This window comes from Ambystoma mexicanum, chromosome 3p (genome assembly GCF_040938575.1).
Source record: "Ambystoma mexicanum isolate Mex_15411 chromosome 3p, UKY_AmexF1_1, whole genome shotgun sequence".
Classification (NCBI taxonomy): Eukaryota; Metazoa; Chordata; class Amphibia; order Caudata; family Ambystomatidae; genus Ambystoma; species Ambystoma mexicanum.
Window position 1 is genome coordinate 582,024,062 of NC_090925.1, and position 72,089 is coordinate 582,096,150.

Genomic DNA, 72,089 nt, shown 5'->3' on the forward strand with positions numbered 1-72,089 from the left:
ACTGGAGGGAGGAAAAGATGCTGAACTGTGCCATCTACGGAATTGGAAGAAGATGATGTGGACATACCAGTGCGTGGATCAAAACATCCTTTGCACCCGACTCCCCCTCGACTCGAAAACAAAGCGCAGTCGGGCAGGGGGGCTTGTCAAGGGTTTTGACCCATGTTGAATAATTAGACTGGGTAGATGTGGGGATGAGCTGTCACCACCCATCATTCTATCCCAGAACCAGGAGAACCGTGCAGTTTTGCGCACACCAAAATGGTCACCTAATCTGCCACACACCAGTGCAAAGAAAGATGGTCTGTTCAAAATCTGTTTTATTGATGTCAACAAGTTGCTAAAATCATGGGCACAAGACCACTCTAAAGATACAACCTTCTTGTGGGGGGTTCCACATCACCACTCTTCTGTAAGGATACCATCAAGCAAAATCCCCTTTTGAAATGCATTAATTTAAGACAGATCCCAAACATGGGTGCAGTACCAGCTTTGTCCACAAACCGGCGCTAGCGGTCTAAACTCTGACAGGAGAACTGCTACTTCAGAAGCTAATCAGCCTCCTGAGACAGCTGGAAACTTCAAATGCCCGCTGGTTAATAAAACTCTTAACCACCTGCTGTTCCCAGAGACAATCTGATTGCATTAACAGGCCAAGAGGCAGGGAAACCTTCTCACCTCAGAGACCCACACAACAGCCCAGGAAATCACAGGTTTCTGTTAATCAAATGCATAGTGACCCCCTGGTCTGTTGACCTCAGCCTGCCGGACACAACACAATAGACTCTTTCCCTTGAATGGGGTATGTTGATTTTCAGTGTGGACTGTAAACAGAGCCCTGCCTGGGAGAGGAGAGACATGTGGTACTCCCAAGTTTCTCGGGGCGGACCCAGACACTTTTGTGGAATGATATTGCAGCAAATATATGTTTAAGTTAATTGCTTCTAAAATATTGTATTAAAGGCATGGTCTAGTAAAATTTGTTATTGTCCCTATGGGTCGGCCATGTTTTTTTAAGCCTAAGTGGCTCGATTTTAGAAAACTTTCCTATGGACCTTACCCGAGTTTTCGTCCATTAAACGCACGTGAAAACAAGCACCAAGGAGCTGCCATTTTCTGATAATCCTATCTTTTCCCCCATCGCCCTGGCTGACCTGCTTTTGCGGCACTAAATCAATTCCCCCGCCCCTGAGCCTGACATTATCAAAACATTCATATTCCCCGCCTCTCTCCGTGACATTACTGTGCTGCGTAGGCAAACGCGCCGAGTCGTCTTCTACGCGACTCCACACAGAAACCGGAAACCAACACAGACCATCTCACAACACAGCACGCTACAATTCGGAATATGAAACTGTACTTTAAAATCAAACAGCAACACGGTACATTTGGTAAAGTACATTTCTTTTACATTAAATGTTTAGAGAATATTCAGCAATTGCCAAATGAACTTGGAAAGCCATTTATTTTATTTCATCTGTATCCGCCATGGTAGACAGGGTGTTGCTTTTGTTAAAAGAAGCACTTTGAAAGCACGGTGAACCGCAAGGCTGTTCCATCAACTAGGCACTAGTCCATCGTAAAGGTTGATATGTTGCTTCTAGACACTAGTACAGCGTAAGGGCCAGTGGGCCCTTGCCGATCGTCCCATAAAATTGTTAGTGTGCTCCAGTTGTTCACACGAAGCTGCAGGTGTCTACTGTAAAAGCCATCTGCTGGTGTCTCAAACCGATGGCAGTAGCAGAAGGGGAGCAAATACCTGTTATGAAAACCAAAAAATTATAATTAGTCTCGCCAGCCGATCTTTATTAATATTACTTATTTTATTGATTACAGCAGATCAGAAACTATTTGCTTGCAAGGATAGTTCAATGGAGTATGTTCGGCTCTAAAATCAATGCGAAAAGTAACAAAATAAATCGAGGCCAACACACAATGATAAACGACAGTTAGTCTACATGCGTGAGGAATGATATGATATATGATATGACATTTGTAACGCGCCTATACTCAAGTGTTTCTAGGCGTGACGAAGCAGGTGGGGAACAAGGGCAGACAGACAACGATCCTACTAGGCCAGGTGTCTTTCTGATCAGGCATGGGGAAGGGCTGTACATGGTTAGTTGAATACAAATTAAATAATAGGGCCAGCTGGTGGCAAGTGCGAGGTAAATGCCGGGAGAAGGGGATGAAGGATACAGAGACAGTCCAGTAGTGCAGGTAGGCAGTGCAGGGAAAAGCGGCTGGGCCAAGGACCGAGATCGGTGAGACCAGTGGGCCTGCATGCCCATGTGCCCACTACGAACACGTTTTACTTGCTTTTCCTAGCTCTTCATTCATTCATTTATTCATGCATTCATTCATTAAATCTTCATTCTGGTATAAAAGCGTGTAAAGATTTACTTACATTATATTTGAAATTTCCATTGTGTCTCTTCGTAATGCAGTCTGTAAAACGGACCGTGCTCTTGACAACGATTTTTCGTATACTGAACTAAAATGAAACTCGGTCTAGTTTCTGAATTTTCTGCCTTATCGTCTCTTACGTTATTGCGCACCCCCTTCAAATGTAGTTCTTTCGGCATGGTCCCTGTCTCAAGGTCAAAAAACAATAGACCTGTATACTTCCAGTTTGACTTGTGGGCCTCATCTGGGCGCTGTCCTTCTCATTCATTTTTTGCAACATTTCGTAGTATAGGCATCTGTGAGAACTTGAAGTTTAGAATCCGTCTATGTAGTGCGCCTCAATGTGCAAATGCGAACTGGCTTCTCTCCCAAATGCCACGGCCCGCTTGGCTGGCGCGTTCTAAGTGCCCCAATTTTGTCCCCGTTGTCTGCGAGCTTTGCAGCCCAAATTGAGACATTTAATTTTTGGCGGAAGGTCAGGGAAAGTATAAAGTACTACAGGAGTTGAGTTAAAAGTGAGATTTATTGTTTGTTTGTTTGTTTTATTATTTGCAATACGCAAGCCTCCCCTCTATTAACAGTGCGCAGCATTTACATTTACATGAGATGAGACATGAGAAAAATATATACATACACATATATGAGGTGAATAGAGAGAATTTAAAGATGACACCCAGCTTGTTCGCCACCCATCATGGTGAAGGTAGGGGTTAGGTTTACAGGTACACTGTACAATAACATTTATTTACAAAAAGACAATCGTATTGCAATTATTTATACCGGGATTTGTACTTCACAATCAGCTGTGCTTCGGGTGGGCATGGCGCAGTCGCAATGTTCGGTGGCAATGGATCACTGCTCTGCACAGAAACGTCCAAAATTCCATATCTGTGCTTCTCTAACACAGCAACAATAAGGCCTTTCACAAAGTCGAACTGCATTTCATCATAGACTGGTTTGATCACCCATTGCTTACTTCGTTTTGAAAACACCTTAGTGTAGCGAGGCATCCTTACTTTACCCCTAGTCCTAGATTGTTCACGTCCGACATTGCTGTTATGGGCCAAGACCGCTAGTAGAGTGCGATGTTTCATGCCCCGAAAGCTAAAATGCAAGCGCTTTGGCCTGTACTTTAGGCACATATTGTGGAACACCTCCAAATCTGCTGTGTGACAGAATTCGTCCTCTCAAATCCCTTGATAGAGTTTTGTCGAAAACAATCTTCTCAATGGCTTTGTGTGTCGGTGAAGATGGAATCAACCACTTCTTCTTCCGTGCCTCCTCTGGGGACAAAGGGCCATGTTCACACTGGTGGAAATTTTGATTTGCTGTCCAGCGGTGAACGTTGGTACAGTGGTGCATCAGAGACTGCCATTTTTCAAGTAGTATTTCCACTGACCCTTCACAAGTTTTTGAGCTCCACCAAAGATGGTTGGTGATAGAATGTGACCACTGCAAAATACTTTCAAAACCTTTTTTTTTTCCCTGCAGCCGAGATTTTCTTATTGATTGATTTAACAAGATGCCATACGTCAAATTGATGTTTAATATGTGGGAACTGCTCTCTCATTGTCTTGGCAATTGAAACGTGTCTATCCGTGGCTATGAGGTCGATGTGCATTCCCCTTGATTGTAGATATTCCACTGATTTTATAAATCCTAGTTTCTCCATGGCCACTGACGATGTACATTGTGTTACCTGCAAGACCACCGAACTCACAATTTTCTTACTATCCATGTCCTGAAAGTGGTAGGTGCAGTACTTGGCAGAAAATCCAGGGCTGTCACACTGTCCATCGCTGGCTAGCCTGAATCGTTTGCCTTCGAATGTACTTGCTAGAGACAATTGTTCAATTTTCCAAGCATCACTAATGGCCAGAAACAGATAATCATGTTGGTATATGTAGTACAGCGCTTTAGAAATTAAATGGAGTCCCACAAACTGAAAGAAAGCCTCTAACTTTCTAAAACTGGAGCCACTAAAAAGTGATGCAGCTGCACACAGTAGATTGCCTGCTGGCAGTTTCCCCAGCATTGGTTGTGCAGACCATGAGAACCTATGATTTAATCTACAGGCGGCATTTATTTTGACGTTACTGCCTTTTATTTGACGAGTCACATTAATCAATGGCTTCCCACATACTTTCCCTCTAATGGAATGCACACATTTCAGCATACTTATAATTTCCATCAAACAACTGTCGAATACAATGTATTTGCTCTCATTAGACTGTCATCCTGCGTCAACGTTGTTTCGGACTGTGACGTTGTGGAGATTTCAACACATTGGAAAGTAATATCGCTGATATCAAGTTCTGATGCGTCTATGGATAATGCGGCTGGTTCATTTTCTGTCATTTCGACATCTATTACTTCAACATTGATGGGAGAACACAACAATGTCGACAGGTTTTTTGGTGGCAAATTTTTGGCGGGTGTAGATTGTGTGAATTGATCTGCAACTACTTCAGAGCTATCTTCAATACATTCAATAACATCTTCTTGTGGTGGTGCGGTCGCACTGTAGCTAAGTCCAATGCAACTTTGCTGTAGTCTCCAAACACAGTTAATTCATGTTCTGGCCATTGGACATGAGCATCTCGAGCCTGAACATGCCTCGCCTCAATTAATAGTTCCTCCATAGTGTACACGGTCTGGCAAGCCACATCTCTCCTTCGCTTCACTGTCTGTGTATGTATAGTTCTGACACCCACGGGTAACTGGAGGAGAGATTGGAAAAAGGATGTTCAGTTTAAACACAAGATGGAGTGTATTAGAATTGACTGGAAAAAAACATAAAATAGTCCCCAGCACAAACATTTTTTTAAAGTTATGAACTGTTTGTAACTAACCTTTTTTTGTTTTTTTTTTCTTTGCAACTTTTTTGACTCGACCTTCAACATATCTGCACGCTGTAGCTCAGATTCGTTTCCACATGTTCGCCCTTCCTCTTGCGCTGCAACGACTATATTTTCTGTATCCACATAGACAGCACGGAATGAGGCTCCATCGTCTCCCTGAAACATAGTACTTTCATTATTATGTATCAAAATATTGTTAGCATAAAACACACGTGAGGACGAACACACAGGTACATCTCAATAGCCAAACACGATTTAAACATTGTGTGCAACAATCAAACAACAAGTATTCGACCAGTGATGATCTATTTCAATGAAACTGTCAGTATCCATACCTCTGGCTCTGCATGGACTGCCATGAATGGCTGTATTGGAGAGGAGGCATCCGCATCTCCCTGAAACACAGTAGTTGCATTAGTATGCTTTTCAATATTGGAAACACAACACACACTTGGGGTCGACGGCACAGGTACATATAAAGAGATAACCACAAATGATGCATTGTCCAAAAGAATCAAGGAAAATCTAAATATGATCACATTTCATCGACTTATTTCTCCGATTCCTTTACATCTGCATCATCTAAATGAGATGTTGTGATTGTGGTGAAAGCTCCGTTGTCTCCCTGAAACACAGTACTTGGATTAGTATGGTTTTCAATATTGGAAACATAACACACACTTGGGGTCGAACGCACAGGTACATATAAAGAGATAACCGCAAATGATGCATTGTCCAAAAGAATCAAGGAAAATCTAAATATGATCACATTTCATAGACTTATTTCTCCGATTTATTTACATCTGCATCATCTAAATTGGATGTTGTGATTGTAGTGAAAGCTTCGTCGTCTCCCTGAAACACAGCACTTGCATTAATAAGGAAGAAAGTATAGCAAATGGAATCACGTTATATGATCACGCATGATGGAGCTGTCATTATCCATACCTCATGCTGCTGAAGAATATCTATGGATGTTGCAAATGTAGTGCGCACTTCCGAAAGCTGTTGCGCCGATTCGTTTACGCATGGTCCCGCTTCCACTTCCCCTGGAATTACTTGAATGTCAGGCTCTGCATCAAGTGCAGGGGTTGACGCTCCATCAACTGCCTGAAACATAGTACTTGCATTAGTGAGGATTACAATAGTGAAAACATAACACACACCTGGGGTCGACAGCACAGGTACATATCAACGGCTAACCACAAATGAAACATCGTGTAGAACAATCAAACGACAAGAATTCCAGCTCTGATGATGACGCTCGATGGAGCTGTCAGTATCCATACCTCCTGCTGGTGAAGAACATCTAGAAATGTTGTAGATGTGGCGGACGCTTCAGCATCTCCCTGAAAGACAGTACTTGCATTAGTGGACGATAACTAAGGTGTATATCAATTGGAAAGCACTAACCAAATATTCGGTAAAATAATTACACGATAAAATAAAACTATTACTTGACATGCATAAAACAAGTCTGTAGCGGATTAGCCTGGTAAGATTACCTGATACGCGCTAGAAGTGGTTGATAACTGCGACCACGTCAAGGATGTAGAATGTTCTTGCTTCAGATTCAAGGGATAGTCAAGAAGTTGTAAAGGTGAATTAATGATTGATAATGAAATGCCAATATTAAAAATAGCCATGTAAGGCGACAGAATACTTGAAAAATGCTCAATACAGCACAGTTCCCTGTTCCCATATATATACATTGCGTTTGTGGGTTATGAAATCGAAAAAGAATATATTGATAAATGTCATTATCCAAAAAACTATGCATTCATATCAATATCGAAATTATTACAAGGGATAGAACACCTACAATATCAATTAATCCGTTTGGCTACCTACACACTACCGCAAGGCCTAAAGCTAAATCCGGACACTTGACTCACCGGTGGCAGAATGTGGACGAATAGAGTGGGAATAGCGTTTTCGAGCAATTTCCGTGTCGTTCGCCGTTTATTCTTCTTTGTTACCCAAGATGTTGTGTACATGTCCAAGGAAAAGTGCCGGCTGCAGATGCAGTATCGATCACCCCTCTTGTCCTGTAAGACTTGTTGGACTCTACTTTCCAGCTCATCCAGTGGATATCCGCAATGTCTGACCCATTCTCTTATTCGATCAACAGTTTTCGGGAATACATGCATTGTAGTGCCTTCAGATTTCGCATGGGTCTTCGAAGGGCAACCGCTAATCGAACAGGCAGGCATTGTTGATCTGAAAAGTAAACATCGACATTATTATACAATCTTCAAGAATAAAGATTTGATACAAAAGTAAATGAATCATACAATGATCAATGCAAGGTTTGTTTTGGTCGCAGGAACTATACCAGTTCATTATGTGCGGCTCAGTATTTGCATAAGTTGCAGAAATGTATAAATGATGTGTCTAAAATCTGAACATGTGACTCGTCCCTTGGATGTTCTGTCTTGCACGAGAAGGAAATATGCTTACATTTTAGACTGGACCCCCGAAGGATGCAATTCGATGACAATAGACACAGATGAAAATAAATAGATCTATTGATAGCATAGCAATGGAAAGTCAAGTCAATAGCAATGAGACCAATGAACATAGCACTATTGTGTACTCAACTCGCAAATAGATAGAAATTTAAAAATCTGCGAAATATGACTAGGATACATGGCCTTACCTTGACCAACAAACAGTTGGATTCAGCAAGCAGAGCAGTATGTTGCAGGAGAATAGGTGGGTGGCCACAGGTAGCACACTGATGGGTTTGCTCTAAGCGGTCACAGAAGTTCACGGATAGCACGACGACGAGCAGATTGGCGTGGGATACCTTTTGAAGTGTACATGTAGTTTGGCACCTTGGCCTTTCGCGCCCCTGACAGTCCCCCATGCCAGCGCGCATCCACTGGCGTGAACCGCCTTTGATAGAGGGTGGGTGGGATGGATGGGCCTGGGGCGTGCAGATAAGGCACAGGATGACTGCTGAATGGAGACACACTTATGTGGATTGCAGGGGGCGGACTGCTTGAAGGGGAGGCCTGGCTGGAGACACGGGGTCTGAGGAGGCATGTGACCGATGGCCCCTTGGCGTGGGATACCTTTTGAAGTGTACATGTAGTTTGGCACCTTGGCCTTTCGCGCCCCTGGCAGCCCCCCATGCCAGCGCGCATCCACTGGCGCGAACCGCCTTTATATCAATATATAGTATATCGCCTTTATATCAATGATAGTATATCGTTGCTTATCAATAACAAATGCCACATACCGGAGATTCTTGTGAGCACAGACGCACACTTCAACCGGTGTATTATAGTGGTCAAGACCCTAAGGCCTGTATAATCCAATGGTAATTGTTAGTATAGATATATGTGTGACTTTTAGAGAGACATAACCTACTGAAAGACTTTGAACAAGTGTTATTTAGTGCATGCATTATCGAGAATATGTTATGTTAGCTTAGATAGATAGTGACCACCCTGCTTCACAGCGACCAGACCTTCACCCATTCGGAGCACAGATGTCTGACGTCCATCCTTGAATGGAGACACAATAGATTCATTTAAAAAATCGAAACAACCGTTGTTAAAATATATGTGGTGTTTTATTTTGTATCTTATTTTCATGACACAAAAATACAAGACTTTAAAGATTATACAGGTCAGGTTGCAGCACAGCGAGAGAAAATCCCCTGTACTGACCGCTATCACTCGGGAACGTTTCTCTAATGGCACGAACGGCACAGGCGGGTATCACTCTTCGAACGCGGTGTCCAAGCCTCCGGTGGAGCCACCATGTAAAGGAACGATAGGCCACCAGCCTGTACCACCTGTGAAAAGGAATGAAACAAACTGTTTTTAAATGACCAAGATAAGTTTAATAAAGGTTTGTTGTCAATGACAATTCTTGTAACTGATGGCATTCTGCACGGACAAATGCTATCTAGACAATACACACTATTGAACGACTTACATGCGTTACAATGAAATGTAGATGTAATTTTGGATATAGTAGAAGAACATGAAATAGGAGTGGCATGACAAGCAGAGTATACTTACTCGTTACTCGGATTACGAGGACGAACAGTTGTGTGAAGTTCGTGCATAAGCACCATCATTATTCTCAACACGGCCCAAGTGAGGCAGGCTTCCCTGAAGTCTGGCAGCTCTGTGATGCATTGCGGTTGTGGCTCGCCTTCCGAAATGTAGGCCAGGCTTCCTGAGTTTTCTCGGCAGCAGCAGTTCTCGTCCTCAGTTGGCATTAGCTTGCACCGATTGCATGTGCACCAGGTGGAGACGCTGTCCATTCGACTAGGCCCAAGCTCTTCATCTGTTGATTCGTCCTGCCAACTGCCGTCCGAATCCCCATCATTTTCGCGTGCTTCCCTTTCCAGTAGTTCCTCCTCAGTATACTCGGTCTCGTACATGTAGGGCATTATTGTAGCCATTGTGTGTTAAACAAACTAAAATAATTTATAGCGGTGGTACTGGTATCTGTTCACACGGGCTACAAGCGGCGAAGGTAGCTGACCAGAGCACTGAAACGAGTCACAGAGTACTCAAAGTAACACAGAGAGAGGAATGGAATCGAAAATCTGCTGCTGTGTGTTGTGAAACGGTCTGTTTATACTTATTGAGGAAAGAGGCGTCCTGCCATTTCCATGGTGACACGTCATTAGCTGAAGCGCAGCGAATGTTGACACAAGACGTGCTTTGGCATTGGGAAATGGGCAGTACGAGTCTGCTGATGACAGGCTCAGGGGCGGTGGAATTGATTTAGTGCTGCAAAAGCAGGTCAGCCAGGGCGATGGGGGAAAAGATAGGATTATCAGAAAATGGCGGCTCCCTGGTGATTGTTTTCGCATGCGTTTAATGGAGGAAAACTCGGGTAAGGTCCATAGGAAAGTTTTCTAAAATCGAGCCACTTAGGCTTAAAAAAACATGGCTGACCCGTAGGGACAATAACATTTTTTACTAGACTATGGGCCTCATTACGACCCTGGCGGAGGACCATGGTGCAATTTGCACCATGGTCCATGGCGCAGAGCTGCCAACTCCGCCATGGGGGTTGGCGGACTCACCGCCCCATTCCGACCTTGGCGGGGCGGTTAGTCCCCAATCCCCATTTACCCTTCCCCATTCCCATTTTTGCCCCATAGGGTATAATGGGAGTGGGGAAGGCGTTAATTACGCCACCGTAGATTACGGTGGCATAATTAACAAGAGGTCCCGTAGCGCCATGGATTTTTCCGCCCGGAAAATCCGGCCGTAAAAATCACCATGGCGCTACGGAAAGCCGTAATCTGGCGGAGAGGTACGCCATGCATTACGCTGGCGTAAACCCCTCTCCGCCAGGGTCGTAATGAGGGCCTATGCCTTTAAGCTCACAAAATGTGCAATTTGGAGAACCTTAATCTAAGAAATGTACCCACAATTCAAGACTTGATTCAACTTTGTACCATGTTCTGAAGCAAAACCCCACTATTTATTGATATTACAGACACTGGGTTTATGCTAGAGACCTAGTAAATTACTGGAATGTGTGTAGAAGGAGGGTGTACATTTGTGTAATTTTTGATACAGATTTAACATTGGTAAACCAACTAAAAACGAAAATAAGTTGTCATTTTTTAATGCAAGCTCTTAGGAAGATCAGAGTTGAACAAGCATGGACCATAAGTAATCTGTATTATGTACATGTAATGTCAAACAACTGTATATCTGGGAAGTATGTGTAGTTATGAAAAATGATTTCTAAGCAAAAGTAAAGGGGCGTTCTTCAATAGATCATAAATGGCTGACATCACTCTGACACTCCATTTCCTTCCCCCAATCAAGGAGGAGAGGGGAACTTGGCCAATGATAAGTTGTGAATGGCAGGCTTAGCTATGCCCAGGCAAAACACCCATTTGCAAAACACATAAAAAGAGCCACTCGAAGCCAGATAGGCTTTCTTTTTCACTTTCTGCGGAGCATTTTGACAGACAACTCCACATCCTGATTTCAGACTTCACATCCAGAAACTCCAAGAACTCTAGAACCCAACAGCTGAACTCCTATTAGCAGGCCTTCAAAACCTAGCAACCAAACCACACTATTCAGACAGCCGGGCTGAGCTGTCTGAGTCTGGCTAAAACCCTGTGCCAGAAACACCCAGAAAGCAGAGCTGTACCCGGAACCAGAGACCAGACCGCCGTGCAGTGCCAAGAACTTTTATCAGAACCAGAGATCCAGACCACTGTGCAGCGCCACTAGCAGAGCTGACCCAGATCGCTGTGAGCAGAATCAGGCAGAGATCGTCCGTGGCGAGAGAACCGCCAGGAGTCCAGTCCAACCGGTTGACCCGATCCGGGACGAAGTCACATTCCTGTCCAAAATCTAGTGTGAGTACCCAGCTAGCACTGTGCCAAAACCAATCTCTTAGTTTAAAATAATCTAATCTAAACTATTTTAACCTATCAGAACTGCCTCCTAGAATCGTGTCATTCTGTCATCTTTAAAACTGGAAACTGTCATCTGTCATTCTGAAACTGTGATTTCATTTCTGAAAAACTACCTTCACAAAATCGTCCGTATCTCTGGAACCGTTTGTGCTAGGAGCGAGTTAACTGTCATCTTAAAGCTAAGATTCTAAGCTTTCCAACGAACATAAAACTGACTTGCTACCCCTTATAGTACCTCCGTAATTGCGCTTGACGCACACGACTAAATTGTCGCGATTAAATTGCTGCGATTTGACATTTGCTTCATTTCAGCTACGGGTAAAAATATGTGTCCTTGCTTTCCTTTGCTGAAATTCGCTTGCAACCTGACAATCATTCATAGAGCATTGCTAAAGTGATCCTGATTTTATTTAAAGTATCTCTCACTCACTTTGAACCTCCTATAGGGAATTAAAAGCAATTTGGGTATATTTTTCACTTCATTTCCTCTAAGCTTGCAAGGGGGGAACTGAGTTATATTTGATTGCATTCCTGAGAACTGTGTGCTTTTCTTCCATCTCTTTACCTTGCATAAAGGGGGGGGGGGAATTGTCAAAGAAAAGTGATTACATTGTCTTTTGTTGAAGTCATATCATGTTTATTTTCTGTACTGCATTTTCATTCATCATTGCATTGTCCTTGAAGCCATAAAAGCATTCTCAGCTACTTTATCCTCTCTATATCACTTCTAAGCCATCAAAAAGAGTGTACCACTGTAACATTATCCATTGCTGATCACTATCATCTTCACAAGTGTGCTAACAAATATTAATTTACTATACAAGTGTGATATATACATATATATATATATATATATATATATATATATATATATATATATATATATATATATATATATATTGTTTAATTTTCAAATAAACCTTTTAATTTGCAAAACAAACCTACTTCTTGGCTCAGTGAGGTCAGGGGGATTGTAAGAGAGGGGTGTTATATAAGGGTTGTCATCCAGAGTAAACGAACTGGACATAAAAATATATCAATAATGGTTTCCTTCAGCATCCCAGACTAGGCATTGACTTAGCTGTAGTGTTCAATTGAATCCGCTTACAGATATCACTATTTTTTTAGACCTACTTTTTGATCGTTTTTAAAAAAAACTACTGGACAGATTTTCACCAAATTTACAAAAGCACGCTTTCGGGACCAGGCTGCTGCTCCTGTCGCAAATTTGGTGAAAATGCGTCCAGTGGTTTGAGCTCTAGGCGTGCGCATTCAGTCTATGGGGAAAAAAAGAATTCAGAGTGGGCCATATACTGTTTTTGCAAAGTTTGGTGGGGTTTTCGTCCAGGGGGAGCGAAGTTATAAGCCACCCAAAAAGTGATCTTCCTATGGGATTAGGCCACTACCGTGGCCGTGTGATATATATATATATATATATATATATATATATATATATATATATATATATATATAGTTATATAATACAGTATTCAGCATGTTTTGCACACAATCCTGTGCCTTTTCAAATATTCAAGTTTGTTCTCAGAAGCATTTTAGTCAGGTTCATCTAGTGTTCAATCTCTTGTATATGCACTAGTTATCATTTATTGGAATTTAATTTGGAACATCATTGGATTCCATGTTCACAAACGCTTAATTTATGTGTTTGGGGCTAAGGAAGCCTTCCTTAGCCCTCATACAAAAATGAGTTGAACCATACTGCGAAAGAGTGCCATGCCCGACTCAGGAGAAGAATCTTTGTTGGCTCGGTGGGAATCTCTGCTTTATGAATACAAGTGCTAAATGGCTCCAGCCTACCACTAGGAATATGGAAACTTGTTCTCCGCTATGGAAGCCAAATAAGAATCTATGAACACTTGCGTAGACACCAAAGCAAGAAAAGTGCAGACAGTGGTTTCCTTAGTGTATTGTGTTGACCAAAAAATAAAACATGTCCCCATCATGCACTCCACCCTCAACAAATTGCAGGATGTGCTTTGTCTTTCATAAGTCGATTTACCAAGGAGGGCTTAGAAATGTGAATATTTCTCCAAGAAATTCAACCTGATGATCTTGGGGAAGTGAGAGCATCTTTTGGTCCCGGTTTCTTGTAACAGTAATGTCTCTGGTGATAACAAGGGACCTGCTATCAATTTCATGGGCTATTGGTCTACCAACCTGAGGACCAGAAATTCAGAGTTCCACAGAGGTTACTGGGATTGCCTAATTAGACAATTGAGAGGTCATTTGTACCCTAGCTAAAAAGAGATAACTCATTTTGTGGATGTAATTCCTGATTTTCCCAGACTGGGCTAGGGTAACACATTTAACACACAAATGCATTCTCTACGGGCCATAATCATTTATCTAACAAGGCTCTCTATTGAATCCTCTATTTATATGTTCATAAAATGTGCAAATACCAGTTAGTATAACAAATGCATATCCTTTGTTTTCACAATTCACAAAAGTGTCATTGAACTCTCTAGCTATTTCTAGCCCTTATTTCTAAAGCATTCATGCCTAGTTAATTATATTTACTGTAGATGTTGGTCATCATTTGGATGGCATTTAATGTATGTCCTTAAATTCTGTTTTCTTAGTTATTATTTTAGCGTAACTTTTGATAACCCCAATACTAGCAGCCATGTGGTAACATTGCATGTCCCTCTCTTCCTGCTTTTCAGCATTATTTAAGGGAACACAGTAGCACAGCAACAAATCCAACTGAGTTTCTATGGAAAGGTTTAGGGGCATCACTGCTCTATCCTGCACAGTTACATATCTTCAAGTCAAGAGGTAATATTTATCAAACCAGACATACATTTTTAGAGGAGCAGACGTACACATCCGCAGGAGATCCTACCCCCTACCTCCCCTGTATTAGAGACATGAGACCATGCCCTGCCCTGTCAAACAACAGCTATTGTACCAATACCGCAGTGAGTATTTGGAACACGTTATCCATTAAGACAACCACATCAAATGTACCCTTGAGTTGATAACAGCCTTCAGGAGGAACTCCCTTGAGGAATATGAGAAAGAGCTAAGAAAATTGACTGATGACGTTTTAAGAATGTCTGCACAGCATACTGAAATACTGAATGGACATGATGTATGGATACTAGAGGAGAATTTACAAAGTACAGAATCAAGTGAACCTTAAAATATAAAAGAAGAAGATTGCATGTTAGAAAGTGCTACAGAAATCAGAAGTATAAAAAATGTACATACTCTGAAATACAAGAAAGATCAAGTCATTGTACTACTAAGTAGTGAATAGAATGCAGGCAGAGCCACCATTGTACCGAAACTGGACATTAGTATCATGAAATAATAAGCCAAAGAATCATGAAGAGAAAATGGAAGCCTGTGTCACAGTAGAATTCCATGTTATTGGAGCTGCGTTGGGAGGCTGTCTGGCCTGAAGTCAAGAACTCAGAAGTCAAGGTCAGCTATTTATGCTGAAGAGGAACATGTGTGCAGAGAATGAATGTTCTCACGTTAAAGTGCAAGAAAGAACACAAAGGATGCAGAGTCGTAATTTCTTTTAAAACATTTTAAAGCTTGCAGTATTAACAGAATTGTGGTCTCTTTTCATGTGAGTGGAGGATGGAAATAGGGCTTGAACTTGGAGTTCCAGAACATGATAGCGAGTGCCCTCACTCCCGTTGCATTCCCAGGACAAGAATACTCTGCAAGGCCAAGTACAAAGAGAATTTCATGGCAGAAGGCATGGCTGATGAGAGATGTGGGCTGATTGGAACGTAGGGCAGCCTTGTGTCCTATCTGCTTGCACCTGGGACTTGGTTTATGTGCTGCTAATTGAACCGAATGTTCCAGGCAGGGCATAAGCATGCCAAACCAATTTTATTATTCCGTATATAGAAGGACCTTGTAGCTTGAGAAACCAATGAAACACTGTGTAACTGATTTTCCTTAAATGACACATATGAGGAGGTAGGCATAAGTTGTCCACCTGATATTGGATTGCCAATAACAAACCTAGCTCCTATATGATTGTATATCTAGATTTGTCCCTTAACCAATTGCAACCCTTTTTAGGTTTTTTTTTACTTTTGCCACATAGCATGAAGTCATTCTGACACATAAAGAAGTATATAATTGTATATTTTGTGGAAATCCCCGAAAATGAGCGTTCGTCCATTAATGTTCTTTGTAAACTCCCTGTTTTAGATGATTGCTAATAAAACAGCAACTTGCCATCTTCTTGAGTTTTTCTGGTTATTTGGACTCAGAATTATTCTGGTATAATGCCATCCAGTAACAGATGCATGTTCCCAGGGCCAATGTCGCATGTTGTAGCGGTGCGGATGGTTTCAGATCTATACGAGTTTAACTTCAGAGTTTCGGACGATCGCATTCCTCCGCTATTAGCTGGCAGATCGTGGAGTTTCCTGAGGAGAGCGGCTGATAGAAATAAACTTGCAAGAAGACCCGAGACAGCGGGCCGGTCTTGTTAGAGATGTGTTTAGCTATATTTTTGATATCTCACATTATTTTTGGAGTATGGTGGTTTTTTTGGTTCTTCGTGGTATAGTGGTATTTTTGGTAAAATGGTGAGCCTAACTTCAGAACACTGCCTAATTATTATTTTACCAGGGTCACTAACGGTAAGCAAGTACTGGACTTAATACACTGTTATCTGCATGGGGTATATTATGTACAATACCACAATATGCCCTTTTGGCTGTGTTTCAAAATACATTTATCACGTCACATCACAAAATATTTTTATTCAAACAGAGGCATAGCACTTCTGAAAAACTCAATTCACAATAATCAATTCACCTTATATTTTATCACATGGGGTAATGTGAACTATCGCCTGCAGTAAAATGAGTTTACCACCTGTTGGACCTCAGTGCTAACACAATAGTTCAGATTCATCATTAGAACTCTGAAGCTAACTTGTTTATTTCTTTTGTGGATTTATGAAAGGATAACATTCAGAAAAATGAACAAACAGGTGCATTACACGGTACTACTTTTTGCAGTAATGTATACTTGAACATGGATACAATGTGTTTCATTAGAGAGCTTGCTTACAGTAAATATTTTTTCTGGTAATAACCTTCAAATACACATTTGTTGCTGGCTGGCTAACGCACAGTTATCTGTAATCTTGAATGTTTATTTCACTATTCTTGGCAGCTATGCACCTCTTTGCTTCATAAATGGGGAACCCATGTAAAGTATAGATTGTGAATTACTTTAAAAAAACAATTATATTTGTATATCACAACAGCCTGTAAAATATGTCTTTAATACATTACACGCTCCTCAATTACTGCATAATTACCTAGATCTGTTGTGGTCAGTGGATTCTCAGACAACAAGGTCAGGATAGCCCTTCAACACTTCAACTGGCGATATTCCCCCTTTCCGTCTACTGGACAGGAAAGGAGAATTCTTATCATGTCCACACCTCATCTCAGCCTGGAAGTAACCCACAAAGTCATTCCCCATCCATTCTGCTTGTCGCAAAGGGTGCTCGAGACTACAAACTCTTCTGACGACTGCCAACCCGGGAGAGAGAGAGACAGCCCACAAGACAGTCAGCCTGCAGCACTGTCGGCAAGACACAGGAGAGTCATTCTGCCCAGGAACTAACTTCCAGTCCTCAAGACAGTCACTTTTATCATCTCCCTGTCCCTCCTCGTTCACATATAGCTAAACCTGTATAAATGTATGAAGCATCTGCCAGTCAAATCACCTCCCCTTGACAAACCAGCCCATTAGATAGCACGTGATTTCCTTTGTGGCATTGACCGAGATTCAACCTGTAGCGCTGAAGGAAAATGTTACAGTCATATGGTGCTATTTCCCTCTCTACAAATGAACAGAGGAGCCAGTTTAAATAAATAAACTTGCATTTAAACCCTGTCACGTATTCACTGCAAAACAAATCAAATTCCACATTTTCCTGCACTTCCAGTGCACAGCTCAAATGTCTTTACATTTTATGAAATGGGCTGCTTTATCTCATTGCAACAAAGTTTTGCACTCATAAGCAATGGACTAAATTGCATTGGATATTAGTAAGGGAATAGATTATTGGGTCCTGGGATTTTAGTAGGATTAATATGTTACTTGAATTTTTCATTGCATTTAGTCCTTAACTGTGGTGTGGTGTGAATGATAAAAACCAGTTGTGCAGGGTCACATTCAAATTAGCTGGCATGTCCTTTATGTGTTATAATACTGACATCTACTAGGCACAGAATGAGCCTCACACATGAGTCTCACACACTTGGCCTTAGTTAAAATTGAAACTTTTGCTAAAATGTGGATGATGTAATGTGGAGCTACCCTTGTTGAAACTCAGAATATGAAAAGGTATGTCCCTATTACATTTCCCTACACACACACCTTTTTTTCTGCTGGGACACAACCAAAATCACTGCAGGAAAAAACAAACATGCAATAACCCTGGCTTCAATACATAATTAATGTGTGGTCTTGGGAATTGTTTTACCTTGATCTTAACAGTTAAGAAACAAACAACTTGCAATTGGTAATATTCACACACAAAAACATTATATATGTATATATTTATATCTTTTGAACAATATTTTTTATGATTATTATTATTACTTTGCTATTGTTGATATTTTAGATGTTTTAAATTAGATTTTAATCTTCTCACCACCTTTATCGTTTATCTTCTTTTAATTGGTGATCTCCTATTTTATTTATTTTTTAGAATTGTTTCTTTTATGTTTTTATAAAATATTAAAAGAAGATATTATTAATTTGAAAACAACCATAAGTCCATACAACTGTGCCAGTGGACTCTGATGCCAAAATCAATGTTTGTAAAAATAATAAAATAAAATATGATGTTTAACAGTGAAGTCAGAAATTGTTCAGTAAACTGTTCTTGCTGAAGTGAACTTCATCAGAAATTGTTCATGGAACTGTTCTTGGTGAGGTGGACTTCCATCCTCTGTAGTTGGGACTTGGGGTCCTCATCTTCACCGGCTTTTTCAATCCAGGATTTTTTTTTTTCTCCAGGGGACTCCATTCGAGTGGCATCATATAGGGATTTCTAAGGTAAAGTGAAGAAGACAAATTAAGAATCAAGTGGATGTAAGTTTTCCCTTTTCATTTGGAAATCTGAAATCAAAATTAATTATTCACACCAATGCACATTATATACAAAATACCATATAATGCCGCAGGGACATCTCTTTAAGACCATTTGAAAATAACATGACTTAAACACACTAATAGAACACAGCACTTTTTCAGGCAACTGTTTCAAACACAACCAATCTTACCACAACATCTAACAAAAATAATGTAAGTTAACTAAGCCTTTACCTATTTACAATGCCCTTTCTATTAGTCAACGATATATTCTTTTGTCCACTAATTTGATGTATCTTTCCCCTTGTATCCCTTCAAACCCCATTTTAATATCTTGAAACTATTTACACCTATTCACCTGCTATTGTAAGTCTATTTATTATGTAATCGCTTTACTTTCATTCCATCACGTTTCAGTACCTGCTAGTCGCAGTTTGCTCCAGCCTTTTCAGCTCATGTTTCCGGTGGAAGGGCTTAATCAAATTAACATGGATAAACTATTCCTAAGTTAATTCTCCCTCCTTTCTAGCAATTCTGTAGATCAGAGGTGAAACTTTGTCTACAATTCTATATGGCCGGTGCCACGGTGCAGGAAATTTAGAGTTTGTATGCTTACCTTTACCAAGTTTGAATTTATAGACCTGGTCTCCTAACTCATATTCTCTCACAGATGTTTTCTTATCGTAATACCACTTTGCACTGTGAGCGGCCTTTTCCAAATTTTTTTGTGCAAATGCAAAAGCATATTGCAAGTGCTTTCTCAGTTCTTCCACATATTCATGGATTGTGGACACATTTACAAGAACCTGTTCATTTGTTCTGTAGAGCAAGTGTTGCAGAAAAACTATTTTCCTACCTGTCAACATTTTGTGGGGGCTGATATTTGTTGATTTAGAAGGCATCAACCTGAGAGCGATTAATACCAGAGGAAGCCACAGATCCAAACAAGATTCTGCTTCAGCTACAAACTTTTTCATCATGTAATTTATACATCTGTTATACCGTTCAACTCCCCCTGAAGAGGAAGGCCGGTTAGAAATGTGTAGCTTCCTCTTCACACCCAAGATTTGCCACATTTTTGTCATTACTGCACTAGTGAAATGACTTAAACGGTCTTATTCTATTTTTTGAGTTAAACCAAAGCTTGAAAAAATATGATTCACAAGTAAAGTGCCTGCCGTTTGCGCACTGCAATCTGGAGATGGAATGCGCTCCATTCATCTAGACATTAAACAAATGACCTTTAACATGTACCTGTTTCCCCTTGCTGATCTCCTCGCAGGCCATACAAAATCTTCTTGCAGATCAGACCATGGGAGTATCAAACCCCTTTTCATTAATGGTGTTCTATGAGCTGGTGATGCAGGCTGAAACTGTGCACACACTAAACACCCTCTGATGTAGAGCTGAACATCTTGCGACATGTGTGGCCAATAGGCATAATCTTTTAAAATGTCCAAGGTTTTCTGTGAACCTCTTTGTTCTGCAGTTATGGCATCATGGGCATGATGTAACATCAATCCCCGAAATGACAAAGGCACTAACCATTGTATTTGGCCTGTTGTGGATTCCCTAATCATCAGTCCATCTTGTTTCCTAATTCTTATTTTGTTTTTTAATATCACCCTCAATTCCTCCATCCCTTTGCAGTCCTCTTCATCCAGAGGATGTAGTAAATCTAGCTAATGCTTGTAAAATGGACATAGAATAAGATCCTCCCTTTGTGCCTTAATCAAGTCTTGAACTGGAGTATCAAAACTCCATTGCGCCACAGGCTGTCCAACTGTTTTTGGAGTTTTGGAGCGTTTCATTGCATCCACCTGTATTTTACCATGCAGGTGTTCAGTAGAAAATAATTTCCCCATTACAGATCCAATGTTGGTTAATTTTGGTTAATTGATCTGCCTTATCATTTCCCTCACCTGGTGTTTTCAAATGAGCACGTATCTTCCTTCAATGATTACCATATCATTTTCTGACACAAGGTTGTCCATAGCTTAAATCATCTTGCCATATTTAAGTGGTTTATTGTTACATGTGAGGATGCATTTCACCTTCCAGCCAGGTGAATACTCCACAAAACTATTTTGCACGTAATCGGAATCGCTGACTAAAACTATACCTTTAAGCCTATTTTCTACTGCTGTAGATATTGCCTTATAAATGATAGCCAGTTCTGCAACTTAACTGCTTTTGGAGACTATCCTCATGCTTACTCTTGGAACGCTGTCGCATTTAAACCACACATTTCCTATTCCTGCCATGAGTTCTTTATCAGCATCATTTCCTGCGTGGTATGCACAGCCATTTACACACACAGTTGGTAAATCCTTACATGTTTCTTTGTAGAAAGCTTTGTGTGGGGATTGATCAATTTCATTTAAACTCGTCTCTAGCTTTGTGTCATCAGGCGCACAGAAAGCTGCACAATCATGAAACCCTGCTAACCCTTGAGCAACTGGGCTCTTTTTATTTTGTCCATATCTCATTTCTACTGGAAATCACTGAAGTGATAATGTCAATGATGTGATTCTTGACTGTGCCAAATTCCCTGATCTGATACTCTTACTTTATAAAAAAAAAAGAGACTTGTGATTTGTTTCAACAATCACCCACTCCCCATGAATTATTTGCCGGAAATGTTGTAATGCTGAGACAGTGGTCAGAAGTGCTTTTTCACATTCACTCAATTTGATCTCTACCTGTGACAATGCCTTGCTAGCCTATGCAATGGTTTTGTTATTTGCAACATGTTTTTGATATAACACTGCTGACACATTGATCTGTGAACCCTATTTCTACAAAGAAATCTTGGTATTTCATTGGATATGCCAAACATGGCGCTTTCATGAGACACCCCTTTAGCCTGGCAACTGCTTCACTTTGTTCCTTTTCCCATTTCCAAGGTCCACCCTGCTACAGCAATCTCGTCCAAGGTTGTATAATCTCTGCATATTTTCAATACACTTTCTGTTGTAATTTGTCATTCCTAACAAACTCTTTAAACTTTTCAAGTTGGTGGGATCTTTTAGTCTCTGAATCACTTCCACCTTTTTCTTTTGTGGGTTTAATCCATGCTCCATCACTTAATAGCCTAGGAAGTTTACCTTTTTTCTGCGCCACTGTGCTTTCTGTAAAGAAACTTTTGCCCCAGCCTTCTGTAGCTGACTGCGTACATGTCTAATCTCAGTGAAATGGCTTTTCAAATCTACATTTTTGATTAGCACATCATCTACATAAACTATTGTTCCTCTTTCAGCGGCATCCGGGAGTGCCTTGCTCAGGAATATCCCAAACTCACTCCCATTATTGACATACCCAAAGGGGTCTGGGACCATGCACAATGTGGTTTGTCAAATGAAAATGAGAATACTTTTTGAATGTCTTCAGCTAGTGGCACACACCAGTATCCAGCTGCAAGATCTAAGGTGGTAAATACCTTTGACCAGTTCACCTGTGTAAGGCCATTATCAATAAATGAAAGGGGCTTCCTTAAAACAGGTACCTCTTTGTTTAATTCTCATAGATCTAAACACAGGCACCATTGGCCATTGGGTTTTAGCACACCTAATATAGGAGTATTTGATGTACCTATGTAGGCCTAATGATTCCTCTAGATTCAAAATATTTGATTATTTCAGCCAGTGATTCCAGAAAGGTTAAGGGAAACCTATATTACCACACAAATACCGGCTCCCTGCCATGTCCTTTTTGATAGTGTGGCAACATGGAAATCGGTCAGCCCACAGTCAAAGGCATCTTTGGCAAAAACCTGTTTGAACTCCTTACATATTTTCCTCAATTTACCTTTTTTCTTTTTCATTTGTGCAAGCATGTGCAGCTTGAATCTGCTTCTCTACCATTTTAGAATACTCTCAGAAATCCTCCAAAGGAAGAATCTCTGTACTTTCCTCCAACCGTGTGGCAGTGTCTCTTTGGAGAGTCACTACACTCAAATATTTTGGAATATTGACTTTCACTTCAATATGCTGCATTTCTCTTTTAGATTCACATAATTCGAATAGGATACAATCATCCTGGGGACAGCTTACCATTTCACCTTGCTCATAAGGATACAGAGAGTGAACTTTAAAGATTCCCTTAGGCTTAGACTATGATTCTGGTAATTCACCCTGTGCAGTCACATAGCTTTCAGGGATGTTCCTGATAACTGGGCTACTGAAATCAGCAGTGTAGTAAGATTTCTGTACTGACATTCCTAGTGCTGTATTCTCTTCCCAATGAATGTCTTGACACCCTTTATTGTCCACCAGGATTTGAATGTGTCCATCCCCAATCTATATAAATGGTGTATATTCACATTCTAATCCCTGCTGCTTTATGGATTCATTAAGGCACAGAAATGCATCAGAAAATTGTATCTGTTGTCCCTTCCTGTATTTTAATGCCCGTGTAAATTGTCTGGCAAATGCGGGAATGGTAACATCCTTTTTCACTTGAAGGTCAATTGCATATGAAGTAATTTTGGGTGCAATGATAAGCTTCTCTCTTGTCTTGAAATTCAGGTGCAGCGCCACCCCATCTGGACCAGACCTTTTGATTTAGAAAGTCAATACCATACACATTCTGTGCCTGATGTAATTTCCCAAATAGAATTTGTTTTGTGTTCCGCTCACGATCCACACATTGTGATGAATGCTTTTACAGCCTATTGTAATTTTTAGCATGCACCTTCCTACAATCCTTTGTCTGAACTTAAGGTCATCTAGGACAAAGATGTATTTTTATTTTAGTTTAAACTTCCGGATCTCCTCTTTGTCAGGAATTTGCCAGAGTACGTTTTCACTAATGAAACTCCTTTCATGCTCAAGGGACAAAGTAGATTCATCATTTCAGAATGCCCATTCACATGGATACTGAAACATGGCTACCCTTCTCCCATGTGTATTTCTGCATTTGTTGAAATGTGTTTTTCCCGATTTAACAATTTGGTTTGTATTTTTCTTCATTTAGATAAAAACCCAACTTGTTTTCATCTATTTCTGTTTTCCAGTTTTTCTCAGGGTCAAAATAAATCTCTGCTTTTCTTTTTCTCCTTGCATTTCATCCTGACACATGAGAATGTCAGTGATACTAGGCACACAGCCATTGTGAAGATATACTTACACCGCACTTTCTGATTTAGCAACTGTGTGGCATTCTTTTACACTGTTGCTTTGGGTCATTATTTTCTAAGGTTTCAATGGCTTTTTAGCTAAGGACCACAATACCCATTTACCCCATCAATGTGGGGCGATAATCTCCTCCTGCAATGTGTCCCTATGAAAAAGGGTATTTAATTAATGGATGTGACCAACACTTCATGTAGCATCCAATGCTACCCTATCTTCATGTCAACATCAGTGACATCTCCGATAGGTGTTTCTTCCCCATTGAAAATGTGCACTGGGCTTTCACTTTGCCTCGCTTTTACATGATTTTTTTGGGCATCTCCCATCATTGATACTTTCTTGCCAGTTCTTTTGACATTATTGTTGCTTGGGCATCTGTGTCAATCATTAGTACCTATCCACAACCACTTCTAGTACGCATAAAAAATGTGAACTTACTTTTCTTAGCTCATTTTAACTGTTTGCTAGGCAAATGAGAATATGACATGACATTTTACCCTCCTTTTTGACCACTTCGGTTTGAATTTATTTGTGTATTCTCCTGGGCTCAGAACCCATTTAGAGTGTAGCCACTGACGGCCCCCTGACATAGGACCAGTAGTGTTCACACCCCAATTTCTCATTGTGCCTTTCCCCTTGTCTGGGTCCTCTCTAATTTACACCACATTGCAACCTACCGGCTGTGTATTTTCATAAGTGTCATGTGACAGCATCTCATTTTTTGGTGTGTGACACTTATCTGCATTTTGTATAGGGGCTGTCATGTCTGTCCCTTGGAACATCTGTGGCTCAAAATACTCCTCGGGTGACTGACCCGCACCTGCCTTTTGAGCAATTGTTTCCTTTGTAGGGGTATCAACAGTATTTTGATTATCAAGTAAAGATAACCTATCTGTTGATCCTAATTCTTCATTTTGTGTTTCATTTTACCCTTGAATATTCTTTTTAAATCTGCTTCTCTGTTTTTTGCTCTTCATCTTCACACACCTGAATGGTCTGGTTCAACTTCAAATTAAACCACACTCCCTTTTTGTGTGTGTTATTGATCCTGTCTCACTTTCATTTGTTTGTTTTCTTGGTTTTAAATCGTCAAGCAATTCAGTATTTTCATTCAAAGTTGATTCATGGCCATCTGTGTTTTCATCAGGGCAGAGGTGATTAGCTAGTCACTTGTCACTACGTACAAGATCACTCCTATGACCTTCTGCACCTTCACTTGGCTGTTGCTTTTGAACTGCACATCATTTTCCTACCTGTTCAGAGAACAATTTGACTTGGGCCACTCTGCATTGAAACCTATGTCTTTGAATTCCTCTCATTGTGGTCTGGGCTGGTAATTATTAAACTCACCCTGATTAGGCCTGTTCTGATATCTTTAAGTATATTGATTTTTATTTGTGTTACCTCTGAATTCACGTGACACAGGAGGTGGAGAACGTGGAGTGGCCTCCCTTTGACCATGGTCAACCTGTGGTGTAGACTGATTATATTGGCGAGGTACATAATTCATATTTTGTCTTTCATTTGGTGGGAACTGCTCCCTATGTTGATTTCGATTTTCAATTAATCTATCCACATATCTTGCTCTTTCTTGGTGTCCATATACCATTGTAGGGGCAAATCGACTCTCGGCGCATAGTGTCTGATATGGGCGATTGTACATTTGATTTTGATTGTTATTTAGGCCTGGCACAGCATGGCGAAATCCCACTCTGGGAGAACTACCAAGGTATCTAGGACTAATGTAAGAACTTTTGTCACTGGTATCAATGGATTGGAACATAGAAGTTATGGGAGATGCCCCCTGTTCTATTATCCATTCTAGTGGTTTTCCCTGTCAAATTCACAGATTAATTGGGAGACAATTTATTTTTGGAGCCCATAACAGTATGCAGTTTTAAAATCTACCAAGTTAGGGTTAAAGGTCACATCAGAATGTGAGCATATTCTTTTTAGGTTTTGAAAAAGCTTACAAGGGGACCATACTATAAGCAGCTTTCTTGGCTTCCTGTGTAGACTGATACAGTGAGAATGTGTGTCTAATCTCTTTCTGTACATGAGACATTTTCCTTTGAGACCAGGAATGATACTAGCAGATGCTACATCTAGAGTGAGGTGAAAGCACCGTCTATATTGTTCCGTAGGAATCTGAAGAGACTTGAATATATCGTGAACCGCCTCCAAATGATCTTCCATGCAACAAACCCTTTTGAATGGTTTAATCAACGTCTTGATCGATTTCATAATGGTGCATTCTGTTGTATTTCATTTTGATGTTCCTGTTTTATTGTGGGCAGGAATGTGTGTGAGTATTTGCAGGTGGTTCAAACACTAACTTTGGGTTATAGCCAAGTCTGGCCATGTGGACAGTAGAAGGCACTTTTCCTTGGCTAAGGGCTATGATTAAGTTCAACTCCAGCGGATGTAGTACACTGTCGCTTTTCTTGAGACTTGAGATAAAATATTTGCTGTTCCGGGTTTTTGCACTGTGCATGAAGCTGTTATGCTTCATGCCAGAGAGCAGAATTCTCATCCCTGACCTTATTGATTAGTGCTTGTAATTCAGTGATCTGTGTCTGACAAAGATCAAGTGCTTCAGCTTTTCTTTCATTTTCATCCAGTAATTTAAATGTCGCCTGTTCCATGGCATGGAATTCATTATCTTTCTCCATGTTATCTCCTCTAAGGTTTTGAATTTCAGAAACTGCAACATCTTTATCTTGCCTTATATCATCCAATATTGTTTTTAAATGGGTTCATTCTTGCTCACTCTCATTAAGTTGTTTCTCTCTCTGAGCCAATTGAGCAGCAAGGTCGCCACATTTGGCTTGCAGTTCTGTGTCTTGTTCTCTCTGCTTTAATTATGCTTTCAATTGCTGCACCTGATCACATTCATTGTCATAACTGCCCTGTAATTTCCTAATGACCTCACTGTCTTTCTCTTGGATCTTTATGGATGTGTGTAGCAGAAACCAAAGTTTTGCAGAGTCTGAAGATGCAGTTATTCTCCTCTGTGCGTTATGTTTCTTTGAAAAGTCTCAGACACACCAGCACAATACTTCCTTCATTGAAAATACCTCAAAAGCCTCTTTTTCCACTTCTGTGCTAATCCTACTTTACCATTTTGTCAAATTTTCAGATGAACAGTTTGTGTTAGCATAAAGATTTGCCTCAAGGTAATCTGATATTTCCCAAAATTGAGCCTGAATCTGGGACATGGAGGTCTTATTGCCAATAACATTATAACAAGACTCAAGTTAGCACACAGTACTGCAGTACCTCACAGCTCTAATTCAGAAAATGAGTGCACAATATGGTTATGATTTATGATGCAAGGTCACGCCAAATAATTATTTTACCACTTCCAGGCCAACAAACCAAGATGTTAGAAATTCTTTTGGCTATATGTTTGATATCTTGTGGAATTTTTGTGGTATCATTTTGTACTTCGTGGTACAGTGGTATTTTTGGTATAGTGGTGAGCCTAACTACAGAACACTGTCTAATGATAATTTTACCAGGGTCTCTAATGGTAAGCAAGTACTGGACTTAGTACACTCATATCTGCTTGTGGTATCTAATGTACAATACTACAATATTCCCTTTTAGCTGTGTTTCACATCACATCACAAAATATTTATATTCACACACAGGCATAGCACTTCCGAAAAAACTCAATTCATAAAAATCAATTCACCTTATATTTTACCAAATGTGGTAATGTGAACTATCACCTGCAAAAAAAAGTTTACCACCTGTTGGACCTCAGTCTATGTGCTAACACAATAATTCAGACACATAATGAGAACTCTGAAGCTAACTTGTTCGTTCCTATTGTGACTTTATGAAAGGTTAAAATTCGGAAAAATTAAAAAACAGATGCATTATACTGTGCTACTTTTTACAGTAATGTATACTATGACATGGATAAAATGCATTTCATTAGAGAGCCCGCACACAGCAAATATATATTCTAGTAATAAACTACAACTACACATTTGGTGCTGGCTGGCTAACAGACAGTTATCTAAAACCTTGAATGTTTCTTTTACTATTCTTGGCAGCTATGAGCCTCTTGAAACCCACGTAAAATATAGATTGTGAATTACTTTAAGAAAAAAAATGTATTCGTATATCACAATAGCCTGTAAAATATGTCTTTCACACATTACACATGCCTCAATTATTGCATAGTTACCTTGATCAGTTGGGGTCTGTGGCTTCTCGGATCCAAGGTCAGAATAGACCTTGAGTGCTTCAGCTGGCGATATTCCCCCTTTTGTCTCCAGGACAGGGCAAGAGAATTCTTATCACGTCCACCGCCGTCTCAGTCTGCGATTAACCCACAAAGTCCTGCACCAGCCATTCAGCTTGTCGTGTCACCCAGGGTTAACTAATGTTGGGATTGAGGTGGTCAAATCACACCCCCTCACCATTCCCACCCTGTCTAGACCACATGTAAGCTAAGGAGGGAGTGGTCCCCATCCCCACGGTACCTGATTGCACGATGTAACATAGAAATGTACCTGTACACCAGATCCAGAGCCAACTAATGAACACTATTTTGAATCAGAGCAGGTGCCATCTTTTAACTAGCCCCAGTAAACCAACCATCTGCAAATCCCAGCTCTCCCTAGCCCCATCATCTCGAACAGCACAGAGAGCTCAAATCCCCACCACCTCCCTGCCTCAACTGCTCCACACGAATCTTGTTCCCACGAAAGTCCAATCATTTATTGTTGCAATTGTCCCACATCACTTACCTAGATTATGCTCACTGCAGAACATGAGATCATATCCAGGCTTTAACACATGTACCCATCCATCTCTACTAAACTACCCATATCCCTTCAACCCCCACCCGACAGGCCAAGTTCCACCAGTCTTTGACACCTCACCCTCTTTCATGTTGAGACCCAACAGACCACCTCACGTTGGCCATTCCAGAACTCCCACTACAGGCCTAATTCTAAAACCGCAGTATATCCTCCTAAGAGCAACACATGCCCACCTATAACAACAGAATTCAAACAAAGCCGCTGGCAGGTTAATCCCCTGGGGTAGGCACCTGGGTGTTGGGATAAAGATATCAAAGAGATCCTTGAGTGAAAAGGTTGGAATTCCAATATATTAGTTAATTTGACCACCCCTACTCATGCAAGATTTTATGTGGGTCATTATATTTGTATTATCAATTTTTGTTGTTAGGTTTAGTCAGATAGTTATATTGTGCACCCAACCTGACCTTCACACCGCGGAAATGAGCTCAGAAGACCCACGTGTGCCAGGAGTGACTTGAAGCAACAACCAATTAGCATCCTGCCTCCCATATAGTATCAACTGTGCCATAGGCCTCCTCCCAATCCGATGCTAGATTTTGTGCCGCATATGTCATTGGTGACGCTGTGTGTCCTTTTAATGTGCTGCCTGTGTATTGTTTGACAGAGCACTCTCGGGCAGCAGAGTTCTTTGCTTGCTCATTTTATTCTATATAAAATGCGTTCATCTTTGCAACTTATCTCCTGGTCTCATTCCCCAGCTGTGTGTGTCCATTATTTTAGTCTATTGGATATTATGCGTTTTAAGGGAGCCGGCCTTCATTTGGTGACCACTTTTGCGTGATATTCCAGGAGAACCACCTTGCTTGCAGGCGAGATACAGGGCGTCTTCCGGCAGGGCCGCCCCCACCTACGGCTGACCAGTACCCAAAAAAATAAATGCGTAAGCAGAAGGGAAAGGTTCTTGTGGGTTCCAGCTTTGCGAATACCCCACTGCTCACCTGTGCTCCCAGGGAGAGGTCCACACATTGTGGATGGCCATGAACAGAGGCTCTTGGAAGATCATGGGCATTTCAGTATAATTTGCAAAGATGAGATACATTTGGGTAATGTGGGAGATTTAAAGCAGAATGTTGAAGGGAATACGTATGGGTAGGATGTGGATAAATAGAGTGATTGTTTGAGGTTCTTTTTTCATGGCCATTAGTTTTTATATGAAGAGAAATACAGAGAAAATATAGAGGTGATACAAGAACCTAGCTCTGAAAGGGGGTGGAAGCCGGCGCTGCGGTCCACTGTCCCGACCAGTGCTGAGGATAAATAGGGGAGAAAAATAAAAAGTAAGAGCCCCATATAATTAGAGAGCTCGGGAATAAGTAGTGGTTGTTGTTTCAGTTTGGTATTTTTAATTACTTTTATAATATGTGAAGGCAGGCCCAGGAGAGGCAGAGGTGATGTGAGTGTTTTAGTGAGTGAGGTAGTGAACATGCTCTAAGGAGGAAGGGCGGGGCAGAAAGTTTGTGGGTATATGTATTTTTGTTTATTTATTCTGTGTGTTGAATATATGTCTTTTTGCTATTATTTTTCATCTGTCTCTATGGGTCTTTTGAACATTCCATTTTTTTATGTGTAAAGAATATTGTATGTTGTGATTTAGAAGACAGAGATTTTAAGATATCATTGAATACCCTTGGAAAAAGAAAGCAGAGGGGGTTACTAGAAGACAGGGGAATGGATTCTCCACTGTCACACATGTGTAAGCATCTCCCCCTCCACAGTGAACAAATACAATCCTTTCACAAGGGAACATTAGAACACCTATCCACCTATTTGAAGGCAAAATGTAAGGGGAAACAACTCCAAAACAGACGTGATGTGTTGGATTTGTGGAGAATGTTTGAGGAATCGCCAGCCATAAATAAGAGGGAGACAGGATCGGGGTCAACCGAGGTAACAGAAAGTGAGGGTGGGGGAAAGAGAAGGGAGAGGAAGAACCCAAAAATATATATCCTTTGCTTACAAGGCCAGCACAGGGATATGCAGACCCAGTCTATGTACCTGGAGGTAGTGCACCGACATCAACTAGCACTGCCTCACCACCACATCCATTAGCTACCACCCCAGGCCCCACAGGGCCAAGTTCTCAGGATCTTCAAATAGCATTGACATCCACTAGAACGGAATTAGTATGTGTAAGAGCAATATGCGAGGCAACACAAACATCAGGAGTAGGGGAGCCACCTGTAAAAAGCGCCTCTCTTCTAACAGAGGATGAAAGGAAATCGGGGACTTCCTTTTCGGGGTAGACAGCACCCCCATAAAAACAGTACGAGTAGAGAGGGAGGGGTAAGTAGATAGTGTGGGATATGACTCAGCAGCCTCAATACGGGATGAAAAATACTGGAGTGATTTTGACGAAGTAGCGGAGGGGCTATGGGAGGAATACAGCAAGTGCAATGGACATTCCCAAGGGTGAGTGTTAAGTTTTAGTATTTGTGCTGTTTTAAATAGATCGTTCTAGAGTCTGTGAGTAAGTATAGAGTCTTTATTAAGACTTATTCAGGTGTTGACAATCAGGTTAATAGGTTACAGGTATTGGGTATATGTCTCCAGGAAGACATCCACTGGTCCACCCTTCAGTAGTTATCTGCCCAGCTGACAACTGTGGAATGCAGCTGTTGTCTCACACATAAACATTCTCAAGAAACATTCCACTAGTAATCACATGCACACCACTATTATGTATGGGCACCAGCATTTTGTATGGGCATCATCTAACAGTGAGCGAAGGGTGGGAAGGATGGCTCTGAAATAGGATGTGAAGAATATGCCCTAGCAAAAAAGAAAGGAACAAAAGTGAGCAACAGAAAGGTAAAATCAAAACTCCAAATGCCCCTCATTCACAACGGGGCAAGGCGACCCCACTATGTACCTTGGACACAGATGGATGAAAACAATCTCCTTAAATCCCTCCCCCCACTTACGGCAGACACAGGAACATTGATTTACGCATTTGAAAAGAACACAGCGGGCGAGCCGTCAGCGATTGATGATATCAAAGGTCTCCTGGTTTCTGCAGTGGGTGATCAAGCAGACTCTGTGTGGGTGAAAGCAAGGTTTCTGGGGTGACCACAAGCAATGACACTCATGATGGGGCAATGTTTAATAATGTGAGAGCACAGGTGTGGAATGCCCTGTGGAGAATCTTCCCAGGTTCCCCCGATTTACATTCTATAATGCAGTGCACTATGGGGGACGAGAAAGAGGCTGTGCAGTTCATTCTTTGGGTGCAGGAGATGTGGAGGGCAGAAACGTGCACCGCATGGGACCAGTCTACGTCCCTATTTTACTTTATAATTAAGAGAAGTACAGAAGGCCCTTGATAAAATAGCTGGGATAGAAGCCAAGGGCTGGAATGAGATTCAAAGCATCATAGTGAACCATTGTAGGAGGATCAAAGAAAAAGAAAAGTAAGCAGCGCAGAGATTAGCTGAAGAAGTGAAACTAGTACAGAGTAAACTGGTGATGGTCACTGCAATTACAGCAGCGCTGCCCTCGGAGCAAACAGGGGAGGAGGGAGGTAAAAAAAACCTGCAAATGGATGAGGTTGGTTTCAGGGAAAGAGAGGAGGGGGATATGGAGGGCAAAGACCTAAGGGGTAGGGCCAAGACAGTGTTGGTCATGTGGGAGGTGGGGCTATTTCTCACGGTAATGCCGCAACAGGCAAGAGGGCAATTACCAGTACACTCAGGTGTACCATAATCAACCTCAATGTGGGCACCCACATCCGGATAGGCCACACAGCATTCCCCAAGGAAATTACGAATAAGACGACCAGCCAAATAGTAAACCAATACCAGGTTATAATACCCTCCAACAGCCCCCACATTCCATACGATCAAAGCCAAACCACCCTAACCAAATGGCCCATCGGCATAACAACTCTTTTGCTACTACCCCAAATGGTGAACCGGCCCCAAACTAGCGAGCATGTGTGCTCAGTGACAGTATTTTCTCCTGCCCCGGCACAGACACCCACTCAGATTAGGACAGCCCACAGAGAGCACATTCGTGTCCAGTCCTATCCACTACTTTAAGTCCAGAAGGGGAACCACTGGTGGGGGTGGAGATAGGAAATAAACAGTTCATCTTTATTGGGGCAGAGAAATCATATATACATGAAGGTGATTTTCCATCATCTGACAAAAATCTCGAGATGCAAGGATTCAATGGGGCTGTATTAAGACAGGGGGTAAAACAGTACGGGCTACCCTACTATATTATGAAAGCTCTCCTATCAACTTACTAGGCTGAAATCTGCTCAGCAAACTGAACATGACAATATAATGTACAGATAGAGGGATTGTTTGCTCCACTCCTGGTTTGTGCCTCTTAGAGCAATGTTGTTAATACATTCTGTGGCTAATGAACTTAAGGTAAGAGGGGTAGCAGTGGATCCTGATATGTTTGTATACGGGATCAGGGTTTTGACCAGAGGCATGTCTGAATTGACTAGACAAAAATGGAGAGTACCCCCAGATTTTGTGTTCCGACCAGTGGCAGCACCTGAGATTGTTTCTGACACAATACTATCACTAGATTTACAGGGGGTGCAAGTATCTTCCAAGGGAATGGTGGTAATAGGATTCGACACACATGGATGCAAGTGTTGTACAGTGTTATGCATAGATCCAAACATACAATTATGTAAATTATTTGATGAGGAATTGTTCACTGATGACGACAATGATGGGGAGATTATTTTGGAAATAAGTATCCCTTGGAAAGTAATGGTACAATACCGAAAGGTGCCAAGCCCCCTCATGGCTGTTGTCAGTGCACCACATCCCTACTATGACCGATACATGCAACAAGTGCCCCCTCACCTGTGGACCACAAAGCCCCATGATGTGGGCTTGCTAAGGGAGGTTACACCTGTGAGAATTACCCTAAAACCAGGAGCACTTTTTCCCAGGGTAAAGAAAAACCCATTGTCCAAAGAGGCGGAGGAAGGGATACAATGAACAATATGTACATTTCTCCAGCCAGGTATAATTGTCCCCTTAACATCTCCATGAAATACTGCAGTGTATCCAATTAAGAAAGCAGCAGGGGGGCATGGCGTATGGTCCAAGACCTCCGCCCCCTCAATGATATAGTTAAAAAAGAGTTCTCTCTTGTTCCTAACCCCGCTTCTATTTTGTGCAGCATTCCAAAACAGGCCACTCATTTTACTGTGGTGGATTTCAAGAACACATCATTGTTGGTACCACTTGAACCTGACTCACAATATCTCACAGCCTTCACACTGGGTGGGAGGAGATATGAACACCGCCGGTTGCCTCAAGGCTACTGTGAAAGCCCAAGTATATTCAATAGAATATTGCATGAAGACTTAGGCAATATTCAAGTCCCAAGTACAATCATACAATATGTAGACAACCTCCTCATCAGCATGGGGGGATTGAAGAAAATTGTCAAAGAGACTCTATTGCATTACTCCTGTTATTAGCCCACAAGGGGTATAAAGTAGACAAAAAGGAGTTGCAGTACTGTCTGACTGATGCCCTGTAATTGGGCCAAATGATTTCAAAAGATGGTAAACGAGTATTACCCGACAGGGCGGCAACAGTGCGCACCTCAGCTAGACCTTACACAGTTAAAGATATGCAGAAGTTCCTTGCAATATGCAATTATTGCAGGACCTGGATACTTGATTATGCAGCCTACACACAACCCCTTTTGCAAAGTCTAAAAGAAGCACAGAAGGATCAAACACACATAACATGGACACCTGAGATGCAAGAAGCATTTGAGAGCCTAAAAGAATTGATCAGCACAGTCACCGTCTTAGCCACACCTGACTATGATTGAGAATTTTATGTGTTCTCACACTCCAATGGAACACTCATGACAGCAGTGTTAACACAAAAAACATCCCTGGGCCACAAACCATTGGCATACTACAGTGGCACTGCTCGATTCAGTAATGCAAGGCCACTTTGCGCATGAACAAACCCACACAGCCGCCACATTTGCTGTTGAAAAGATCACAACAATTGTCATGGGATGTTCTATCACTTTGTTCGTTCAGCACTCCCTGTTTGCGATATTCCACCCTAATGACACAAAGAGCCACAGCGTACAAAATCATTCTTTCAAGCCCCATTATTCATGTAGTGCACTGCAAAACTTTGAACTCTGCCACTTTCTTCACAGAGCCATGTACTGTTAAAGATATACAGGAACATGATTGTGCCACATACCAGGGTGAAGGGGATGACATCCCACAAACACGGGAAAAAGCATTGGAGTAAGGGAAGTGCGCTTTGTAGATGGATCAGCATCAATATGCCCAGAAACGGGAGAAAGGCATGTGGGGGCAGCAGTAGTGAGACTGGAAGAAGGGGAATATGAGGTCCTAGCTAAGAAACGGATGCCCATAAATTATTCCACCCAAGCCACAGAATTAGTGGCGCTGATTGAAGCACTCCATGCTGCAAAGGGTTGCGCTGTTACAATATATTTTGATTCGGCATATGTTACCACCACAGTACATGCCGGATTGTCCAGATGGAGAAGGAGGGCGTTCAGAAGAGCAGACGGGTCCCCATTACAAAATGCAGAGCTATTGAACAAACTAATAGAAGCATTGACGGTACCCTCTTTAGCAGCACTAGAGAAGTGCCAAGCACATACCCATAACAACGACAAAATATCCTTAGAAAACACTGCAGCAGATGCAGCAGCTAAAGGGATGCCATATCTGCCCATCCCAATGGCCACAGAGTGCATAATGGTAAAAAAGCAGGAAGAAATTAAGCAGGAAGGATACAACTCATTAACCATCACCCAAACAATTTAACTTCAGAAAAGGGCTCCACCCACAGAACAAGAGTTGTGGTTTAAACAAGTGTGCACCCAATCTCCCACTGATCTGCTGTGGCAACAAAACAACACAGGAAAGGTAGTGATGCCCGTAGAATTATTAAGCGTGGCATTTGAACAATTGCACTTCCCAGCGCACACTTCCAAACAGCATATAGCAACTGATCTCCAGTAAGATTGGTTTATACCACATGTCCCGGAATATCTGAACAAAATGGTGGTAGAATGTACAACATGTCAAGTGTTTAACTCTGGAATGATGCTTCAAACATTGAGAGGAACTTTGCCCTGCCCCATTGGACCATTCCGTGAACTGCACATTGATTACGCAGACATGGGAGAGCAATGCATTGGGGCACAATATTTGATCGTGGTGGTCGTCCCTTTTTGCGATGGGTGGAAGCAGGGCTCTGTGCCTACCATGACGCAAAGTGTGCAGCTAAATTTCTTGTACGAGAAGTGTTCCCGCATTGGGGAATATATGATGTCACAAGGTCCGACAACGGAATACATTTTGTAAACAACCTTTTCAAAGAAGTAACAGCATTATTGGGCATAAAACATAAAATGTGCTCAATGTACCACCGGCAAGCAAACAGGGTGGTCGAGAAAATCAATGGCCTTCTGAAGTGTAGATTATCAAAGTTATAATACACCCTCAAAAAGAATTGGTTGTATTGTCTGCCTGTAGCTCTGTTTCAGCTGTGCGCCCAGCCTAGCAAGGACCACCACTTGTCCCACAACGAAATAGTAACTGGTCGACGAATGCAAACACCCATATCCCCAGTAAGGAGAATGTCTGATGCCCACAGAACAGCGGTAGTACTAGGACAGGAGTTCAAAGAGTACCTTAACCAGCTCACTAGAGCAGTGAGATGCATTACCAAACAAATTGCACCTCCATTTATAAGGGCAAATGAAACAGACGCAATGACTGTGGCAGCAGACAGTCCCATGCAATCTCTAATGCCCGGAGAGTTAGTGTATGTCCGGAGTTTTGTGAGAAAGTGGAACTCACTAAGGTTCCACCGACCCTGCGAGGTCATCTTTTGCTCCCCCTTGGCTGTAAAAGTGAAGGAATTGAGATACTGGATCCACCTCTGTGATGTTAGAAAAGGCCACAACAGTATAACACCAGAAACGTCACACAGCAGTGACAGAGAGGTGGCAGTACCTTTTTCTTCTTTTCTTGTTGTCCCCTTCCATTCTTTCTTGCTTTCCTCAACTCTCACAGCTTATTCCGTTTCAAAAATTCTATTAATACCTGTCCCATTATATCCCCTCTGTAGGCGCTACAATGCAACAGAAAACACTGACCTCGATAGCAGTAGGAATAGAATAAGTACCGCTAGAGCGTATAGTTATGACTGTGGCATTAACTTCATACTTACTATAACAATGATGGGTCTGAGATTTTATTGGAGTGCATATTTTATCTGGGGTGCCCATCTAAAAGAATGGGGGCAGGGGGTAAAACTGACCTGGGATGACAAAGTGTTCCCAAACCTCACCACCCTGCAAAAGAACACAACAAGAGTGACCGCAGATTATGGGACATTTTAGCTAACAAAACTGGGAGTGTATCTAATGAAGAAAATGCCCTACAACCAACCCCCATTATGTTTACAGAGACACAGATTACCTCACAACCAACTGTAAGACCTACTTCATCTTTGAGTAGAAAAAAATGTACTCCAGGCCCCAGCCTCTATTATGAAAAGTGTGTCCCTCTCCTGCTATGAACAGACAAACTGTTGCTGCTAGTACTAATGAAAATGTAAATGATGATATTTTCCTATGTATAGTGAACAGACAATAACAGCTCAAGTATTACTATGCACTGGAAATGAAATGTGTAGAAAGTTTACAAAACCACCACAATCTTTTTTTCCTTATAGAAGACAAAAAATGCAGGCACACCAACACCGATATGATGCATACCATGGGTTTGGGTTAGACACAGTTGAAGACCTACGTCACCCTGGGTAATCTACCAGCTGGTATTGTGACATCAGTGCAACTGGGAAAAGGACAACCAACAGCAGTTGTTATGTGTGTTCTTTAATACCCCATGCTTCTTGTTAGTACTGCAAGAAGCTCCACCGGTGGAAGCCCAATGTCTCCTTCATCTCGCACTTTGTAGAATAAAAAAACTCCTTCCAGGCATGCACAGTTAAAATAAAACTCCTTCCGCTGAATGAAAAACTCTGCAAGGAAGGGTCACAGGGCCCGAACTGTTTTAAGGAACAGTTTCTGGAAATTGAAGGCACAAACTTTGCAGAAAATAAGCGATTAGAAACGACATATATGGGCAAAGCAGAGACGCTATGTGGCTTGTCGGATGAAATACTAGAATGGATGGATATAATCTATACAGAAACATGGACAAACCACATCACCATGCTAGCATGGGTCATAGCCCTCGAGAAACCAATCAAGGTCTGTCAAGAAGAGTGTTACGAACTGTGTTTCTACGGCAAAGGAAAGGTGCCTATGGGTTCTAAGACACACTGCAACAGAACCCTTGTCATTCCCGATCTTTCGGAAAGGCACAGCTGCCCTCATGGACTATTACTGGGTGGGCGACAAACAGTCGTATTTACACCTCCCACGATCATGGAGAGGTTTAATGTTCGCTTGCAACACTCAATTCCGCATTACTGGTGATACCTGAAGAACACATCAAAGGGAGAGAGGTGCCTCAAGAACGATCAAAGAAACCGCAACCAACTGAAGCACAACCCCCCCTCTATCAAAAATTTCCTGAGCAAGAGCAACATCATCAGATATCCCACAAGAAATTTGCCTCCAACTACATATGTCAAGACTCTTCTGATCTTCTGGCACAAATACCGGACAAATACAAACACTTTAGCTCAGCAGAAACCTTCTTTGCATCACTTATCCCCGGGATCCAGACAAGAACAAATGCCAAATGGCTGCAAATTGTGCGCTGGGAACTCATTCAATTGGCAAATGACACTGAAGAAGGATTCAGCGTCATGAAGGTGGAACTCCAAGCACTCTGACTCATGACGATGCAGAATAGATATATGATTGACCTTCTAACCGCTATAGAAGGTGGTGTTTGCAAGAAAATCAAGAGTTCATGTTGCACATTCTTACCTTCATCAGATGCTGAAAATGCTACACTATCACATGTGATTGCCGCAGTACATGAATTGGCAGCGAAAATGATGAAAGAAGGGAGGATAAAGAGTGATGACTGGTTCAGCATGGCCTTCAGCTGGGTACCCTCGTGGCTTGGAACAATCATAAAGATGGTGGTTCCCTTCATTGTGTTCTTCTTGCTGATTTTCTGTGTGCCAGTTAGGCCTCAGGTTCTGCACAAACGCAGTGCTGAGTTGTGCAATGCTGATGATGACAATCAGCAACAGGAATTTAACCAATAACGTGCCTCATGATACCAAGGAAGTGCAGACAGGTGAAACAGATGAGCCCAAATACTGCATGGTGGCAAAATACAACACAGGAGATGTGATAGATAACTTTTATCACACCGCTATGAAGCAACCCCAAGATCGTGAAAATTATAAGGACCTCTGGGTGGACCTGGATGGGGATGGGGGACATATTTATATGACATGCACCCCTGAAGAATATGCAAGACGTGGGGAAAGTCTGAGAAGTGTGTGTAGAGCCTCGATGCCCATAAAAGGTACAGCTGCCTGGGATGAGCAGTGAAAAAGGCTGGAGAATGTTGACATACTGCAGGAGGGTATTTGTTACTTTAGGAGTAACAAAAGGGGGAATGTTAGGGATCAGGTGGTCAAATCCCACCCCCATCACCATTCCCACCCTGTCTAGACCCCATGTAAGCTAAGGGGGTAGTGGCCCCTATCTCCCCCATGGTACTTCATCACATGATGTAACATAGAAATGTACCTGTAACACCTGATCCATAGCCAACTAATGAACACCATTTTGTATCAGAGCAGGTGGCATATTTTAACAAGGTCCAGAAAATCATCTATCTGCAAAACCCAGCTCTCCCCATCCCCAGCGCCTCACACAGCACAGAGAGCCCAAACCCCCACCTCCTCCCTGCCTTGCCTGTTGGGCACGAAGCTTGCTACCACGGAAGCCCAATCATTTATTGTTGCAATTGTCCTGCATCACTTCCCCTGCTTATGCTCACTGCAGAACGTGAGATCATAGCCAGCCTTTAATACAAGTACACAACCATCTCTACTAAAATGCCCATGGCCCTTCAACCCCTATCTGACAGGCCAAGTCCCACCAGTCCTCAACCCCTCACCCTCTTTCATATTGAGACCCAACAGACCACCTCACGTTGGCCACAGCCCTCCTAAAACCACAGTATATCCTCCTAATGGCAACACATGCCTAACTATATCAAGAGTATTCAAACAAAACCACTGGCAGGTCAATCCCATGGGGTAGGCACCTTTGTGCTGGGATAAAAATATCAAAGAGAACCTCGAGTGAAAAGGTTAAAATGCCAATACATTAGCTCATTTGACCAGGTTAATATGCCAATATATTAGCTCATTTGACCTAACCACCCCTACTCATGCAAGATTTTATGTGGGTCATTATTTTCGTATTATCAGTTTTTGTTGTTTAGTTTAGTCAGATAGTTATATTGTGCACCCAACCTGACCTTCACACTGCGCAGATGAGCCCAGCGGACCCACGTGTGCCAGGAGCGACTTGGAGCAACGACCAATTAGCATCCTGTCTCCCTTATAGTATCAACTGTGCCACAGGCCTCCTCCCAATCCGATGCTAGATTTTGTGCTATATATGTTACGTCATCACTGACTCTAAGGGGCTGATTCATGGAATTGTGCGCCAAAAAATTGGGATTTGTGCGCCATTCTGCCAACAAATCCCTGTTTAACAAATGGGGATTTCCGGGAAGAATGGCACACAAATCCCCATTTTACGGCGCTCAAATTCCATGAAACAGCCACTGTGTGTCATTTTAATGTGCTGCCCTTGTATTGTTTGGCAGAGCGCTCTCGGGCAGCAGAGTTTTTTGCATGCTAATTTTATTCCATATCTCCAGGTCTCATTCCCCAGCGGGGTGTATCCATTATTTTGGTCTATTGGATATTACATGTTTTAAGGGTGCTGGCCTTCATTGCACATAAGGGTGCTTGAACCTACAAACTCTTCTTAGAGCTGCCAACCCAGGAGAGAGAGAGAGAGACAGCCCACAAAGCAGTCAGCCTGCAGCACTGTCGGCAAGATACAGGGGAGTCACTCTGCCCCGGAGCTAACTTCTAGCCCTTAAGACAGTGGGCCTCATTATAAGTTTAACGGTCCGGTAACAATGGTGCCAGTAGGTTTGCCGGTGCCGTTGTTACCGGACTGGCAAACTACGAGTTCTGCCCGCAGGTGCCTTCCCGCCCACCAGGACTGGGCTGGCGGGCGTACCGGCATCCGCGAGCAGAGTATGTCAGATGCACCGGCATCCAACCTCCCCATTCCCATTGACCCCTATCGAGGTCAATGGGAATGGGGAGCATTTCATTCCGACGCCTGCAAATGGGCAATTACCGGGTCCAGCAGAGCTGTAATGACCTGGTAATTGCCCATTCATGGGCGCCAGAAAATTTCACAAGTTTGGCGGCAGTCTGATGGTTTTATCGGCAAGGCTACCACCAAACTTGTTGTGAGGCTCAGTCACTTTTATCATCTCCCTGTCCTTCCTAATTCACATATATCTAAACCTGTATAAATGTATGAAGCATCTGCAAGTCAAATAACCTCCCCTTGACAAAGCAGCCCATTAGATAGAATGTGATTTCCTTTGTGACGTTTAACCGAGATCCAGCACTGAAGGGATATGTTACATTCATCTGGCACTATTTCCTCGTTCTCTAGAAATGAACAATGGAGCCAGTTAAAATAAATCAACTTGCATTTAAACCCAATTTCCACATTTTTCGTTAACAGATATTTTATGTGGATAAAGGAACACTTTTAAGCAGTCCTATTTCAAGGGACATAGAAGAAGACGCCTCAAATTCTAGTCAGAATATTAAGAGAGAGAGAATACACACAGTCAGCAGCGTGGAATGTGACGTCTTAAACTATGTATGGGTAATATAATTGGAGGCAAATAAAGAATACCTCTTACTACAAATGATTATAGGGAAAGGGGAATGTGATCACATGGGTTGTTAATGTGTATTGGGTTATTATTGTGATTGTTTTTTGATGTATGACGTTTTGAAAAGTGATACATTGTGAAAATATGGAATTGAAGTTGGTTTGAGTTAAGTGTAGTAAACGATTGGCACCAGTCAGAAGACAGATAGGTTGTTGAGACAAAAGAGGATTGAGCTGCGATTGATGGTGGTTGCTCATATTTATTGTTTTTTTAGATTAAAAATGTTGAGCAATAAGATTTGAGATATGGAGAGATGTATTAAATATAACAACGTAATGATCTGGGAAGAATCAACAGTTAATTGTAACTTGTCATTATGGAGGACACACCTTATATGCACCTTTGTAAAACATTACCACAACATTCGCCCAAGCTCAAACGGCAAAGTTCAAAATGGGTAAAAGGCACAGCTGATAAAATGTTCATGCCATGGCCACAAGAGGGATCATTGTCAAAAGCTGTAGTACACCACATGACCATATATGTGCATGCTGCATACAGAGGAAAGACATTAGAGAAAAGACTGGCAGTTTTAGAACTCTGGAAAATGTATCATGAGGAGAAAGTGGACCATCCACAGGTAGAGTGGATGCTTAATCAGAATAAAGGGGAGGGCATCGAGCCCTCAGCTCCTCTTACTCCACCAGAAACTAAGAATGTAGATGCAGTGGAGACAGGATTGTATCCTTTAAAAGAATTAAAAGCAGCAGCGGGGTATATTAACCTGACATATGCACCCACAGCTTATAGCAGCAATGACAGTCCAGAAGAGGGCAAAAAGAAGGAAGATGCATGTACTTTCATACAAGATAAAGAGGAACAAGGTGAGAGATCGTATATATCAACAGATGTAGAAAAGGAAATTAAGAGATGGAAAGGAGAAAAGGATAGGGCCAATGGGGTAACGCTTGTACAGAGCAAATGGGTGGGAGGACAGATATTACTCAAGTTAGATGGGAAAAGCATCGAGGAGGTTAGGCAAAAGGAAGACAAAGATGAGCAGATGAGCAAGAAAAGAAGGAAGGGAATAAGAAAAGCGGTTGAGGTAGGATGAGCAAGGAAGGAAAAGCAGGGAATGATGGGGAAATATATATAGAGAAGAACAAGAGAAAGACAAAAAGAGGGTAGAGGAACAAAGAAAGAAATGAAAGAAAGGGATAGGAGAGAAAGAAAGAGAAAAGAAGAAGAGGCACAACGAGTGAAGCAAACAAGATTATAGAGAAGAAGAAGGAAGAGAAGTACAAAGAGAAGAAGAACGAAGAAAAGAAATAAGAAGGGAAGCACGAAAGCAACAAGAAGAGAGGTCAAGAAAGGATGCGAGAGAGTGAAGGGAAGTGGAAGAAGGAATAGGACAAATTAGAAGGCTGTGAGATATTGACGCCAGTCTCATTCTTATGGAACGAATAAGACCAAACGACAAAATACAGGGGCAATGGGAAAGGGTAAGCAAAGATGTCCCAATGAGGGAAATAGCTCAAGAAATACCTAAAGTAGCACAGGAAGAGGAAAGATATAATGGAGAAAGAACTGCAGAGAGGATTGATTAGATATATCAGCAAATAAGGCAGAACAGCGAGTATGGGACTCAAAGGAGCGGCAGACGATCCCCAATACGAAAACCATCACATTTTCAGTGATGAACACAGAGCGTTGTCTTTGAGTAGATTAGACTTAGATGGGGAAGAGGGGGATGATACTCACACCAGTTGGGGTAAAGCAATGTCAGACAAAGAAAGGGAGTCTGGTCGTGAGATAGAAGGGGAGGGTACATGTGCCCCCTTGGGAAGTAAAAATCTGGATAAGGAGGTAAGATGGTCAGATCTGGAACACCCTAAGGAAAGAACACCAGATCATATATCATATCCTGAACTTCCACCAAGACGATTGTTTAGTGTGAGAGGAGAATATCCACCTTATGTGAGTAGGTTAAGGCCAAAACCAGCACGAAGACGAATAGGGACGATTATCCCTGCATTGGGTAAATAAATATGGGATCCAGTTATGGGATGTAGTTCACACAGTCCCCCTTGCTAGAGAAGGGGGGAGCAAGACTGCAATATATTCCATGGCCCCAGATGGATAAGGATAACTTAAAATTTAAGTGACCTAGTTTGACTTTGGGGGCTCGAAAATGCATCTACGAATTAGAGAAAATGACAGGGGGAAATACATTAACCATACGGGGCATAAAAGGTCAATTGGCAGCTATTCTTGGAGAGAGAGCTGACGAAACTTGGAGACGAGCAGGCTATGCGAGTGTGACAGCAAAAAACACAGCACATGATGGAGGGCCATTTAATAATTGTAGGGCGGAGGTTTGGAGGGCTCTAAGATTACAGTATCCTGATACGTCAGATATGGGTGCAATTATGACACGTAAACTGAAAGATGGTGAAGACCATATTGCTTATATTCAGGATATTCAAGAGAGATTGCAGCTTGAGAAGCACCATTCTATCATATTTTGTTTCAGGGATTGCCAGAACAAGTACAGACAAAAATGAAAAAACAAGTAGGCATGGAAGTGGGGCCGTGGGCAGAGATACCATTCACTATTGTGCATCATTGTTGATTGTTACAAGAGAAGAATAGAAAGAAAGATGAGAACAGAAAGATTGAGGAAGCCAAGTTAGTTCAGCAGAAATTGTCAACATTTGCTATAGAAGGAGCAGTATTGACAAGTGGAGAAGGAGTAGAAATGCAAGAAATAACTGGTGCATTGCAGATGAATAATGTACACCCAGTGGATCAAAGTGGGTATTGGTTTTGACTGCGAGAAAGAGGTGGAGGATTTAGAGGAAAGAGAGGTAGATTCCAAAACACACAGAATGGCCAGGGTGTATATAATGGTGGGTTTGCCAAAGGGCCACTCCAAGTGTGTTGGAATTGTGGGATAGCAGGGCATATTGCACGTATATGTATAAGCTGAGGAAACATGCAACGGAATGGACAGAATTCAAGACCGGGAGAGGGCATCCACCACAATACAGCACACAAACACAAGAGGGCTATATCCAGAATCACAAATCCTATCAGACATAGCTGCCTCAAGCACAGCAGGCACAGCAGCAGAGGTCAGTGCAAATGCACCCACCACAAGGGCAATCGCAACAAGCACCTATGCAGACACAACATAATGTGAACACCGGGCAAATACTAACACTTAAGATAGAGGGTGTTACTGTGGTAGGAGGGAAACCTTTTACTGAGACAGGGATGAATTTGTACCCTCAATAGGACAGCTGATAGGGTGACTTGATGTGTTCAGTACAATCAGTAACATCAGACCCCCAAGAGGAACCAAGGGTCGGTGTGACGACAGGAGGTACATCTTTTTCTTGTCTTGCAGACACTGGGGCGACTTGCTCTTGTAGAATGGAGGGCAAATACCCACTGTCAGGTATTGCCATGAATGCTCATGGGTTCTCCAGAGCTACACATTTGGCTCCTTTATCTGATAAATTGCCTGTTTCTATAGGGGAATGTGATATGTCTGTCCCCTTGTGATATTCGCAAAAATGCCAGTTAACATTCTGGTTAGATATTTGATGACAAAACTTAACATGAAGATTTCAGTCATTGATCAAGGAATAGTGTGCTCAACTCCAGGAATACACGATTTAAACATAAGAGAGTTTATACTGGCATTTACAGGACAAGTGGCTCGAAGAGGAGTTTCCGGTAGATCCGGAAGTCTTCATGTATGGGGTGAGCATGTTATGAACATGGCTACCTGTATTAGTAGGGAAAATTGTAAGGATACCTGATGAATTCTTGTACCAATGGATGAGGAAGAAGGGCAGACTATTCCTATAGAACTGGAAGCAGCTATAGTATGAGGGGAACTAGAAATGCTTGAAGGAGTAGATACAGAAGGCTGAGCATGGAGAAAAGTGATAGCTCATGAGCAGGGCTACAGGTTGACTGACATAACAGTTGAAGATATGTTCAGAGATGCAAGTATAGATGATGAGGTAGTGTTTTTTTATAAGCATTACATATTGGAAAAAGATTTTGAAAAGTGAAGTCCCACAGTAAAAGTCATTGATGCGGCAAAGACCAGCGTTCTTTCAGGAAGACATAGAAAAGGTGCCAAGTGTCCTTTGAACTACGGGCCCATATTACTGTGATGCTGGAAATACATTGGAGGGACAGGGCATCCATGCCTTTGTCCTGTACTGCCTTATCATGTGTGTTCTGAGTTGTCAAAGTGGGACCCTGGCAGTGCAGCTCTTCCTCTTTTTAGTTGTTGTGAAGAGGGACCCTTGGGATACCCTTGTGGCACCCATGGGTGGGGGTACAACCCTGTACCCCTAGTGTATGTTTTTGGGTACTTGTGTGTGGCCCACAGAGCAGGGTATGGGCTGGTTGCAGCTCCATGATGAATTTGACAGGTGCTCTGAGTATCCTCCATTTTGGGATACCCATGCCCTGCCATAGCAATCAGTGCATTCCTGATAGAAGACAAGATGGCCCCTGTGGCCTCTTGGTTTCTGTTACCTGTTACCTTTTTTCCCAAAGTACTGGGAAGCCCTGTCTCTGTCCCTTCCCCTGACTGGCTGTTGGGTGGAAGAACCATATATGGTATTGTGGTGAAGTCCAGGCCAGACTGGCTGGGGCCTTCCCAGTGACTGTATGTTGTAGGTACGGCCTTGGGGTGGGACCTGTGTGAATGAAGTGTGTAATCAATATGCACTACATGTTATGGGTGTCTGGTATCTGTGTGTGTGACACAAAGAATGAGACAGCCCTTCCTGAAACTGACATGCGTGTAGTGTGATGTGCTGAACAGCTGGGTGCTTGCCCCAATCCACATTCCTTGTTATGGATGTCTGTCTGGAACTGATTGCACTGTGAGCCTGATTGGCAGCCCTCCTGCATGAATGCCCTCTGACTGGCTGACTGAGCTTGGCTCAGCAGTGTGAATGAGGGACAGGTCAGTATATCTGGGACATCTCACTTACCAATTTGTTCAGAAGCTGAAGTTGAAACTGGAATCTGCTTATCCTTGATGCCCAGCTAGAATAAGAAGAATTGCTGCTACTTTCCTTGGACCCAATCTGAAAGCTTTCGAATCTGTCAAGGATTGATCCGAGAGAGGACCTGACTGGGAGACTTCTCCCCCAGTTTCAAGGGAACATCGTGCAGAAACTGATCTTCATCAAGGCACCCTGGAAGTCAGTCCCGAAAGACTCTCCACCGGAGACGGGGTTCGCCGATAAATCTTGAAGTAAAGCACCAGGACATTGAGGCCATTAAAATACATTGCTGTCAAGCAGGGTTCGGAGTATTTCTGTAACTACTAGAAGCCTGTCGGGTTGTGTTTCCCTAAAGCGCAGACAGCTTGACGCTGTGCTGCCCGATGACTGGAGCTCCAGCGCTCCACCTTTTACCTAAGAACATTTTGAACAAAGGCCTCCCTTGCCATCAACGTCGATCGCTTTGCCCCCCCAGAGAAGGTCAAGGTTGTCAGCGATGGAGAAGAATCCGCCGGTGGGTTTCCTGCCACCCAAAGTCCATAAAGATGCTGAAAAGTGAAGATCTGAAATCCAGCCGTGGTCGAGTACCGATCATCGACACCGGCATCCAATGCCCACTGCTGGACCTAAATTCTTCATCAAGTCTTCTTTGCAGCACCAAACTCTTTTCTTCGAGGACTCTTGACGGTGAGGTTCACATTTCTTCAAGGACTCTCGATGCCCTGTGGCACCTACTTTGAAGGGTGTCCACCCTCGAGAGATCCGTCGATGAACCGTCGGAGAAACGCTGCTAACTCAAGTACATTGGGGTAGTGGAACATTTTTAATTGGGAAACAAGACTATGTTAACATTAATGGACGGGGCTTGTTAATACTTTTTAATACAGGTTGCCCAGGTGGGGTGATCCTCACTCAGAACTGCCTCTAGGTAGAGGGGGTCAGCATTCTGCCATTGTTTTATCTATCTTGCCTTCCTTCCTATGATCTATGCTGATACACATTGTTATATGATTTGCATGTCATTGTAACTGTCATCAGTTGATGCATTTTAAAGTAGTCAATAGCTAAGTGTGGTACAAGCTAGATATTGTATATATTTGCCATATTTGATTTGCCAAAGTACAAAGAGTGTTATTAATTAATGTATATACCTTGAACCTTATTTTTATATAAAGAACTGTGTTAGCACATAACATAGTGTGCGGACATTCCTTTGATGGGGCTTGGGGACTAGACTGTACTTAAAAACCAGCCTGCATCACCTCCTGAGAGCTTAAGCCTTGGTGGAATCATCCAAAATGACTGAAAAAAATGACTGAATGCGTGATTTGGCCTAATTACAGGCTTTCGAAAATTCAGAACGGCCGAAAAGTTTGACCAGATTACTAATTCATTGATAGGGGCTGCTGGGGTATGCCTCGCACCCTTGCTGCTCACTATATTGTGAGCAGGGGTTGCAAGCAGGGCCCCCGCAGCCATCCCCAAAAACTAAATAATAAAAAAGGGGGGCTGCAGGGGTGGCCCCTGCACCTTTGCTCACTATATTGTGAGCGGGGTTGCAAGGGTGTCCCCTGCAGCCATCCTGAAAAAAAAAGGAAAGGACCTTGTGGCACTGGTTCTCTATCACCGAAGTGAAAGGGAACAGGCGTCGCAAGGACACTGCAAGTCAGCACAAGGTAAGTAGGGGGTGGTGGTGGTGGTGGGTGTTTGGTTGGGGTGTGGGTGAGGGTGGGGCCAAGTTGAAAATGTTCATTGGAGAAAAGACCAAGGGTTATTTTGGAAAAATAATCTTTTGTCTTTTATCGCTTGAACATTTGGTTCTTGGGCTTTCAACCCTGATCCAGCCTTGGTTGCTCGTCCATAACTACCATATAGAGAACCCTGGCTGGAGTGCTCTGTGCTTCTACTCTTTAGAGAGCAGAAGTACAGATAACCCCCCTTCAGAATTTACAATCATTGGCCGATTCAAGGCAATAGGGGAGGTTTAAATAAAAATCAAGCCAGGAACAATTTTACCTCAAGCAAAACAGTACCCCATGTCTCGAGAAGATGATAAAGGCATATTTAAGACTATTTCAGCATTGATTCATCAGGGAATCCTAGTGGCATCAGAATCCTCATGCACTACTGTGGCGTGTCCGATTAAAAAATCTAAAGGGGGGCTTGTGGAGATTTATCCAGGACTTGCACCCTCTTAATGAGATTGTAGAAGCGAATTTCCATTAGTTCCAAATCCTATGACAATATTGTGTAGCATCCCAGTAGGAGCTAAGTATTTCATGGTGATCGATTTGAAACACGTGTTTTTCTCGATACTGTTGCACAAATACTCAAAAGACCTTACCTTTTAGGTTCAGACAAAAGAGACTAAAACATACTTGTTTAATTGAAGGGTACTGTGAGCCCCGTCGATTTTTAATAGGGTCCTGCAGATGGATTTAGTTAACATTGAACTCAAGAGCACTGTCATTCATGACATATTAATCTATAGTAAAACAGAGGATGAATGTAGACAGGACTCTGTTCAGTTGATGACTGTATTGGCAAACAAAGGGTATAATGTAGATACAGAGAAATTACGATATTGCCAGGAGGAGGTGTTATACATGGGCAAGTTAATTTCACATGAAGGAAAGAAAGTGACACCTAAGAGAGCTGAGGCCTTCATGAAAACACCAAAGCCAAATACAGTGAGTCAAAGGCAGCAATTTCTGGGCTTATGCTATTATTGCACAGCTTGGGTATTTGACTAAAGCATGTACACAAAACCACTTTTGCAAGCACTTAAGAAAGCACAAGTGGTAAGGAAAAGTTAGAATGGACGGAAGAAATGGAGGAAGGATTTAAGGAATTAAAAAGAGCAATTTGTACAGCTTCAGTTTTGGGAATCCCCAATTATAGTGATGAATTGTATTTGTTTTCACACACCAATGGACCAGTTATTACAGCAGTACTCACACAAAGAACAACACTGGGGTATAAACCTTTCTTGTATTATAGTGAGATTTTAGATCTAGTTATCAGAGGGCATTTTCCATGTGAACAATCTTTGTTTGCTGCCGCATTTGCGATTGAGAATTCCACAAGTATTACCATGGGCTGTGCAATGACGCTATATGTTGAGCACGCCTTATTTTCCATTTTAGAGAAACCCAAGGTACATTGATGACACAAAGAGCTTCTAAATTTGAAGTAATGATTTCTAATCCAGTGATTAAAATTGTGAGGTGTAAAATAGTGAACCCAGCCATGTTTGTAGCTGAACCTATAGAGGAAGGTGCACTAATTATGTTGAATTTTATGATGATTTACCCTGTGTGAAAGAAAATGCTTTAGCAAGGGGGAGATTCTTTTCATTGATGGTTCTTCAAAAATGTATCAAACTAGTGGGAGAAGCATTCAGGAACTGCATTGGTAAGATACAGATTAAATGGTGAATTTGAGGTAGTGGCTAGTGCAAGACCACGTCCCATTTTTCAGCACAGGCAACGGAATTGGTAGCGCTTATTTTTTACGCTCCAGAAACATGAAGATCAGGAAGTGATGGTTTACAGTGACTGTGCCTATGTTACGTCAACCGTAGGCGCATTGCTGTCATGTTGGAAAAGGACGGGTTATCTCAATGCAGACAGCACTTCAGTGCAACATGTTTCTTTATTGCACATGCTCATTAAGGCACTACATCTCCCAGTAGATATAGCGGTCGTAAAATGTGTAGTGCATACTAAGCAAACAGATTATATTTCTTGCAGAAAAGAGGCCGCAGGAAATGTTAAGTATTAAATTGAATCATGATGATACTATAGGGGATCAATATGCTGTCAATAATGCAATTCGTAGAGATACAGGGGACCCAGCGGGTGTTCATTATCCCCAACAGAAGCACTATGGAGACAGGAAAGCACTGGAAAGCCAGTGATGCCAGCAGCGTTACTGAAAGTTGAACTTGAGCAGCTGCATTACCCTCACATATAACCTGAGCAAGTCTAGCTGACACTATTGCAGAAGACTGGTTTGCTCCCAATCTATTGGAACACGTTGCACAGTTCATTTTGAATTGCATCGTGCATCTGAATTTTACAGCTGGGCATACACTAAGAACAGTCAGCAGAGTAATACCCCATCCAAATTTCCTGTTTCAGCATTTCCATATCGACTATGTTGATATGCTACAGACATTTAATGGATATAGCTATCTATTAGTGGTGTGTGTCCCTTTTCTTGATGGATCAAAGCCGGTCCTTGTACACACCCTGATGCCACCTGCGCAGCAAAGTTCCTAGCATGCAAAGTATTTCCAAGATGCGGTGTGTGTGAAGTATTATGGCCACACTTTGTCAATGAGCTATTTAAACAAATAAGGCTTTTATTGAGCATAAACCATACGTTTTATTCTGCTTATCGCCCATAAGCAAACAAGATATGTGAGAAGCTGAACTGCCTCCTTAAGGAAAGAATAGCAAAGATCAGATTAACTTTGAAAAAGGGATGGCTTTATTGCTTACCCTTAGCCTTGTATTCCCTTCGAAATCAGTCAGGCTCAAATCATCCTTTTACGCCCCATGAGCTAGTAACAGGGCGCCACATGAGGACGTTCCTCACAACCCATCAAGAGTTAGAAGTGATTCTCAGAGTGTAGCGCAGGCTCTAGGTGATGAAATGCATGATTATTTGACATGTATACTAGTGTTTGTTTCATTTCAGATCAAGTCAAGCATCGGAGGGAGGGGTTGAGTATCACAGAAGAGGACAGCCCAGTAACTGATCCAAGTGAATTATTGCCACCACCAAAGTTATATGTTGGTGATCAAGTGCTTATCAAAATGTTCACCCATAGATGGCATGAAACAAGATGTAATGGACCATTTCAAGTAGAGGAGGTTTCCCCTACTGCACTTAGGGTGGATGGAAGAAGGGCTTGGTTACATTTGGGCAATGTAAAGATCTATAAAGGTCAGACCCTCCCTCTAGTGCCTGCTGACTGGGAAGCAAGACAAGAAGAAGAATTGTCGCGTGTTCAGACTTGATTGATGACCAAGAAGAAGAACGATAAAACAGTGTGTGATTAAAAGAATTCTTTTGGACTGGAATTCATCGGACACTCATTAAAATACTAGCAGGAAGTACATGGACTTGCAGAGAATTTCAGAACTTTAATGTACTTTTTAGAGATTCTATTAAAAAGTAAAAAGCATATCGAATGATGCCCAAGCACCAATTCATTCTTAAAAATTGGAAACGAGATCAGTACCCAGATTCATTCTTGCGAAGATATCTATTTTAAAAATAACATAGGACACCAGCCGATAGTGACAGACATAGGGTTGTGGTAGCAGTTTTTGTGCTTATACTCCAAACATACCATACCCTTGTTAGGAGAGATATTAATATTCTCATTTTTCTCTACAATCCAAAGAACGACCTCTTTATAAGAAGGCTTTTGATTGTAATAATTGAGCAGATTGTGCACTACGAATGTGAATTGAGTATTTGTATTAAACATGCTTCAGGAAGAAGAAAATGCAGTTGCAGGAAGACTAGCAATTCAACGAGAAATTGTGTGGCACACACAATGTTTTTCTAGACTCTTATGCATGATACACGTATGCATGTGTTTTCTGTTCTTCTTTTTGTATCTTACATTTTGAAGTCTTTATCATTCTGTTGGTTCAATTGAAAACATGACACATGAACTTTGGCAGTATATGTACAAAAGTTGATAATTTCTCTGACCTATTTGGGCATGTCGAACGACTTAAAAGAAATGCAGAAGAAGATAATCAGGGGATAAATACCTATCTTGATAATTTGACTCACTTGTGAAATAATATGTGGTACCATTATATGAAAAAGGTGGTAGAAAGAGCATTTGAAGAGAGCTGCCATGTCTGCTCTCTCATCCCATATGCCATGAGTACAGTAAGAACATTCATTTTGAAACAGAAGTCTGCACATGATGCAAAGTGCCTTATCTATCTAGAAGCATGTACTACCAGAGGGCAGTTCCAAAGAAGCTGGGCAACTCTGCGATGGCGATCTAGACAGACATTGCCGTACCAGGATGATTATATCAAGACAACACAAATGGATAAAGAGCTTGGATGGACAGTCAAGATGATTGTGTATCCTTCCATGGGACAAGAAAAAGTAATAATTAAAGAAATGAGGAGGATGAATTGCTCGGACAAAACTTAAAAGACTTGAATGCATGGATGCTGGGAGAGCTCACAGCTGTTAATCTATGGACAAGTGATTATGACCAAAAGATGGGAAGATGGGATGATGTCCTGTGCAGCAAATCTCTGAACCAGTACACAGTGCCTAAAGTCGTGGCCCAAGAACTCTAAACTGCTAACATGGGTGGACGACGAATCAGGATCATTGGCTGTAGTCCCATTGATTAATGCGAAAATGTGCTTCGAAGCAAAGGTAAAGTCCAAGTTGGAGAGAATAAAGGGTGCAAGAAAATAATTGATATCCCAGGAATGAAGAGGGGACTGCTGACCTAATGGATCGATACTGGGCCTGTGGATTCAGAGCATATATGAAGTTGCCCAGAAACCGGGGAGCAGTGTGTTCCACTGTACTTGACAATGTGCCAGCCTTGGGGAATCCCCAAAGCAACCTGAACATTGAGGGATTTCCAAAAGTGGATGAGCACTTGAGAAAAAGAAGGTAACTTGCACTCCCGCATATCAAAAGAGAATTATTTCTCATTGAAATCAATAAAGGCTTATGAAGACATTCCTGATGAACACAAGTTGTTCAGCAAGACTGCTAGGATAATGACATCTATATTTATGCATGGACTCTAAACAGTATTGAATGCCAAATGGATGCAGATTACCAGGTGGGAGCTGTTTCAGGCAATCAGCATCACTATAAAAGGATTAAACGCCATAAAGGAAGTGTTGAGAGCCATAAGGTTAATGACCCTCCACAACAGGTATGTCCTTAAAATGATTACAGCAATGGAAGGAGGTGCTTATGCCAACGTCGGGCCTTCTTGCTGTACTTTCACACCATCACATGACGGTGAGAATGGGACTCTGACCGATGCTATAACCATGTTGACAGAACTACACACGAAAATGGAGGAGCAGAAGAATCTATTGGAGATGATGATTGGTTCTGATTTCTGTTTGCATGGTTTCCTGACTGGATGGCAAATATATTCAAGTTCCTTGGAGCAATATTGGTGATGAAATGTTTGGATTCTGTGTTATAAGGATAATAATTGGAAAATGCCAGAAAACAGCAAAGAAAACAGTGGGAATGAAGAACATGAATGATATGAAGGGTGAAAAAGAAGACAAGGTGCAGACTGAAAGTACCATCACAGACTGCATAAAAGCAAATATTGTGGTACCTGAAGGAACAAAGTTCTTGTACCCAAGAGTTCATAACAATTATGTGGGACGTTGGGTCTTCTGTAACTCAAGTGGAGAATGCAATTAGATGACCTGGAGTGTGCATGAACACATCAAAAATGCGGGCTCCCTCAGAAGGTTGATGAAGATTTGGATACCAAAGAAACCAGGGTCAGACTGAGACAAGAAATAGGGCCAGATACCCCCCAAAAAAATGGACCCACCCCTCACCTAAAAAAAGTGGCCCTTAAACCATTATCCGTGAATAGCGTCAATTCACGACTTTACAGAAAATGCTACTGATGGAGGTTTCATGTCTCTGTTGCATGTTATGTTTTGTGTAAATGCTTGAGAAAGTGATAACATTCCTTTTGTCTTTTTTTAAAAACATCATCACATAGCTTAATACTTATTTTGCAGAACCAGACTCAAAGCATGTCTACTTGTTTCCACCAGTAACGAAAATAGAGTTGCATTTAATAAGCAGTACAGCCAAATGATGACACTGGAAAGTACTAGTTGCCAGTTTTATTTATGCTCAAATAACAAAACATCTCATAAAATAACATAACTTTGCATACAGTTCTTTGAAAGGGTCCACAGCTACTGGAAATCCTGCTTCCAGCTTCATGGAATTCTGGAAATCACTCAATCAAGAGTTCCTTCAACAACGCACTTTTATGTGCAACCAGGTCCATTGTGTCCGGAGTATGCAATTGGACAAGCACATTCCGCCCCACTGACATGAGCATAAAGGCTTCAAGTTTGTCCTGGCTGAGGTGGTTTCTTAGGCAGGTTTTAATATTCTTCACTTTCAAAAAACTTCTTTCACATGCTACCTGTGTGGAAGATAAGGTCAAGATGAACTTGTATGCCAAATACAATTGCCGGCAAGCACTACTAAAAAGTTTATACTTTTTTAGAATTGAGTAGCAACATACTGCACAGTTACAGAATGTATTGCATTTCTGTACTAAATGTTTAGGTAGCTCTCCAAATTCTTCTTGTAGTGCTGGATTGTCACTAGGGTTTCAAAGGCATACTCTTCTGGTAGTGTCCTCCTCAGTTTAGTTCACTTGGTTGCAAAGTCAAAGAATTCTTCCCTTAACCCCTGTACCATTATGGAGTCATCCAGTCATTCAAGCAAGGAGCTAATCTTTCTAAGAGCATTGGTGGGTACACTTTCAGTGACATTTATGGGACCCAGGCATGCTATATCTGCGGCAAGAGATGAGTGGGTTTTAAAATGACTAGTTAGGCTTTCAAGAAAGTTGTCCATAATGGCATTATGTACAGTAACTCTAAACCGGTCTTTATCCTAGGTGATTGGCTCATCCCTTGCTCTCATTCCAGGCATCTTCTTTTTGTGGGACACTCTCCCCTCTAGAAGTGCAGTTTCCACTCCTTTATCATAGCCTCTCTCTTCCAAGCCCAATTTGGCCCCTTCCGTAATTTTTTCTGCTGCCCAATACACAGAATCACATTTTCTTGACCTTGCAGCAAGCGCTTTTGTAGTGTCCGAGACCATTCTTTGTGCCTGGAGGATGTCCATTCCACTTGTCTGGAGGTACTTAGATAATGGGGTTGTTGAATTAAATACTCAGAGAAATAACTGCTCTGTGAGCACTGTTTGGAATTTGCACTGAGCCTCTGAAAAAAAAGTTTAAAGCTTGGTAACAGACGTTTGCATTGAATTTATCTGTATTTGAGCTAATATTATTGAGTGCTACAACCACATCAATGAACATTGCTTTGTTCGGGTTATTAAAGGAGCCTAAAACGTTCTGTATTGCTGCATCCTTTGCCCACCACCTTGTTTCTCCTATTATTTGGACTGTACAGCCGTCCACAGACTGCTCACGCCACACATCCATCGTTTTGTAGGACTCCTAGAAAAAAATGCCACAGGAGTATAACAGTCCAAACAAACATGTGGATTAATTTGATGCTTCTGTCACTTCTACAAGTACAAAATGTAATACGTGTGCATAGCACCAGACATGTATTTGACCAGGGGATTCCTTACTGAGCCAGGGTGTGAGACCAATGTACTGGCCCAGCATATTGGATGCACCATCAGTTCAATTTCCAATGCACTTGCATAGTTCAAGACCATTATCTTTAATAACACTCTGCACCAACTTAAACAGACCCTTTTCAGTAGACAAAGTGCAGTTGGTTACTGCTAGCAGGTGTTCATTTACAGTGTCTGTAACATATCTAATAATTATAGAGCAGTGATCAGTAACAGTTGCATCTTGGGCTGAGCCTATCTGAATGGAAAATCGTCCCGATTCCTTTTTTTCTTGACAGATCACCATTTGAATCAGTTTGGAAATGGCTTACCCAACTGTAGTCTTTGACATGAAGGTCAAGAAAGCACCTCACCCTTGTCCGTTTTTCTTTTTGGATTTGGTTTGAATGGTCTCAATATATTCCTTTAGAGGTCTGTCATATTTATTTAGGAGCAGATGGATTTCAACGAAGTTGCCCTGATCCAGCCCTTCATTATCCAGATCAAACATGGACTCTGATTTCCCACAAAAACTGAGCCCCCTTTTCCCAATGACTTTTACAACGTCAATGACGCGCCCCAATATGTCTCACCTTTTTCTGATTTTCTCACTTCGAGTTAATTTCTGTCGGTGAAAGAGTAGACCGCCTATGTCGACCCCTGAAAAAGGTAAACATATATGAATCTGTGCATCTCCGATGACCTTAGCCTGCCTCATGTTCTACAATGCGCTGGTAAAGGTGCCTACAGTTTTTCATCCCGTTGATGAAAGGACCCCTTTCTCCACATTTAGTAAACACTAAGCAGATGCCAAAAAAAGGGCCTTTTGTATTCCAGACTAACTTAACCAATGCAGTTTACTCTTTCCTCCAAAATGCTAACTCTGCTTTAATGTGTGTATGTTTGGGAGGATGAATTGCATGGCGCTGAAAGGAATGGGAAAGCTGATCTGGTTTTTGACGTTGAAACAAATAGTCTGCCACCTGTGGATCATCTTTCTTTTTTCTGTGCTGCACATCCGAGTTCCCTGAGTCTTCTGTATGTAGCAAAGCAGATAAAGATTCTTCCGAATGACTAGTACCTGACACTTCCTCTGGAGAGATGATGTTGTCTCCAATGATTTCAGGCATACTGGTTTCTGCCACTTCCTCTTTGGGGGAATCTTTAATTGTTTGTGACAGAATGGTACCACCACTGGCTGCCACTTCCTTGAGACGGACACCCTCAATTATTTCAGGCAAGCTGGTTTCTGCAACTTCCTCCTTGGAGGAATCTTCAATTGTTTGTGACAGACTGGTACCACCACCGGCTGCCACTTCTTCGAGACCGATACCCTCAATTATTTCAGGCACGCTGGTTTCTGCCACTTCCTCCTTGGGGGAATCTTCAATTGTTTGTGACAGACTGGTACCACCACCGGCTGCTACTTCCTTGAGACGGATACCCTCAATTATTTCAGGCACACTGGTTTTCAACACTTCCTCTCGGGGGGCACCTTTAATGATTGCTGACATTGTAGTTGTGCTGCATCTACCTCTGTTGAGATGTCCCAAATAACTGCAGAGACGCTGTCTTCTGTCACTTTCACTCTTCTCACATCTTGAGCTCTTGTTGATGGCTCTAGTGAAGAACCAGGTTTAACACTTGCACCTGAAGAAGATGCCTGGTCACCCTCCTCCACTTTTCTCCCAGCACTGCCATGTGACATTTTGATGGTGACCTGTAAACAGATCTCAAATTCATTTGTTTAGCCGGACTTCCTCTTCAGTCAGCTTTTTCTTCTTTTCTCGTAGTTTTTCTGCTCCTCCCTTTCTTTTTTTTATCCATTTCTCTCCTAAAAAATTACATTTCCTTAAATGGGCATCGGATTCCTGCCTTTATCACAGTAGGTCTAAGTAACCTGGCTGCCAACATCCAAACTAGCATTTCATTAAGAAGAAACAAGTGTTTTTCATTAGATTAATGTCAGCATTACTAGATTTGACTGTTCCCCATCCTCACCATAACCTCCCTCCCATAAAAGAGAACAATATCCAGCTGGGTGTATAAAATTCTGACAGTAAGCCAGCCCCATTCCATGGCATGGTAAATTAACTGGATGCATGCATGTTATTACTCCTGGCCAGTGGCCTGGATGTTGTATTATGGTCTGACGTCTCAGAAAAGATAGTAGCCAAAAAGGAAAGCTGCTTCAGCCTTTTCATTAACTTATGAAAAACACAAAGGGCCATGCAGCAATACATACATATATAGCAAGTGAATTCTTATTGCATGCACACAAATGCACACATTTGTGTAATAATTCTACCCTCCACCCTAGTCATTGCTCTGCAAAAGGGCTTCTGAGAGAGGTGTAATCCTGGTTTTTCTTTTGCCCTGGCACACATTAAGCCGGGATGCAAATTCACAATAACAAAACTTGGCCAGATTGAAAGAGGAGAGCGACTGATTCTCTAACTCTAATTTGGGTGTGGAGGAATAGGATAGAAGTTCTGCCTGAGCACTGCTGCTTATAGGCTGGACTGGAGTCTAGGATGGATGGGCTCCTGGGGGAGACAAAAGATGTGCATAATAAAGACCGCCAAAGTGGTTTACGTGTACTATACAGGACCACCTTACAGTACACTGCATTGAAGATATACAGTCACTAGTGGTTACTTAACCACAGGGATACAGCTCGCCTGGCTGGCTGTTGGTAGCTCTGCTAAAACCTGACTAGAGTGGATACTTGAACAGCGACCTGCCTGCAAAAACAAAAAAAGTAAAGATGACGAAAACCCAATAAACACAGTATATAGCATGGAAATACAGTGCAAGGATTGTAACAAGGGTATGATGAGCACTGAAGAATCCCCCAATAGCTAGCGGCTAAACCATAGATAGTGTCTCACAGAAAAAGGAGTTGAGCATCCAGGACCATAAAAGCTGTATACAAATTGAGCCAAAAAATAATAGAGGATGATTTGGGACGTGTTGATGTATTCCTTGTTTCATTTGAGAGGGGGCAATTGTTAAAGAATTTCAAGGTAGCAATAGCAACATGCTAGTGCAGGGAACTGGGATTGCCGTAAAAAGGTAAAGGCCATTTGACTATACGTTTTCAAATAGACAGCAAGGGGTTGTAAAAATCAATGTGCGTGTGTGAGAGAGAGAGAGCGAAACAATTGGGGTGCTTTGGAACACAATTTGCTTGATGTATAAGCGCCTTATAAAAGTGCAATAAATAAATAAATAAAGGAGTAGATAGGGGGACGGAATGGAAAAAGAGACAGAGAGAGATAGATGCCTGGTAGTAGTGGGAAAGAGAAAGACAGAGTGAGAGGGAGAAATAGAGGCCGGTGGTAGAGAAAGAAAGAGAGAGAGAAGGTGAAACCGTATCCGGACTGGGGAATTGTTCAGCTGACACCCAGTGGAACTGAGGCCAGAATTAATAATAAGACACAACGCTATATAATATTGTTTCGGCATTCACAAGCCTAAACCGGTTTCCACTTGCGCCGTTTAACAGCTTCCAAGATACTTTCTGTCTCTTTGAAAGTGTATGCTCTACTTTCTTCATTTTCTTGACTTGCAAGTTCTTTTTCTGTTTTAGTCATTTCTCTGCGAAATGGCCAGGGGAACAGAAGGGACACGAGTTAGATTGTATGTTCAGTTGAAATGTTTTTATATGCCCCACATGGTGTATTGGGTACAGTCAGTGAGATTCTTGCAGTCTGGGCTCAGCCACTAGACCTAAAAGATCCTGGCCTGATTAGTTTGTTTGCTTTTAACTCTCTTACACTTGAAAGGCATTGTTAAGAGGGCTAGGAAAATGCAACCGTGTACAAGTGGTATCTGGTGTTTAAGGGGGTAATTCACAGAATTCAGCGCACAAGTGGCGCACGCGGCTGGCGCACAGTGTGCGCGTGCGAATCCCTGCGCCAGCCGCGTGCGCTGAAATACATTTCCGCGCACAGCGTATTCATGGATTCCAGCCACCAAAACCAGCCGTGGCGCACAGTGGCGCAGTGACCCTGCAGCAGCGCCAGTTACGCCCCCAAGAACGCCTCTCGCGCAGGGAAAAGCCATCAATATACCCAATCCAGCGCAAACGGCTGCGCTAACCGTGTACCAGCACGGCAAGCGGGCTACGTGTATCACTGGGGTGCGCGGGAAGTACCTCACGCGATTGGCCCCGTGCGAGCAGGGTACCCGTACTTCAGGGGTGCGCAGGAAGTTCCACACGCGATTTCCACAGGGTACGCGTATCTCAGGGGTGCGCGGGAAGTGCCACACGCGATTTCAGCAGGGTACGTGTATTTCAGGGGTGCGCGGGAATTTCCACACGCGATTGGGCCCGTGCGAGCAGGGTACGCGTATCTCAGGGGTGCGCGGGAAGTGCCACACGCGATTTCAGCAGGGTACATGTATTTCAGGGGTGCGCGGGAATTTCCACACGCGATTTCATCAGGGTACGTGTATACCAGGGGTGCGCTGGAAGTTCCACACGCGATTGGGCCCGTGCGAGCAGGGTATGCGCATTACATGTATTTCAGGGGTTCGTGGGAATTTCCACACGCGATTGGGCCCGTGCGAGCAGGGTACGCGTATCTCAGGGGTGCGCGGGAAGTGCCATACGTGATTTCAGCAGGGTACGTGTACTTCAGGGGTGCGCGGGAATTTCCACACGCGATTCCATCAGGGTACGTGTATTCCAGGGGTGCGTGGGAAGTTCCACACGCGATTGGGCCCGTGCGAGCAGGGTACGCGCATTTCAGAGGTGCGCGGGAAGTACCTCACGCGATTGGCCCCATGCAAGCAGGGTACGCGTATTTCAGGGGTGGGCGGGAAGTTCCACACACGATTTCCGCAGGGTACGCGTATCTCAGGGGTGCGCGGGAAGTGCCACACGCGATTTCAGCAGGGTACGTGTATTTCAGGGGTGCGCGGGAATTTTAACACGCGATTGGGCCCATGCGAGCAGGATACGCGTATCGCAGGGGTGCGCGGGAAGTGCCACACGCGATTTCAGCAGGGTACATGTATTTCAGGGGTGCGCGGGAATTTCCACACGCGATTCCATCAGGGTACGTGTATTCCAGGGGTGCGCGGGAAGTTCCACACGCGATTGGGCCCGTGCGAGCAGGGTACGCGCATTTCAGGTTTGCGCAGGAAGTTCCACATGCGATTTCAGCAGGGTACATGTATTTCAGGGGTGCGCGGGAATTTCCACACGCGATTGGGCCCGTGCGAGCAGGGTACGCGTATCTCAGGGGTGGGCGGGAAGTGCCATAAGCGATTTCAGCAGGGAACGTGTATTTCAGGGGTGCGCAGGAATTTCCACACGCGATTCCATCAGGGTACGTGTATTCCAGGGGTGCGCGGGAAGTCCCACACGCGATTGGGCCCGTGCGAGCAAGGTACACGCATTTCAGGGGTGCGCAGGAAGTTCCACACGCGATTCCATCAGGGTACGTGTATTACAGGGGTGCGCGGGGAGCACCACACGTGAATTGCACGTGTGGGTCCTCCCAGGTGTTCCCTCTACACCCTCCACGGCCCCTGCAGGTGGCTCACACCACAGGGGCCTACCCTGCACATGTCCTGCAGGCACACCATCCACCATGGCCATGACCCCCAGCCAAACCACATGTCAACTTGCACTACTGCCCACCAACGCATGTCCCCCTGCACCCCCAGTCACCCGGGGCACCCTCCACCAGGCCCCCTCCCATGTCTCCCAGCGCCCCCACCCCCCAGCAGTGCAGGGGCACCCACCACCAGGCCCCCACCCATGTCTCCCACCACCCCCGCCCCCCCAGCACTGTGGGGCACCCACCACCAGGCCCCCACCCATGTCTCCCAGCACCCCCACCCCCCAGCAGTGCAGGGGCAGCCTCCACCAGGCCCCCACCCATGTCTCCCACCACCCCCACCCCCCAGCCACCAGGGGCACCCACCACCAGGCCCCCACCCATGTCTCCCACCACCCCCACCCCCCCAGCAGTGCAGGGGCACCTGACAGCAGGCCCCCACCCATGTCCAACTCATGTTCACCACCACCCCACCCCCCAGCACTGTGGGGCACCCTCCACCAGGCCCCCACCCATGTCTCCCACCACCCCCAACCCCCAGCAGTGCAGGGGCAGCCTCCACCAGGCCCCCACCCATGTCTCCCAGCACCCCCACCCCCCAGCCACCAGGGGCAGCCTCCACCAGGCCTCCACCCATGTCTCCCACCACCCCCAACCCCAGCAGTGCAGGGACACCCACCACCAGGCCCCCACCCATGTCTCCCACCACCCCCACCCCCCAGCAGTGCAGGGGCACCCACCACCAGGCCCCCACCCATGTCTCCCACCACCCCCACCCCCCAGCAGTGCAGGGGCACCCTCCACCAGGCCCCCACCCATGTCTCCCACCACCCCCACCCCCAGCACTGTGGGGCACCTGCCAGCAGGCCCCCATCCATGTCCAACTCATGTTCCCCAGCACCCCCACCCCCCAGCACTGTGGGGCACCTGACAGCAGGCCCCCACCCATGTCCAACTCATGTTCCCCACCACCCCCACCCCCCAGCACTGTGGGGCACCTGCCAGCAGGCCCCCACCCATGTCCAACTCATGTTCCCCACCACCCCCACCCCCCAGCACTGTGGGGCACCCTCCACCAGGCCCCCACCCATGTCTCCCACCCCCCCACCCCCCCAGCACTGTGGGGCACCCACCACCAGGCCCCCACCCATGTCTCCCAGCACCCCCACCCCCCAGCAGTGCAGGGGCAGCCTCCACCAGGCCCCCACCCATGTCTCCCTGCACCCCACCCCCCCAGTCACCAGGGGCAGCCTCCACCAGGCCCCCACCCATGTCTCCCACCACCCCCACCCCCCAGCCACCAGGGGCACCCACCACCAGGCCGCCACCCATGTCTCCCACCACCCCCACCCCCCAGCAGTGCAGGGGCACCCTCCACCAGGCCCCCACCCATGTCTCCCACCACCCCCACCCCCCCAGTCACCAGGGGCAGCCTCCACCAGGCCCCCACCCATGTCTCCCAGCACCCCCACCCCCCAGCCACCAGGGGCAGCCTCCAACAGGCCCCCACCCATGTCTCCCACCACCCCACCCCCCCAGTCACCAGGGGCAGCCTCCACCAGGCCCCCACCCATGTCTCCCACCACCCACACCCCCCAGCCACCAGGGGCAGCCTCCACCAGGCCCCCACCCATGTCTCCCAGCACCCCCACCGCTTATAGCAGTGCAGGGGCACCTGACAGCAGGCCCCCACCCATGTCCAACTCATGTTCCCCAGCACCCCCACCCCCCAGCACTGTAGGGCACCTGCCAGCAGGCCCCCACCCATGTCCAACTCATGTTCCCTACCACCCCCACCCCCCAGCACTGTGGGGCACCCTCCACCAGGCCCCCACCCATGTCTCCCACCACCCCCACGCCCCCAGCACTGTGGGGCACCCACCACCAGGCCCCCACCCATGTCTCCCAGCACCCCCACCCCCCAGCAGTGCAGAGGCAGCCTCCACCAGGCCCCCACCCATGTCTCCCACCACCCCCACCCCCCCAGCCACCAGGGGCACCCACCACCAGGCCCCCACTCATGTCTCCCACCACCCCCACCCTCCCAGCAGTGCAGGGGCACCTGACAGCAGGACCCCACCCATGTCCAACTCATGTCTTCCAGCACCCCCACCCCCCAGCCACTAGGGGCAGCCTCCACCAGGCCCCTACCCATGTCTCCCACCACCCCCACCCCCCAGCAGTGGAGGGGCACCCACCACCAGGCCCCCACCCATGTCTCCCACCACCCCCGACCCCCAGCAGTGCAGGGGCACCCACCACCAGGCCCCCACCCATGTCTCCCACCCCCACCACCCCCCAGCAGTGCAGGGGCACCCTCCACCAGGCCCCCACCCATGTCTCCCAGAGCCCCTGACCCCCCAGCCACCAGGGGCAGCCTCCACCAGGCCCCCACCCATGTCTCCCACCACCCCCACCCCCCAGCACCTTGGGGCACCTGCCAGCAGGCCCCCACCCATGTCCAACTCATGTTCCCCAGCACCCCCACCCCCAAGCACTGTGGGGCACCTGCCAGCAGGCCCACACCCATGTCCAACTCATGTTCCCCAGCACCCCCACCCCCCAGCACTGTGGGGCACCTGCCAGCAGGCCCCCACCCATGTCCAACTCATGTTCCCCACCACCCCCACCCCCCAGCACTGTGGGGCACCTGACAGCAGGCCCCCACCCATGTCCAACTCATGTTCCCCACCACCCCCACCCCCCAGCACTGTGGGGCACCCTCCACCAGGCCCCCACCCATGTCTCCTACCACCCCCACCCCCCCAGCACTGTGGGGCACCCACCACCAGGCCCCCACCCATGTCTCCCAGCACCCCCACCCCCCAGCAGTGCAGGGGCAGCCTCCACCAGGCCCCCACCCATGTCTCCCAGCACCCCCACTCCCCCAGTCACCAGGGGCAGCCTCCACCAGGCCCCAACCCATGTCTCCCACCACCCCCACCCCCCATCCACCAGGGGCACCCACCACCAGGCCCCCACCCATGTCTCCCACCACCTCCACCCCCCAGCAGTGCAGGGGCACCCTCCACCAGGCCCCCACCCATGTCTCCCACCACCCCCACCCCCAGTCACCAGGGGCAGCCTCCACCAGGCCCCCACCCATGTCTCCCAGCACCCCCACCCCCCAGCCACCAGGGGCAGCCTCCACCAGGCCCCCACCCATGTCTCCCACCACCCCCCCAGTCACCAGGGGCAGCCTCCACGAGGCCCCCACCCATGTCTCCCACCACCCCCACCCCCCAGCCACCAGGGGCAGCCTCCACCAGGCCCCCACCCATGTCTCCCAGCACCCCCACCCCTCCAGCAGTGCAGGGGCACCTGACAGCAGGCCCCCACCCATGTCTCCCACCACCCCCACCCCCCAGCAGTGGAGGGGCACCCACCACCAGGGCCCCACCCATGTCTCCCACCACCCCCGACCCCCAGCAGTGCAGGGGCACCCACCACCAGGCCCCCACCCATGTCTCCCACCACCCCCACCCCCCAGCAGTGCAGGGGCACCCTCCACCAAGCCCCCACCCATGTCTCCCAGAGCCCCCGACCCCCCAGCCACCAGGGGCAGCCTCCACCAGGCCCCCACCCATGTCTCCCACCACCCCCACCCCCCAGCACGTTGGGGCACCTGCCAGCAGGCCCCCACCCATGTCCAACTCATGTTCCCCAGCACCCCCACCCCCCAGCACTGTGGGGCACCTGCCAGCAGGCCCCCACCCATGTCCAACTCATGTTCCCCAGCACCCCCACCCCCCAGCACTGTGGGGCACCTGCCAGCAGGCCCCCACCCATGTCCAACTCATGTTCCCCACCACCCCCACCCCCCAGCACTGTGGGGCACCTGACAGCAGGCCCCCACCCATGTCCAACTCATGTTCCCCACCACCCCCACCCCCCAGCACTGTGGGGCACCCTCCACCAGGCCCCCACCCATGTCTCCTACCACCCCCACCCCCCCAGCACTGTGGGGCACCCACCACCAGGCCCCCACCCATGTCTCCCAGCACCCCCACCCCCCAGCAGTGCAGGGGCAGCCTCCACCAGGCCCCCACCCATGTCTCCCAGCACCCCCACTCCCCCAGTCACCAGGGGCAGCCTCCACCAGGCCCCAACCCATGTCTCCCACCACCCACACCCCCCAGCCACCAGGGGCACCCACCACCAGGCCCCCACCCATGTCCCCCACCACCCCCACCCCCCAGCAGTGCAGGGGCACCCTCCACCAGGCCCCCACCCATGTCTCCCACCACCCCCCCCAGTCACCAGGGGCAGCCTCCACCAGGCCCCCACCCATGTCTCCCAGCACCCCCACCCCCCAGCCACCAGGGGCAGCCTCCACCAGGCCCCCACCCATGTCTCCCACCACCCCCCCAGTCACCAGGGGCAGCCTCCACCAGGCCCCCACCCATGTCTCCCACCACCCCCACCCCCCAGCCACCAGGGGCAGCCTCCACCAGGCCCCCACCCATGTCTCCCAGCACCCCCACCCCCCAGCCACCAGGGGCACCCACCACCAGGCCCCCACCCATGTCCCCCACCACCCCCACCCCCCAGCAGTGCAGGGGCACCCTCCACCAGGCCCCCACCCATGTCTCCCACCACCCCCCCCCAGTCACCAGGGGCAGCCTCCACCAGGCCCCCACCCATGTCTCCCACCACCCCCACCCCCCAGCAGTGCAGGGGCACCCACCACCAGGCCCCCACCCATGTCTCCCACCACCCCCACCCCCCAGCAGTGCAGGGGCACCCTCCACCAGGCCCCCACCCATGTCTCCCACCACCCCCACCCCCAGCACTGTGGGGCACCTGCCAGCAGGCCCCCATCCATGTCCAACTCATGTTCCCCAGCACCCCCACCCCCCAGCACTGTGGGGCACCTGACAGCAGGCTCCCACCCATGTCCAACTCATGTTCCCCACCACCCCCACCCCCCAGCACTGTGGGGCACCTGCCAGCAGGCCCCCACCCATGTCCAACTCATGTTCCCCACCACCCCCACCCCCCAGCACTGTGGGGCACCCTCCACCAGGCCCCCACCCATGTCTCCCACCCCCCCACACCCCCAGCACTGTGGGGCACCCACCACCAGGCCCCCACCCATGTCTCCCAGCACCCCCACCCCCCAGCAGTGCAGGGGCAGCCTCCACCAGGCCCCCACCCATGTCTCCCTGCACCCCACCCCCCCAGTCACCAGGGGCAGCCTCCACCAGGCCCCCACCCATGTCTCCCACCACCCCCACCCCCCAGCCACCAGGGGCACCCACCACCAGGCCGCCACCCATGTCTCCCACCACCCCCACCCCCCAGCAGTGCAGGGGCACCCTCCACCAGGCCCCCACCCATGTCTCCCACCACCCCCACCCCCCCAGTCACCAGGGGCAGCCTCCACCAGGCCCCCACCCATGTCTCCCAGCACCCCCACCCCCCAGCCACCAGGGGCAGCCTCCACCAGGCCCCCACCCATGTCTCCCACCACCCCACCCCCCCAGTCACCAGGGGCAGCCTCCACCAGGCCCCCACCCATGTCTCCCTCCACCCACACCCCCCAGCCACCAGGGGCAGCCTCCACCAGGCCCCCACCCATGTCTCCCAGCACCCCCACCGCTTATAGCAGTGCAGGGGCACCTGACTGCAGGCCCCCACCCATGTCCAACTCATGTTCCCCAGCACCCCCACCCCCAGCACTGTAGGGCACCTGCCAGCAGGCCCCCACCCATGTCCAACTCATGTTCCCTACCACCCCCACCCCCCAGCACTGTGGGGCACCCTCCACCAGGCCCCCACCCATGTCTCCCACCACCCCCACGCCCACAGCACTGTGGGGCACCCACCACCAGGCCCCCACCCATGTCTCCCAGCACCCCCACCCCCCAGCAGTGCAGGGGCAGCCTCCACCAGGCCCCCACCCATGTCTCCCACCACCCCCACCCCCCCAGCCACCAGGGGCACCCACCACCAGGCCCCCACTCATGTCTCCCACCACCCCCACCCTCCCAGCAGTGCAGGGGCACCTGACAGCAGGACCCCACCCATGTCCAACTCATGTCTTCCAGCACCCCCACCCCCCAGCCACTAGGGGCAGCCTCCACCAGGCCCCTACCCATGTCTCCCACCACCCCCACCCCCCAGCAGTGGAGGGGCACCCACCACCAGGCCCCCACCCATGTCTCCCACCACCCCCGACCCCCAGCAGTGCAGGGGCACCCACCACCAGGCCCCCACCCATGTCTCCCACCCCCACCACCCCCCAGCAGTGCAGGGGCACCCTCCACCAGGCCCCCACCCATGTCTCCCAGAGCCCCCGACCCCCCAGCCACCAGGGGCAGCCTCCACCAGGCCCCCACCCATGTCTCCCACCACCCCCACCCCCCAGCACCTTGGGGCACCTGCCAGCAGGCCCCACCCATGTCCAACTCATGTTCCCCAGCACCCCCACCCCCAAGCACTGTGGGGCACCTGCCAGCAGGCCCACACCCATGTCCAACTCATGTTCCCCAGCACCCCCACCCCCCAGCACTGTGGGGCACCTGCCAGCAGGCCCCCACCCATGTCCAACTCATGTTCCCCACCACCCCCACCCCCCAGCACTGTGGGGCACCTGACAGCAGGCCCCCACCCATGTCCAACTCATGTTCCCCACCACCCCCACCCCCCAGCACTGTGGGGCACCCTCCACCAGGCCCCCACCCATGTCTCCTACCACCCCCACCCCCCCAGCACTGTGGGGCACCCACCACCAGGCCCCCACCCATGTCTCCCAGCACCCCCACCCCCCAGCAGTGCAGGGGCAGCCTCCACCAGGCCCCCACCCATGTCTCCCAGCACCCCCACTCCCCCAGTCACCAGGGGCAGCCTCCACCAGGCCCCAACCCATGTCTCCCACCACCCCCACCCCCCAGCCACCAGGGGCACCCACCACCAGGCCCCCACCCATGTCTCCCACCACCTCCACCCCCCAGCAGTGCAGGGGCACCCTCCACCAGGCCCCCACCCATGTCTCCCACCACCCCCACCCCCAGTCACCAGGGGCAGCCTCCACCAGGCCCCCACCCATGTCTCCCAGCACCCCCACCCCCCAGCCACCAGGGGCAGCCTCCACCAGGCCCCCACCCATGTCTCCCACCACCCCCCCAGTCACCAGGGGCAGCCTCCATGAGGCCCCCACCCATGTCTCCCACCACCCCCACCCCCCAGCCACCAGGGGCAGCCTCCACCAGGCCCCCACCCATGTCTCCCAGCACCCCCACCCCTCCAGCAGTGCAGGGGCACCTGACAGCAGGCCCCCACCCATGTCTCCCACCACCCCCACCCCCCAGCAGTGGAGGGGCACCCACCACCAGGGCCCCACCCATGTCTCCCACCACCCCCGACCCCCAGCAGTGCAGGGGCACCCACCACCAGGCCCCCACCCATGTCTCCCACCACCCCCACCCCCCAGCAGTGCAGGGGCACCCTCCACCAAGCCCCCACCCATGTCTCCCAGAGCCCCCGACCCCCCAGCCACCAGGGGCAGCCTCCACCAGGCCCCCACCCATGTCTCCCACCACCCCCACCCCCCAGCACGTTGGGGCACCTGCCAGCAGGCCCCCACCCATGTCCAACTCATGTTCCCCAGCACCCCCACCCCCCAGCACTGTGGGGCACCTGCCAGCAGGCCCCCACCCATGTCCAACTCATGTTCCCCAGCACCCCCACCCCCCAGCACTGTGGGGCACCTGCCAGCAGGCCCCCACCCATGTCCAACTCATGTTCCCCACCACCCCCACCCCCCAGCACTGTGGGGCACCTGACAGCAGGCCCCCACCCATGTCCAACTCATGTTCCCCACCACCCCCACCCCCCAGCACTGTGGGGCACCCTCCACCAGGCCCCCACCCATGTCTCCTACCACCCCCACCCCCCCAGCACTGTGGGGCACCCACCACCAGGCCCCCACCCATGTCTCCCAGCACCCCCACCCCCCAGCAGTGCAGGGGCAGCCTCCACCAGGCCCCCACCCATGTCTCCCAGCACCCCCACTCCCCCAGTCACCAGGGGCAGCCTCCACCAGGCCCCAACCCATGTCTCCCACCACCCACACCCCCCAGCCACCAGGGGCACCCACCACCAGGCCCCCACCCATGTCCCCCACCACCCCCACCCCCCAGCAGTGCAGGGGCACCCTCCACCAGGCCCCCACCCGTGTCTCCCACCACCCCCCCCCAGTCACCAGGGGCAGCCTCCACCAGGCCCCCACCCATGTCTCCCAGCACCCCCACCCCCCAGCCACCAGGGGCAGCCTCCACCAGGCCCCCACCCATGTCTCCCACCACCCCCCCAGTCACCAGGGGCAGCCTCCACCAGGCCCCCACCCATGTCTCCCACCACCCCCACCCCCCAGCCACCAGGGGCAGCCTCCACCAGGCCCCCACCCATGTCTCCCAGCACCCCCACCCCCCAGTAGTGCAGGGGCACCTGACAGCAGGCCCCCACCCATGTCCAACTCATGTTCCCCAGCACCCCCACCCCCCCAGCACTGTGGGACACCTGCCAGCAGGCCCCCACCCATGTCCAACTCATTTTCCCCACCACCCCCACCCCCCAGCACTGTGGGGCACCCTCCACCAGGCCCCCACCCATGTCTCCCACCACCCCCACCACCCCAGCACTGTGGGGCACCCACCACCAGGCCCCCACCCATGTCTCCCAGCACCCCCACCCCCCAGCAGTGCAGGGGCAGCCTCCACCAGGCCCCCACCCATGTCTCATACCACCCCCACCCCCCAGTCAACGGGGCAGCCTCCACCAGGCCCCCACGCATGTCTCCCATACCCCCATCCCCCAGCCACCAGGGACACCCACCACCAGGCCCCCACCCATGTCTCCCACCACCCCCACCCCCACCCCCCCAGCAGTGCAGGGGCACCTGACAGCAGGCCCCCACCCATGTCCAACTCATGTTCACCACCACCCCCACCCCCCAGCACTGTGGGGCAACCTCCACCAGGCCCCCACCCATGTCAGCCACCACGCCCCCCGCCAGCAGTGCAGGGGCAGCCTCCACCAGGCCCCCACCCATGTCTCCCACCACCCCCACCCCCCAGCCACCAGGGGCAGCCTCCACCAGGCCCCCACCCATGTCTCCCACCACCCCCAACCCCCAGAAGTGCAGGGGCACCCACCACCAGGCCCCCACCCATGTCTCCCACCACCCCCACCCCCAGCAGTGCAGGGGCACCCTCCACCAGTCCCCCACCCATGTCTCCCACCACCCCCACCCCCCAGCACTGTGGGGCACCTGCCAGCAGGCCCCCACCCATGTCCAACTCATGTTCCCCAGCACCCCCACCCCCCAGCACTGTGGGGCACCTGCCAGCAGGCCCACACCCATGTCCAACTCATGTTCCCCACCAACCCAACCCCCCAGCACTGTGGGGCACCTGCCCGCAGGCCCCCACCCATGTCCAACTCATGTTCCCCACCACCCCCACCCCCCAGCACTGTGGGGCACCCACCACCAGGCCCCCACCCATGTCTCCCAGCACCCCCACCCCCCAGCAGTGCAGGGGCAGCCTCCACCAGGCCCCCACCCATGTCTCCCAGCACCACCACCCCACAGCCACCAGGGGCACCCACCACCAGCCCCCCACCCATGTCTCCCACCACCCCCACCCCCACCCCCCCAGCAGTGCAGGGGCACCTGACAGCAGGCCCCCACCCATGTCCAACTCATGTTCACCACCACCCCCACCCCCCAGCACTGTGGGGCAACCTCCACCAGGCCCCCACCCATGTCAGCCACCACGCCCCCCGCCAGCAGTGCAGGGGCAGCCTCCACCAGGCCCCCACCCATGTCTCCCACCACCCCCACCCCCCAGCCACCAGGGGCAGCCTCCACCAGGCCCCCACCCATGTCTCCCACCACCCCCAACCCCCAGAAGTGCAGGGGCACCCACCACCAGGCCCCCACCCATGTCTCCCACCACCCCCACCCCCAGCAGTGCAGGGGCACCCTCCACCAGTCCCCCACCCATGTCTCCCACCACCCCCACCCCCCAGCACTGTGGGGCACCTGCCAGCAGGCCCCCACCCATGTCCAACTCATGTTCCCCAGCACCCCCACCCCCCAGCACTGTGGGGCACCTGCCAGCAGGCCCACACCCATGTCCAACTCATGTTCCCCACCAACCCAACCCCCCAGCACTGTGGGGCACCTGCCCGCAGGCCCCCACCCATGTCCAACTCATGTTCCCCACCACCCCCACCCCCCAGCACTGTGGGGCACCCACCACCAGGCCCCCACCCATGTCTCCCAGCACCCCCACCCCCCAGCAGTGCAGGGGCAGCCTCCACCAGGCCCCCACCCATGTCTCCCAGCACCACCACCCCACAGCCACCAGGGGCACCCACCACCAGCC